At 41.0% G+C, this 72,089-nt stretch overlaps 2 long non-coding RNA genes across 2 annotated transcripts; one reads left to right on the forward strand and one right to left on the reverse strand.

The window, feature by feature from the left end:
- Window positions 1–22,126: 22,126 nt before the first annotated feature.
- Window positions 22,127–35,278, forward strand: LOC143781224 (uncharacterized). The gene is made up of 3 exons (XR_013216628.1): window positions 22,127–22,189; window positions 24,675–24,724; window positions 35,242–35,278. It is a non-coding gene; the product is annotated as an uncharacterized LOC143781224 (long non-coding RNA).
- A 5,173-nt stretch (window positions 35,279–40,451) lies between these two features.
- LOC143781225 (uncharacterized) lies at window positions 40,452–40,947 on the reverse strand. Its single transcript, XR_013216629.1, has 3 exons — window positions 40,734–40,947; window positions 40,585–40,647; window positions 40,452–40,509 (listed from the first exon to the last, which is right to left on the reverse strand). It is a non-coding gene; the product is annotated as an uncharacterized LOC143781225 (long non-coding RNA).
- Window positions 40,948–72,089: the final 31,142 nt, after the last annotated feature.

The following is a 72,089-nucleotide window of genomic DNA, read 5'->3' on the forward strand; positions in this document are numbered from 1 at the left end:
CTAACCCTACCCCTAACCCTAACCCTAACCCTAACCCTAGGGATCCTAGGGATCCATAGGGATTGGCTATTATGTTGACCTGGAGACCAGGACATTCTTCTAATAAAAAGCTTTGTTCAATGTGGACACCCCAAGATATACGGTATTGCTATAGAGTACTAAAAATATTAACTCGGAGAGTATTCACTGTCATATTGTTAGGGTTAGGGGTAGGGTTAGGGTTAGGGATAGGGTTAAGGTTAGGGTTAGGGTTTGGATCCCTAGGGTTAGGGTTAGGGGTAGGGGTAGGGTTAGGGTTAGGATCCCTTTATCACCCTGATGGTGGGGGGTGGCTTATCAGGGTGTATTCTTGTTTTTTTCTATAAAAACGCATGCGTTTAAAATGCAAGCAAACGCATGTACGCAAAAACGCATGCGTTTCATGCGCATCAATGTATTTTTTGATGCAAATCAAACGCAAATGAACGCATGCGTTTTTTTGCGGCAAAAAAAGCCTCTGAAAATTACTACATGTTGCATTTCTGCGACAGAACGCATGCAGCAAAAAAACGCATGCGTCGTTAAACGCGGCCAAACGCGTACAAAAAAAACACATGCGTTTTTAATGTTAAACATAGGGAAAAAAATGCATGCGTTTTTTTTCGGTAAAAACACTGCAGATCAAAACGCAAGTGTGAAACTAGCCTTAGACCCATTTTTGACGATCCGGATAGGGTTGTGGTTGCTTAGTTCCTGATTCGCAGGTAGGTTCAGGTAAATGTAAAGTGGAAGATTTCTGCTCTAAATTCAGACATCCTGGAGTGACCCAGCTCTAGTGTTGAGCATTCCGATACCGCAAGTATCGGGTATCGGCCGATATGTGCAGTATCAGAATTCCGATATCGAGTTACGATACTTTTGCGATATCGGGAATCGGTATCGGGATCCATATTCACGTGTAAAATAAAGAATAAAAATAAAAAATAGGGATATACTCACCCTGTGACGCGCCCTGGTTCTAACCGATGCAACCGGCAGCCTCCATTCCTAAGAATGAGCGCGTGAAGGGCCTTCGATGACGTCGCGGCTTGTGATTGGTCGCGTGAGCGGTCACATGAGCGGTCACGCGACCAATCACAACCTGCGACGTAATCGAAGTTCCTTAACGCGCTCATTCTTAGGAACGGAGGCTGCCGGTTACAACCAGGGCGCGTCAGAGGGTGAGTATATCCCTATTTTTTATTTTTATTCTTTATTTTACACATGAATATGGATCCCAGGGCCTGAAGGAGAGTTTCCTCTCCTTCAGACCCTGGGAAACATCCAGGATCACTTCCGATACTTGTGCCCCATTGACTTGTATTGGTATCGGGTATCGGTATCGGCGATATCCGATATTTTTCGGATATCGGCCGATACTATCCGATACCGATACTTTCAAGTATCGGAAGGTATCGCTCAACACTACCCAGCTCTCCACAGCTATTTTTTTCAGGGACTTTCTAGTCAGATTAGAGACATGATGGTTTACATCCCTTTCCCAGTGTCACTGGAGGAGGCAATGTTTCTGGCTGTCCATTTAGAAGGAAGCCACCTTACAGATCGTCCATCATCCCCTCAGTGCACTGGGCGCCGCCTCCTCTGTGTTTCCTCATGTCACCGGCGCCTGCGCTGTGCTCTTATTTTTCAGGCATGCGTCGCGAGCGCTGCCCTGGAACTCACATCAGCTGATGTACTGATATCGCGCCTGCGTGTAGCGGAGGCCCAAGATCCCGCAGCGTGTTGTGATTTATTCACACTGCGGGGCTTGGAATCTGGCGCTGTGCACAGGTGCGATCTACTTACATCACTTGATGTAAGGTCCAGGGCAGTTCACTGTGGTATTGCCTTCCTCATGGGGAGGGTGATGCCATGCCTGGAGACGAGGAAAAGATCCCTTTAATAGGTAACACATACATGCAACATGTTCTGTCTCCAGGCCAGAAGGGGGGGCTCTGATCCAGTTTGTGGGTGGCTCCTCTATACTGTATATATATTCTGGCTGGAGGAAGAGTTAGTGGGTTCAGTAAGAGAGCTGGGGCCATGCAGACGTGAGGATCTGCAGCTCCTGTGAGGAAAGCTGAGGCCATGCAGATGAGTGGTTCTGCAGCTCCTGGAAAGGAAAGAGAGGAACAGAACAGTTTGTAGAGAGTGTGAAGGAGGAAGGAGCAAAGGAGAAGTGAAGGGCTGGAGGGGAGCTGCGACTGAGCTTCCTCCACGCCGAAACCGGTAGCTGGAAGACCAAGGTTGTGGAGGTAACTCTATGCCCCACAGCTGAAACCGGTGGACAGCGGATTGTAAGTCGCCTGTCCACCATTACACCTGAAGGCACAGCAACACATAGAGCCCGGAGTCATCTTAGAGACATCTGTAAAAATTCTCGAGTTGCCTGCCATGTGAGTAGTGTCCTACTAAAAAGGTCAGAGAGAAAGTGAGGACCTTGTGTGAGGCCTTAGGCAGCAAGGAACTACAACACAGCGCAGAAAGGAAGGCTTACATCCCCACCTGGCTAGGGGATCTCAGAATCGCTTCCAGGCCAACCGGACCGCACCACCACCTGTGATCCATACCTTGGATTGTGGCTGCCTTACACCAGTAAAAAAGGTAAAGAGGCTGCAACTTTGAGTCCTCTAATTCTTTCTACACCATCTACCACCTGTCCCTATTACACCAGAAGCCCTAGGGACTAAGCAACTGTGAGAAGCCATACCATTCCTACTGCAGTATCATCACCCCAGCGGACCCCTTTAAGCAGCGTCGGTCATCTCTGACCAAATACCACAGGTAGCATCACAAGCAAAATTTATAAACTTTATTTCCCATTTACTTCCACACCTTTTATTGGACGCCCAGGGCCATGGACTGGGTCACTGCCACCGAGACACATCCCTTTATGAACCGGCCCGGTACCGAGTACCCCTAGGCCCTAGCAGGGCGCTCCACTCACAGCTATAGACACCGATAGCAGCTACTGCGCAGATGTGGTGAGCGCCAGTTTCAAATTGCTTTTTTTTCTCCAAGCTGAATAACATGAAATGAAATGTATTATTTGCACAATGACAAAGAATAGATCAGTATGCGAGGGAGGCTTTGACAGAAGAACACCTCTACGATTATATTATAGATGTCATTGCATATCGCTTTATGTGTGCTGACCGTTTTTTTGATTTCATATGTCATTGTATATGCACCATATTGAATTGTTTAGCCCGTAATGACAGATAACTCACGGGAGTCTCTCACATCAAGTCCTGGCACTGCCGCCAGCACTCGGACCAGAGATGGCGGCTGCATGTGTTTCTATGCAGCCACACACTCCGTTCCCAAAAGCTGGCAGCAGTGCCAGGACTTGATGTGAGAGACTCCCGCGAGTTTCTCTCATTGAACTCGCAAGTGTAACTCTGGCCATAGGGTAGGACACAGATTTATTTTAAGCTGGAGAACCAGCATATTGTCAGCCTTTGGGCTTTTTTAATTGTTTTTAAACTTTTGGTTTGCTAAAGTACTTATTAAAATGATTTATAGCTGATCCCTATAGTTTTTGTACTAATTGCTTTTGGTATGTAAGAAGCTGATCCCAGATATTAACCCCTTAAACCCCATATCTTTTTTCGATTTCGCATTTTCATTTTTCACTCCCCTCCTTCCCAGAGCCATAACTTTTTTATTTTTCCATCAATATGGCCATTTGAGGGCTTTTTTTTGCGGGACGAGTTGTACTTTTGAATGACACCATTGATTTTACCATGTCACGTAATAGAAAATGGGAAACAAATTCCAAGTGTAGTGAAATTGCAAAAAAAGTGCAATCCTACACTTTTTTTTGTTTGGCTTTTTTTCTAGGTTCACTAAATGCTAAAACCGACCTGCCATTATTATTCTCCAGGTCATTACGGGTTCACAGACACCAAACATGTCTAGGTTCTTTTTTATCTAAGTTGTGAAAAAAAAATCCAAACTTTGCTAAAAAAAAGCACCATTTTCCAATACCCATAGCGTCTTAATTTTTCCTGATCTCGGGTTGGGATAGGGCTTATTTTTTGTGTGCCGAGCTGTTGTTTTTAATGATACCATTTTGGTGCAGATGCAATATTTTGATCGCCCATTATTGCATTTTAATACAATGTCGAGGCGAACAAAAAAACATAATTTTGGCGTTTTGACTTTTTTCTCACTACGCCGCTTAGCGATCAGGTTAATACTTTTTTATTGATAGATCGGGCGATTCTGAACGCGGTGATACCAAGTATGTGTAGTTTTGATTTTAATTTTACTGTTTTATTTTGAATGGGGAGAAAGAGGGTGATTTGAACTGTAATTTTTTTAAAAAAAATAATATTTTTAAAACCTTTTTCTTACTTTCGTCATACTTCAATAGTCTCCATATAGCTGCCGTAGCCCGATCGGCTCTGCTAAATATAGGCGATGTTCAGATTGCTTCTATATAGCATATTTACTGACTTGCTATGAGTGCCGACCACTGGATGGCGCTCACAGCAAGCTGGCACTGATAACCATAGAGGTATCCAGGAGACCTCAGGCTGTCATGCCAACACATCGGTGACCCGCGATCACGTGACGGGGGTCACCGATGTGCGTATTTACGGCCCGATGGCAGGAAGCACGATTTAAATGCCGCTGACGCTATTGCGGGCACATGTCAGCTTTTCAAAACAGATGACATGTCCCTAGAAAGATGTGGGCTCAGCGCCGGAGCCCATAACAAAGGAAGGAACCCTGACATCGACGTACTATTGCGCCCAATGTCGGTAAGGGGGTTAAGTTAGTGCTCGCTTGGTTGTTATCCATATGACTTTTGGAAAGTGGCTATAAAGAGAAAGACGTGCACAGTTCTGTATGCACAAGTTAGGTCATTCATTTAGGACAGAGCTGGACAAAGTGCTGCCCATGGGTTACATCCAGCCCTATTTCTGTTCCAGTCCGACCCGCAAATCTTGACAGCCAAAGGTCTAAAACAATGGCCAACGGACTGCATCATCATCAGGATGCAGGCAGTGGTCAATATATTAGTGGAACAGGGAGCAACCGACTCCTTCTTCTAACAGTGTGTGCTACTGAGCCAGCAGAAATGATGAAGTCGCTTCATAACGTCCTGTGTGGAGGGTCAGTGCACTGGAGACCAGAGCAGAGAACTGAACAAACGACAGTGGGGTGAGTATGTGTTGTTTTTGTTTGTTTGTTTATTTTTTAAAATGTGTATGGGATGTTTGCATATATATAGGAGGCTATATGGAGGCTTATACTGTACTGTATATAAGGGAGATATGTGGGGGGGCTCATATTGTATATGGGGGCTATGTGGGGGGTTCATATTGTATATATAGAAACTATGTGGGTGCTCACACTATATACAGGGGGGCTATGTGGGGGCTCATATTGTATAGGGGACTGTCTATGGTCTCTTATGGGATAGAGGGGGTTGTGTGTGGTATAAATACGAGGATAGCAGCATAGTTAATTCTACTCAATATTAAGTGATACAATTAATATTAATATAAAATAATTATAATTAATACGGTAATATTAATATTGAACAGAATTAATTTCAGCCTATTGGTTCAGCCCTCCACAACAGTCACAGTCTCTCATGTGGCCCCTTGGGAAAATTTATTGCAGACCCCTGATACATGCAGTTTTCATATTACAAAAATGCATGAAGTGGGAAATTGTAATTGTAATTCAACAGTCTCCATTGGAACTGTTTTACTGTATAACAGAAGTCTGTGTGTATTTACAGCCATAAAACAATTCTTTACCCAGCACTAAAATGTAGACATTTTAAAGGACTGTGAACATTCACAAAATCTTCAACAGCCAGACCTGTCCCTAAAAATGAGGGAGACTTGACAACTATGCACTTGAGAGTAACATAAAAAAAAGTTTCCTCCTCATATCCACTTGCAGTCGCCAGTGATAAAAAACAGACTGAGACGCTCAAGTTAATTCAGAGCAGTGTGAGTAACATCAAAAGCATGGAAGGGAATGGCAGAAATTCCATGACCCTATTCTTGTCTCCTAGAGTGATGAGACTATGATTTTGCGGTAAAAGAAAATTCTAAAAAATGCAATTGTTTGGCTTCTAGACTAACCAGCCCTAAAGATTTCGCCTTGGGACAAGCTGGTGCTTGTAGGAAAAAAAAATATAATGGAAACAATAGACATGTCAACTCATGCATATTTCAGTAAATTAGTATTGTTTTAAAATGGAAGAACAAGTACCATAAAAGGAGTTTGGGTAACCTCCAAAAACTAATATTGTCTAATAACTCTAGGCAAAATACACTTTATCTGTATTGACTTTAATTTTCATACAGAGTATTTCTTTCATTCTCTACCATATGCTGTAAGATGAATTGGCACATAATGTAAGAAACACAATGTTAAACTAATGTCAGTCATTTTATTGCTATAGGTGACAAGCTGTCTAGCTACATTAGTATAGTAGTTTTTGCACAAGAATGCTATGGGTTACTGAAGAAGACTCTCATTGAAAGTTTGCTTGAAACCCTTTTCTGACACATACAGCTCTGGCAAAAATTAAGAGACCACTGCAAAATGTTCAGTTTGTCTGATTTTTCTCTTTATAGGTATATTTTTGAGTAAAATGTAAATTGTTCTTTTATTCTATAAACTTCTTACAACATGTCTCTGAATTTCCAAGCAATAATTTTAGGTTTTTTTTTTCTGACAAAGAAAAATGGTCAAATTTTTAAAAAAAACAGTGCTTTCAGACCTCATCTAAGGCAAGAAAACAAGTTCATAATCATTTAGAAACAACAATACTAATGTTTTAACTCAGGAAGAGTTCAGAAATCAATATTTTGTGAAATAACCATGATTTTTAATCACAGCTTTCATGCGTCTTGGCATGTTTTCCACCAGTCTTTCACACTGTTTCTGGCGCAAAAATTTAAGCAGTTATTCTTTGTTTGATGGCTTGTGCCTATCCATCATTGGATTACCATTGGATTACATTCCAGAGGTTTTCAATGGGGTTCAGGTCTGGAGATTGGGCTGCCCATGACAGGGTTTTGATGTGGTGGTCTCTTAATTTTTGCCAGAGCTGTATATGTATAGAACATCATATGACGGGAGCAGGTGTGTGAAGAAGGCTCAGGATCGGACTTGCTCCATTTTCTACTGGCTACACCTATGATATACATCTGCCGCCAGCCTCTAACAGCTTCGGCCAGAGTTAGCTTTGATTGCTGCTGTCAATCCTCTTTGATGCAATTTTCAATGTGGGATCTCCATATAGATTAAAGTGGACCACTGTGGATCTGTGGATTCATTTTTTATTTTTTTTTAATAAATGGGAGAAAGAGGGAAATTGTCAGGAAGTGTATCAAAGGTTTACCATAACAGAGAGGAGCCAGAAGACTGCAGCATCTGATTTCCTGCACTTATTAGAAACGCCTCACCACCATGTTAAAGGATGCTGGTTTCTGCTAGCAAAGCAGGGTTTAAACAGTTCAGGTGAGAACTCCTTGAAGCTTTACAGAGTTGATAATCTCAGCTGTTCAGTGTTGGCCACTCCTCTCTCCTATATACAGTGGGGCAAAAAAGTATTTAGTCAGTCAGCAATAGTGCAATTTCCACCACTTAAAAAGATGAGAGGCGTCTGTAATTTACATCATAGGTAGACCTCAACTATGGGAGACAAACTGAGAAAAAAAAATCCAGAAAATCACATTGTCTGTTTTTTTAACATTTAATTTGCATATTATGGTGGAAAATAAGTATTTGGTCAGAAACAAAATTTCATCTCAATACTTTGTAAAATATCCTTTGTTGGCAATGACAGAGGTCAAACGTTTTCTGTAAGTCTTCACAAGGTTGCCACACACTGTTGTTGGTATGTTGGCCCATTCCTCCATGCAGATCTCCTCTAGAGCAGTGATGTTTTTGGCTTTTCGCTTGGCAACACGGACTTTCAACTCCCTCCAAAGGTTTTCTATAGGGTTGAGATCTGGAGACTGGCTAGGCGACTCCAGGACCTTGAAATGCTTCTTACGAAGCCACTCCTTCGTTGCCCTGGCGGTGTGCTTTGGATCATTGTCATGTTGAAAGACCCAGACACGTTTCATCTTCAATGCCCTTGCTGATGGAAGGAGGTTTGCACTCAAAATCTCACGATACATGGCCCCATTCATTCTTTCATGTACCCGGATCAGTCGTCCTGGCCCCTTTGCAGAGAAACAGCCCCAAAGCATGATGTTTCCACCACCATGCTTTACAGTAGGTATGGTGTTTGATGGATGCAACTCAGTATTCTTTTTCCTCCAAACACGACAAGTTGTGTTTCTACCAAACAGTTCCAGTTTGGTTTCATCAGACCATAGGACATTCTCCCAAAACTCCTCTGGATCATACAAATGCTCTCTAGCAAACTTCAGACGGGCCCGGACATGTACTGGCTTAAGCAGTGGGACACGTCTAGCACTGCAGGATCTGAGTCCATGGTGGCATAGTGTGTTACTTATGGTAGGCCTTGTTACATTGGTCCCAGCTCTCTGCAGTTCATTCACTAGGTCCCCCCGCATGGTTCTGGGATTTTTTCTCACCGTTCTTGTGATCATTCTGACCCCACGGGGTGGGATTTTGCGTGGAGCCCCAGATCGAGGGAGATTATCAGTGGTCTTGTATGTCTTCCATTTTCTAACTATTGCTCCCACTGTTGATTTCTTCACTCCAAGCTGGTTGGCTATTGCAGATTCAGTCTTCCCAGCCTGGTGCAGGGCTACAATTTTGTTTCTGGTGTCCTTTGACAGCTCTTTGGTCTTCACCATAGTGGAGTTTGGAGTCAGACTGTTTGAGGGTGTGCACAGGTGTCTTTTTATGCTGATAACAAGTTTAAACAGGTGCCATTACTACAGGTAATGAGTGGAGGAAAGAGGAGACTCTTAAAGAAGAAGTTACAGGTCTGTGAGAGCCAGAAATCTTGATTGTTTGTTTCTGACCAAATACTTATTTTCCACCATAATATGCAAATTAAATGTTAAAAAAACAGACAATGTGATTTTCTGGATTTTTTTTACTCAGTTTGTCTCCCATAGTTGAGGTCTACCTATGATGTAAATTACAGACGCCTCTCATCTTTTTAAGTGGTGGAACTTGCACTATTGCTGACTGACTAAATACTTTTTTGCCCCACTGTATACTTGTCTCTGGCTATCAGTGACGCCAGAGTTAGTTTCATGCTGCTTGGCTCAGGAGCTGGAGGAATTGGTTGTTTGAGGAGGTGTTTGGAGCGTGTATCTGGAGACACTTGCTTGGTTATTTGGTTGTGTGCAATTCCTCATCTCCCCCTATGTTTTCCACTCTGATGTTTGTGCGTGCATGCCTGTGTAATTTTTTTCCCTTTATCCCTGTACCTATTTCCTTGTTAGTCTGATTTGTGTATTTTCATACAGTACTGTTCCCCACTTCCCTGGGTGGAGGAGGGATCAGATTAAGGGCGGATGCAGGAGGTTAGCAAGGTTTCTTCATGATAAGAAGTAATCCAGGATAGCATCCCTAGCACTAGGGAGAGGGAAGGAGCCACTGGTCCCTGGATATCCGATATCAGAGTCATAACATTGTGCTTTTTACAAATACATAAAGGACTTTGTGTGTGCTTTTTTTTCTTTTGACTATGGGGTTAGTATTCGGGGTGTCTTATAAACACCTCTCTATTACAAATCCCTGGGCTTGATGTCAGCGGATATTACAAAGCTAATATCCACCCCAAAACCATTACCCCAACTGCTAATGCACCAGTGTAATCGGAAAGATGCTTTGTTTTTAATACTTCATGGCTTTTTGCTTTGACAAAACTTTATTGACGTACTTAAGTGCAGATTACCAGCGTTTTGGATTCGTTTCCACTAAAAATGCAAGTACATTTTTTACCTGCGGATTTCCCCCATATAATGCAAGTTTATGGGGCAAATCTGCACATAACACTCTGCGGGTCAGTTTACGTAGTGTAAATAAAAAGTACAGCGGGCATGAGATTTCTAGAAATTCCATCCACTTAGCTGGAACTATAAGATGTTGCGCTTTTGAGGCAGGGGAATCTCGTAGCATCAAAAACGCGATAAAAGCTCATTGTGGAAACTCTCAGATTCAGCAAAAAACCTTACATGTGTTTTTAGTGCTTTTCTGCTGCCAAAAGGCATTACAAACTCATGTAATCAGCATCTAAGAATACTAATAACGTTTTATCAAAGTAAAAAAAACAGAAGTTTTAAAAACAAAGCAGCTTTATTTAAAGCATGACACGACACAAGAAAACAGACAAAAAACACAGCTTCAAAAACGCAATTGAAACACATGTTAAAGAAACAAACTCAAAAAAGCAATAAAAACACATAAGTAACCTGATAGATATATTAGGTGCAGAAATCGTACAGACATTCTGCAACATCAAAAACGCACCAAAAGCTCATCGTGGGAATGTAGCCAGTGGCAGCAAAAATGACCCTTTCAGTAAGTGAATGGCTCCACCTGAGACAAAGTACTCACCTTGCCATTAATATATTAGATGTTAGATTGTACAGCGGTTTCAGATAACTTTCCCATTAAATTATTTTATATATCGTAAATTATTCCTATCTATTTTCTATTTACAAAGTCTAAATGCATAACTATGTGGAATATGGATTAAACTGAAGGTTTGGATATGAATCACAAAAAAGCTATTTCATCATTTGGGTGCCAGTGATGATTGATGTAAAAGACAGGAAATTTGCTGTAAATATGCTTCTTTTAGGTCGTTGTCACATAATTAAGGTATGGCCTTCTGGAAAGATACTTTGCTCCTACAGAATAAATCATCTCAGGACATTGCTCTTCTCAGGGTATTACATTACAGGCTTTCATGTGAAAACACCTAGAAATTGTAAAAGCTTTCTACCCTCTTCATTTTGCAGGACTGCCTACCTGACTCTAAGACATCCCTGTCTCCAATGCTGTGATTACAAGATTCAGCCTTGGGAAGCACGATGGGACTTGCCTGTTTACATAGCTCAGAGGGGTCATGATGACAACAGCGCTGACTGTACAGGTGGAAGCAATGTTCTGTACTGTTACCTAGGACGTACATATGTATCACAGATTACATATTTGGATTCTGGAAAATATGTGCCAACTTATAGGGAAGCTACGATGGTGGCCATATTGGTTGTCAAATTAATCCTCTCTCAGAAATAGATGGAATACAGAAATATTTGAAGATGAAACCATGTTCTTTAAACCTGTACTGAGATACTACTTATGTGCAGGAAATGTGGGGACAAGGAGACATTTTGCCTTTTAAGTTTTGCTATTGTATTTACATTTCTGTGGCAGAACAATAATAAGGGGTTGAGACGCAGTCTAAGCGGTGGCCAGGAATGAAGGCAAGCACACACACGAAAGTCCAAGGGAAGGTAGGAATTATGTGCAGAATATAAAAGTATCTAGGCAAGAGGAAGACATTCCAGTGACTCCAGCAGAGGAGGGAAAGCTGCAAGAGTATTAAACAAGTGCATAATTGGTCAATGATGCTATAATTGTGTATCATATATGTTTACTTATTTTTCAGTTATTTTCTACATTTTTTTCACAAGTGGAAATGATACTGTAAAGTATCAGTCTGTATTAATGTAATAATTATCTGACAGCCACTGACCAGAGGTGAATTCTAGAGATCAGCGGATCAATCCACAAGGATAACATTCGAGTTGAATTTAAAGAAATTCATGAATTCACACAAATTCAAACTTTTTGAGAATTGATAGGTGGTTTGCAAGAAGAAAAAAATTCCTGACACCATTCCTCCAGACAAGACTGGTGTAACTGATTCAGGTTTGTAGGTCGCCTTGCTTGCACTTGCCTTTTCAGCTTTCCCTATAAATTTTCAATAGGATTGAAATCAGGGCTTTGTGATGGCCACAGCAAAACATTTACTTTATTATCCTTAAGCCACTTTGTTACCATTTTGGCAGTATGCTTCAGGTCATTGTCCATTTGAAAATGCATGTAGAAAAGCTGCGGAGACACCATCACATGTTTCTCAATGCAAGCAATGAATAGCCTGGTCTTTCACCGAGAAGGAACAACCACAGGAAGGGCAGCATCCAAGAAAGGAAAACCACCTATGCCAAAACATGGTATCCATCCACAGACAGCTGTTTCGGGGTACTTGCCCCTCATCAGTGTGGAGTAGGAAACTGGCTATTAGGAGCAGTGCCTAGTGAAAAGACTATAAACATGAGGATGAATGACCTAGGGGAGATCAAAACATCCAACACCGCGGAGACACCATCACGTGTTTCTCAACGCAGTGATCCAGAACACTGCCCCCATCCCTTATGGGAAATATGCAAATGCATGTAGAAAAGCTGCGGAGACACCATCACGTGTTTCTCAACGCAAGCAATGAATAGCCAGGTCTTTCACCGGGAAGGAACAACCACGGGAAGGGCAGCATCCAAGAAAGGAAAACCACCTATGCCAAAACATGGTATCCATCCACAGACAGCTGTTTCAGGGTACTTGCCCCTCATCAGTGTGGAGTAGGAAACTGGTTATTAGGAGCAGTGCCTAGTGAAAAGACTATAAACATGAGGATGAATGACCTCGGGGAGATCAAAACATCCAACACCGCGGAGACACCATCACGTGTTTCTCAACGCAGTGATCCAGAACACTGCCCCCATCCCTTATGGGAAATATGCAAATGCATGTAGAAAAGCCGAATTATAGAAAAATTATAGCTCTCAAAATATGGTGATGCAAAATCTGGTTTTCACAATAAAAAGCATCTTTTAGTGTGTGACAGCAGCAAAACATAAAAACCCAATATAAATTTGATATCACCGTAGTGGCACAGAACAGAAGAATAAAGTCATCTAATCACTTATACCACAGAATAAATGGCGTAATAAATGAATAAACCTAATTCTTCACATGCTGTTGATTTTTTCATTCTGCCTTTCAAAGATCGCAGTAAGGCTCAGTGCACAATTATCCTGTGCTCTGCGCTGAGTGCTTACACTGGGATTTTCGTGTAAATCTCTGAAATACATGATTCATATGGAACCCCCGGCAGAAGATTCCCTATGATGAGGCAGATAGAAGCATTATGGATGCCATAGGACCTGTGATCCAGCGGTGTCCTTCTTTTTAGGATTGCATAAAATTGCCGTTGGCCACAGTTTTGTACACTTCTGAAAAGAGTGACACGACTGAACAGAGGCCAGACGGAGTCCAGAGTAACTCTGCTGCCTCATTTGTTATGATCCTGGTGGTAGGATCTCAAACTGACCTGACACATATACCCTGAATATATAGGACAAGTTCTGGGGATGTGGAAGCTATACTGACCGCAATCCTGATCCTATCCAAACACACTAAAGGCAGCTGTGGAGCGTTACCTGAAAACCTAGACGCCTCGTCACAGCCTGAGAAACTGACTACCCCTAAAAAGAAAGCAAAGACCTCACTTGCATCAGAGAAATATCCCCAAAGTTTAAGATAGCCCCCCACAAATAATAACGGTGAGTTAAGGGTTAAACACAAACGCAGAGATGAAACAGGTTTAGCAAATGAGGCCCGCTAATACTAGATAGGCAGATAAAGATAGGTGTCTGTGCGGTCAGTACAAAAACTATCAAAAGTAAACCACGCAGAGAATACAAGAACCCCCACACCGACTCACGATGTGAGGGGCGCACTCTGCACCCCAGAACTAACCAGCAAGCAAAAAATCACATAAAAGCAAGCTGGGCTGAACTCATAATATAATGAGAAACGTTTTCAAGGAAATAATGAGAAACTGAACAAGCAAACTTAGCTTCTCATAGCAGGAGACTGGTCACAAGGAATATTCAGGAGAGCACAGGATCAGGACTGAATACACCGACAGCAGGCGACAAGTAAAGGTCCAGGTGAGTTAAATAGGCCCAGCCTAGCAGGAGATGAAACAGCTGAGCCCAGCCATATCGCTAAAGGCCACCAGAGGGAGCCCAAGAACAAACTCACACAGTACCACTCATGACCACAGGAGGGAGCCCGAGAACGGAATTCACAACACTCATTATAGTGAATGGATCCCTCGGGGGTTTTATCTAAATCACGTCACTCAGAGATTTAGATGGAAACCCCAAAATAAGTGCTCAGCGAAGAGCGCCGGATAACTGTGATCCCAAACGTTATGTAAAATGTTCCCAATAAAAGCTACAACTCAATCCCCAAAAAGCAAGCACTCACTCACGTCCATCATCTGTTAATGGAAATAGAGAGGCTTGTATGTTACTGGTAGCACAAAGGTTCTGGAAAAGCTAAATGTCTCTTCGCCCCCCAAAAGAAAGAAATTCAGCAAATTCTCCGCTCCCACATCCAAATCTCCCCCTCCCTTCTGAGCCTCTGGTGCAGGATGTTGCCCGTGAGCCACTGTTTTTAACCCCTACTGCTGTCTTGATTCGTGGGCAGACTGGAACAGCCATAGGGCCAGATGTTTCCCGTGGGCTGCACTTTGCCCGTGTCTGCTCTAAAGAAACATATGTCAAATAGGGAGGACGAAGGATCCATTGGATAACATTACTGCAGTATTGCAGCTCTGTACAGATTTTAACCTGGGTGAGGCTCAGTATTGGTAAGTTGGAGCACTTCTAACACTGCAGTGACCTCTCGCCAGAGATAAATAGCGATATTCAATATATGAAAGTATAAAATAATATTACTCTATAAAAGACTTGAACCATGGATTCCACATTTATCTTTCACATTAGTGTCCTCTATTACAGTGAATCACAGTAATAAAATCATATACATTCTTGTTGAAAATATTTGAAATGGGGAAACACCTCATCATCATCTTATTTTAATGTTTCCTCTGAAACAGGAACTTGATTTTCCGAACGTGAGGAAGGATAATGTACCTGTGAATTTCCAGACCGAGCTCAGCTAAAGTCCCTAACATGTAGTACGCAGGTAGAACGCCAAGTAATTAAGGGAATCGGAGGCTTTTTAGCCTGGAAACATGTTCAAACAATTTTGCAGGTTGGGCATATTTATATCTGCTTCATTCAGGCTGGTCTTGCACCTGCCACGGGCTGTCTCTGTCAGTGAAATACCTTTATGCTAGCGCAGGCCTGAGCCTGTTTCACATCCTGTCTTACCCGAAGGATTTTATCTACTTTATTTACAGACTTTTCAATAGACCTCAAAAGAAAAGGCTATCAGCTACAGTACAATGTCCAATAGGCCAAAGTGATGGTATATATGGAAGGTTTACACAAGCAAACAGAGCAGGGAAAAAAATCTTGGGTTAAGCAAGAGGGCAACTAAAGATGCAAATGCTCAAATCGAATTATTCCCGATATATAATATCATCCATTTCTAAATGCTATTTGCACATAGATTTACTCTACATAAAACATGTACATGTAATTATACAATGTCATATGAGTAAAAGCAGGGACAACTGTGATCATGTTCTTTATTGCATAGAAGAAATAGTTTTTTCTTTAGGGTGATTGACATGAAAACTGCTTAAGTTGACACACAATTAATTCTACATTAACATTTATTAAGAATTTTATGTAATAACATGTTGGGTAAAATCAAAACATATGACATTGCTCTTAGAAACATATGCATTCTATTTGGTCTTGCAATGTTGAGGCTTCTTGTCCATATAATAACTCAAGTACTTTTCCATTATGTCCTAAAAGAAAAATGTACACCTGTGCTCACCTGTGCATGTTGGTTTGTAATACCAAATGTTACCACATGATGTCGTCTTGAGTTATTTTATCAATACCGAATGCAATAAATAAACTCCCCTGCAAATATATAGAAAGATAAGAGATGTTTCATGCGGAGAATGTTGTATGAACATTACTTTTCCATTAGAGACATTATTTAGAATGATCAGTCTATTTGATGCACATGGGCAAACAGTTGTATTAATTTAGTCAAAAGAATAATACCTTGCATTTTCTATTGATTAGTACTGTTTTAGGGTTCAAAGTGAACCTTAATTAAATTGATTAATAGAGTATTAAAAAATGAATCGAGTTTTGTTAAATAAAGTAGCTAAATCACCACAGTTTCCACTATATAATTTACAACATTGCCTAAAACCTAAACCCTGATTATTTCACTCTGTAAATATAAATATCAAAAGTCTGACCGTCACTTCCAAACAGAAATCAGGAGTGAACAGGTGCTTACTAAGAGTTGCTAATTGTTGATTATTTTACTCTGTAAATTCCTACATTTTTCTTGTGCAAATTGCCTCTTCAGAGAAAGAGGACTTGAACTCTATAGCGCCTCCTGTTGGAAGCAGCAACCCTACAAGTCATTATTGACACTTTAACAAGTCGTGCAATATGACTTAGGAAAAAAGCCAAGTCAGAATCTCGGTTTGCAGATACGGTGTTTTGGGGTATTGCCCCTCATCAGTGCAAAGTATGAGAACTGATTTGGCTAGGTGAGAGGCTCTGGACTGAGGTCTAAGGGGTAAGGTTTCTCCTTGGGGAGAGTGACATACCAGCTCTGGTTTGTCAAGGTAAGAAGGCTTATTCGCTGTGCAATGCTCCTCTGGGAAATTTAGTATGCAAATTGCCACTTCAGTGAAAGAGAATATTTTAACTCTATAGTGCCACCTATTGGAAGCAGCAACCCTACAAGTCATGATCAACCCCTTTAACAAGTCTTGCAATATAACTTAGGATAAAAGCCAAATCAGAATCTCAATTTGCAGGTTCGCTGTTTCGGGGTATCGCCCCTCATCAGGTCAAAGTGTACATGTTTTTAAAAAGGAAGGATTCAGCGTTTAAAGTAAAAAGTATTGTCCATGAATTAGATTACAATGTGGCAATAGGAAAGTGATAGTCTTAGCTCGCACTGTGAGTTCTTCGTTTTTGAAACTGGCATTGCTGCTGCGCAAAAAATGCAGCGCCTTACAGTGCCAGCAAAATGGATGGGATTCATAGAAATCTTATGACCAATGTGATTTTTTTTTAAAAAAATTCTGCTGCGTAAACTGACCTGTGGTACGTGGTTGAAATGTGCAACATGTCAATTCATCTTGTAAATATACATTTTAGTTGTACACAGCTTTGGATGGCTAGTGCTACTGACAGATTCCCTTTAATTAGATAAAAGTCCTTGGTTCCAATTGTTTCTTTTGAGACTGAATCGACCAGATGTTCTAATCTGCTATGATTGGTTTCGCTTTTTATATGTACAATACACTGATGATGCCATTTGTATCCCATCAGTGTGCTGGTCGCACGAAACATGGATGTGTGAATAAAGCTTTATAGTCAAATGTTTTGAAATGAGTTGAACATATTTTTGGCAATTACATCTTATTCTTAAAGTCCATTTTCTGTCAATGCTCAAAACTATCCAACCTGGACATTAGAAAAATATAAAGTTCAATATAATTAGTTTTTTAATGATTTCAATTTTTTTGGTGTGACAACCAATTGTCACCTTCTCCACATGTGTTCCCAGTACAAGATTGCTTCCAGACATCACCATGGTTCACCAAGGCAGGAACCATCATCATTTCTTGTTCACAAGTCTTGAGGGTGGAACGATCTTCAGCAGCAAGAAGAAAGATCATCCACAGGGGAGAGAATGTGGCCTGAGGGATCTCAGTGACGACTGCAGATTAGACAAAATGATGTATTTGTTTTGTATTCACACAAAAAAAAGTACCATTGCACATTATATTCAAGTACATACACTCCTTATTTTCTCTACATGATGTCTTATTTTCTTAGTGTAATATTAGATACCGATTAGAGATCAAATCTTTTGAAATTCAAATTAATCTTTAAAAAAGATTGATAATAAATTTGGATAAATTTACAGTGAATCGCAGGGAATCCAGTTGCTCTGAAAAGATATGCATAATATTCTGACACCTCCATTGTGCAATTCCTTTCAAAGTATTTAATACAAGGACAACTTTAGTCATGTCAAAGTGACCTCCGCATATATGGCTATGAGTAAATTGCTGGTAACCTAATTTCACTCCTGTTTTGTCACACACACCAGCTGTACATTATATTAATTATATTAATCCATGTATTTTGGCTTTTTCTCCATCTTTCTATTGCTAAGCTGTGAGCTGGGACATCCTTTCACTAGCCAAATTCACTCTAAAATAAATGCTGCACTGCATTTCCTGCATCAGCTTTTATACAGGCTCTGATAGTCCCTCACTGGCTGTGCTATTCTATGTGTTGTGATACCTGAAAGGCATTATCGGGTAGCTCGCCCGATTGCTCCCAAGGTCATGTGAGCCTTCTCTGGCTGCTGCAATCATCTATAATGTATAAAATAGTGGTGGACACTTGACGGTTCACATAAGTTTAATCACAAATTGTTCAAATTTACCAGGTCCAGCGAATTTCCTAAAATTCTTCACAAATTCGATTTGCATCAAATTGATTTGTTCATCTCTAATATTAATATGTGATGTTAATATATTACTATTTAATTTTATGAAAACATCAACAAATTATTTATTGACAACAGGACTGTAACATTTCTAGTAATCTAGAGTAATTTAGCAGTTAATACTATACCTAATATCTATCTTTGGTGATCTTATCAATGTTAAAGGTAAAAGAAGTTTCTCTTGGTCAGAATGAGTGTCTCTCATTCTAGTAGAGTTGTCCTTGGATTACAAGAATGCTCACTCAACTGATTGGCTGCCATATAATTTCTACAGCTGATTGCCTTGGTATCAGCATTTTGAAAGTAACATAGTTATTAAGGTTGAAGGAAGACTTTAAGTCCATCTAGTTCAACCCATAGCCTAACCTAACGTGCCCTAACAAGTGTATCTAAAGAGTCAACCTCATTAATATCTAGTATCCCTGCAGTAGTGGATTAGTGGTTAATATATAATATTACATAATATGCCTGTTGGATAAGGCCACCTTCACACGTTCAGTATTTGGTGAGGTTTTTTTACCTCAGCATTTGTAGGCCAAAACCAGGAGTGGGTGATAAATCCAGAAGTGCTGACGTGTTTCTATTATACTTTTCCTCTGGTTTTCCTCTCCTGGTTTTGGCTTACAAATACTGAGGTAAAACACTGACCAAAGACTCAATGTGTGTACATGGCCTTAAGGGGTGAAGGGGTTGAGTTGCCACTTAATTCGATAATGAATCAGCACGCAATGTTCTGCATTCTTTGTCCATATCATGAAGGAATTATGGGCTGAGATTTGTTTCCAGAGATCATGTTGATTAAAACATCTAGGGAAAATCTTTTCCCAACTTTAAAATGTTTGATATTAGGAATCGAGGAGCTTTGTGACTCCTGGAACCAGGCAGATAAGCTATGAGTGGATATACAGTCACCATTCAGTGAAATTACACTAACTTTACTTCAGACCTGATGATAATATCAAGAATGTTTATCCAGATTACTCTGAATGCACAAATATATCATAATTCAACTGTACTGTCCACAACTGATGCTATTCGGGTCCAAAAGTCATCACACTCTCAGCAACATCCATTGCTTGCCTACTTTTAGCAGATATTACATCAATTGCACGGTAACTTCTCAGTTCCAATCTGTAGCGTGTTGTAGCCGACTAATGGTGCTTGATGTGAATATTCTTGCCAAGTTCTACTTTTTTTCAGGATACTAACAGTTTGCAGTGAAGTATGAATGCTTCTCTTTCACTTCTTTCCTTAAAATGTGTGCACTTGTTTGTTGTTTTTTAACAGAAATTAAAAATGATGTCGTACCTGTAAGCAAGATTAGGTTACATACATTTCTGTATGCAAGTTGATAAACTGTACAGTATACCAATGTTTTTAGTAAATAATTTCATTTTACAGGATTTATGAATTTACTGGTAAATAGGTGCAAGACAACACTATATGTAATATTAATATATCATATATAGTCAAATATTATGTATAATCCAAGAGAAATAAAGCTGTTGCTTAGATACTGTACAGACATAAGTATTACATTTATTCTTCTTATTCTTATCATATACCCCATGTCAGTATCAGCTTTAGGTTGGAGCTTGGTAGGCCCTCACAATCCTGGGCATATTGTTTAAAGCAGAACATTGTGAGTGGACGGCTAAGTGTTAGATGAAAAAAAATTCTCATAATGGCTTCAGCAAAGTTGATGGTTAATGCAAAGATATTACATTTTGTAATTTATCTCAATTAGACTAGGATTACACGACCATATTTTCTCTCATCTAAGAGAAACGGGCTGATCAGAGTTTGCTCATGGTGTGATCTGATTCTCTTGGATGAGGGGAAGATGGAAAAAAAAATCTCCATCTTCTCCATTCTGCCAGTCCTTGAAAATCGGACTACACTCAGATGTCATCTCAGTGCAGTCCTATTTTTTTCAATGAAAGAAACTGGATAGGAAGTGTTTCTGAGCTCCCTGGAGTTATGACACGAGTTATAGTAGATAAATAGATAAAATTGCAGGTTTAATGTCGACACGTTTCAGAGTCCACTGGCTCCTTCCTCAGGACAACCATTCAAAAATCTTTTTCAGTGGACTCATTGACTTTAGTGGCAGAGAGCGATCAGATAATCAGAACCAACTGAAAACATCAAAACATGTGCAATGCCTCCTTAGAATAACAATGGTCCGAGTGTGATTTGATCTTTGGTTGGATCGCACTTGGGCTGAAAATACAGTCATGTGCCCTAAAGAAAATACTTCTTTCTGCTCCAGGCTTCTCACTGATCATGTCACCAAATGACACAAGTCAATCAAATGCAAAAATTTCCAGAACTTGTTGGTTATCTTCGGTTAGAAACATTGTAGCAGAGGTTAGCCGGTCATAGATACACCAAGGGTAAAAATAATACTCGCACCATGTACAGTAAGGTTGTTTTGCTAAAATGTGCCAAAAGGTTGTGATCCTAGGCTTCTCACAAACGGGCAAAAGGCAAATGGTTTATGGTGTTCACCAAACCTTGGCATTTCCAGGATGGTTGGACTTTGTTTTTAACAGTTATGATATTTTCATAGCAAATTAAAGAAATAAAATAACCCTTTCGGCACATTCTACCATCTGCTTTTATTAAAAGCTAAAGAAACAGTGTGTAATAAGAAGACCTTCTTTTTGCCACAAATAGCTCCAGTCCACAGGCAATGTCTATCACGTCAGCTCAGCCCATTTACTTAGGCTGTCAATCTTTATATTTTGGCATCTTTTGCACAGATTATATAATTGTTATTAATAGTAATGCCACAATGTATTCTATTATAACCCCAAATGAGCTGAAAGTAATATGTCTCAAAATCTAATTCTCAGTGAATGCCATCATTATATTTATAGAATAGCAGCGGAAAAATATGTGACAGTCACATCACAGCAATAAAAAGCACCAGGAGGCAAGTTCATATTTAGTCACTGAAAAAAATAAACCCACTGACAATGACAATCCCTTGAAAGCTATGTAAGCCATAGTCAGACAACACAATAGGGGCAATGTATGAGCTGAACCACCATGAGGGAGGTAAAAATAAACACAACTATGTGTGTCTTCAGGGAAGGGATATTTTGTGGAAGAGCCAAGTAGGACGTGCATACAGGGTAAACAGAAAACCGCAAATTGCAGAGGACAGAGCTGTTAAGAGATCAAAGGAGCGTCCTGCCTCACAGGTATGTAATAAGTGGTGACACACCGATGGTGAAGAGTTATAGGAAGGGGAACTCATAGAACAGCTAGTAAACCTATAATGATGGCAGATTTTCCATTTCCCTTTACACAACTGAATTATTGACTATTTAAAAAGAGGTAATTGTGCTAGTAACACCAAGAATACCCAGAAAGTGGCATGCCTGCTGTGCCCACCGCACTCATCCTCTGTACATGCCACATTCCTTACCGTCAGGGGTGGGATTCTTATTTTTAATGACAGGTTCCTTACTGAATGTGTGGTGTGCCACAGCAAAATGACTCCTAACTCTAATCGAATAAACCAATTGCCTGGTCAGGTTAACCCCTAGTACAAAAGTTTGCAACACATAAAACTACCACTCCCGATATGAGCTGTGCTGTTTTCCTACACTTTTTTCAAGATAAATTAAGTTGGAAGTATACAGCAGGATTGGGACCAAGCATTCAAAAGAATCACTTGGCAAATATAGATGTGGTAAGCTCACAGTTAACTTATCTTTTATCTTCATGACCTGATTGATGTTATGATGGTAGATACTGTTACATAAAAACAAAAAGCAATAACCACCATCACTGGGAGAAAAACACTTATATCCAGTTCCTCGTATATGACAATTTCTCTGACTCTAGTCATTGGGGGGATTTTTTTTCATACACCAGTCCTAAAGTGGACCTGTCAACAGTTCAAAAGCAACAGATTTTGATCTTATTTTCTTCCTGATGCTCTCTTGAATAATCTGCTTTTTTAAAAAAACAAAAAATCAGCTTTACGTTTCCAGAGGCCTTTCATTTAGTGCTGATTTTAGGGTCTTTACAAGTGGGCGGTGGTCACAGGACTCTCTGGTGGGGTGTCTTTAGGCAGCTCTGTGTTACTACCTTGTGAGCCAAGCCCTCTTTGAAGAGCATCAAAATTATCACTTTAAGGGGTTTAAAAAAAGAAAAAATCTAATTATTCAAGGGAGCAGTCGCTTTTGACCTAGTGAGGGATACTTTTTTATACGAAATTAGAGAGAACAAAAAGTAACTTTTCAACAGTAAAATCTATGCTAGCCCACGGACTGGTGAAGATTGTCAATATAATTTACACCAATTATAGGTGCAAACTATAATAAAGGAATTAGATTGTGGGAGTCTATGCCCATCTTGTTAAGTCCAGCTCATTTACAAAAAAAATAGTTGATAGTAAAGTAGAACAAAAAAGAAATCACTAATTTATTGCATGATTTTACATGCACTGTAATCTGCAACTTTTTCATGCCAGCTTTCTCATTGTCTTTAGAGTTGTTGCTCATTTGTCCCAGACAGCTATGACATTTTCTCTCAACTGCTTAAAACCTCTGCAAAATTTGTTACCTAGACATTTTTGGCTTTTTATTTTGCAACAAAACCTCACAGTTTCAATAAATCTTTTAAAACGTCAAGCATTGCTTTGCCAAAGTCTCTTTATCAATAGTCCTAAAGCAGAGCTATGAAATAGTGACATTTTGTTCTATTTCACTTAAACTTATTATTTACTGGGCAGAGGAAAACCAAGGATGTACTCCAGACTACATTATAAATGTAACATAACAATTCATGAACTCATAACCTGTGCCCCTCTGCATAATGGTGCCCTATACAACTGCCTCCATCAACATCTTGTCCTGTTCCTGAGGCCATCACTCCAGGGCAACAACCATCTAAATGTGTTATGTGCTGGCTATCATCTAGTCATATACTTGTACGGTAATGATATTTGGACTCTTTACAAAACTATTTTTTTTAGATATTTGACAGGGATAATAAATTACTATACAATCACACATTTTGTAAATTTATCCAGCCTTGTGCATTCAACTAAAATATGTTTTTTTCCTCAGTTAGGTAGTCCAAGAAATGTGGTGCTCTCTGTATTAAAGGAAAAAAGGTGCTGGCTGAAAAAATCACAATGTTTATGGGAAAACAGCCGCACACATAAAGCTTGAAGGTTTTATGCAAAAATAACACTTTTTATTGATTGTACAGTCATCACCAAGTGCTCAATGACGTAAGAAAAAATTGACGGACACTTTAAGTTAAGGTTAACGTTTCGACCAAGGCTGGTCTTTGTCAAAACCACACTGAAAAATAAATACACAACATAAGTATTTTTTAATACTAATAATTATTTTTAATTTTCATTTTCATTTTTTACTCACCCACTCACCTTTTTTTATTTTTTATTTTTTATTTCTCTATTTTAACATATATTCTTTTTCACATTAGTTTTTTCATTTTTTTTCCTTTGGTTCATATCTAATTTCTTTAAATTTTTGTTTATTACCATTTTTTTGTAACTTCACTATAGTACTCAGAGGCTACCCTTCTGTGTCATTAATAACACCTGGGGGACTTTGTCCCCTCTCTTTCTCCTTTTCCTATGAGCCCTTAGGCTCCAGCAATAGATTGTGATGTTCCCCCCTACTACTACTTCTGTACATCCTCAGGCTTTATTGTTCCTTCTTACTACTACCATCTTAATTGTACACTAAGAAACCATACAGCAGGGTTCGTTACTGTCACGCCCGCTTTTCACACACACTTTGCAGGCACACACTATGGCCGTGCAGCTTCCCTCTTTAGACGCGCAGCCTCATTGGAGTGACTCACACTCCAGCACGTTAGCCTCTGTTTACCGGCCACAGAAAACTAGCGCTCATTTGCGCATGCGCAGACCATGATGGACACGCTCCAGCGTGCCCGCCCCCATCTCTCAACTGCGGGCCACTAGCGCTTCACTGCGCATGCCCGGAAATTACATCAGACGCCACTAAGATAAAAACACCGGCCATATTCACCGCTGCACACTGCATCACCAATGTGATGGACATAGCGCTCCTGGACCCCTACAAAATTCTGGTAATTAGTTGGGCTTTTTATGGATTCCGAACCCTCCCTACCACTTTGTCTATACACTTATGAGTACTCTTTATTTTTCACAGCCCACTCCGGACTGCCAGTCTACTTGGCGCACTTCTCCTCTCATTAAAAGGTCAGTGCCTCAGGTCATAGAGTGTGTTGTTTATGCCCTAAAATGCAAAATACATCAATCCTGTGTGGGTCAGGGGATGTCTATTACTCCCCAAAGTTACTATTGTCCTTTTTGTAATCAGTACTGTACATAGGTGGTTTCTGTATCGATTCTGGTGTTTATAGTATAGGCTGCTTGGGTCTCCTCCTTCCATATATCACAACAATAGCCATTAGATAAACATATTGATAGGAATCCGGTTATTGGGTGTAAACTCATATGAATATTGTAACTGGGATATATCTGGCAGCTCCTTCCCATGTTCCTCTTGCTCCTCCTAATTCTTGAGGTTCTATATATCCAGGGACTACCTACAGGGTCCCTCCACTAAGGTGTTCTAGTTAACACTGAATTTTTTTATAAATATTAGGTTGAAAATTACTACATGTATTAATTTCCTACGATAGGTTTGATGTTATTGTGTAAATACTATATTAATTGTGTTACATATGTATATACGTGTACAGCACATCCGTACTATATATTTATGTTGTATACTTATGTTGTGTATTTATTTTTCAGTGTGGTTTTGACAAAGACCAGCCTTGGTCGAAACATTAACCTTAACTTAAAGTGTCCGTCAATTTTTTCTTACGCCATTGAGCACTTGGTGATGACTGTACAATCAATAAAAAGTGTTATTTTTGCATAAAACCTTCAAGTTTTATGTGTGCGGCTGTTTTCCCATAAACATTTTTCTTCAGTTAGTTCTATGTAGAGAAAAGCCAACCTTTCAAGGTTCGGTTCGGTGAACGTCCCGATGTTTGCCGAACAGTTGGTCGAGCATACCCAAACCCCATTGAATTCAATAGGAGGCAAAACCAAATGCATAGACAACACCTTCAGGGTGACATAAAGCTGAAAAAACAGCTCAAATTAGGGTCAGACACCAGGAAAAGTGGCATCAATTGATCCATCAATTGTGCTATGAATAAATAATTTTAAAAAAATTACGTGGCATCCCATATATTTTTGATAACCATTCAGGCAAAACTGACAGCTGTGGGCTGCAACCCTTAGATGACAGCATTAGCAAGGCTGGTTGTCAAGAGTAGAGGGGTCCCCAAGCTGTTTTTTTATTATTTAAACAAATAATTGAAAAAATGGTGTGGGGTCCCCACCATTTTTGACAACCAGCCAAGCTAAACCAGTCAGCTGGGAGTTTTATTTTCAGGCTGGAAAGGGACCATGGATAATGGCCACCCCAGCCTAAAAATATCAGCCTGCAGCCACCCCAGAAAAGGTGTCTATAAGACACCTAACCATTACTAATCCTACATTTACTCCGTGGAAAAAGTTGAAACTGCGCTCGCGCTGATGTCAGTGTGTTGAACTGATTTCATTAGCTGTGAACTCCCAGGACCTTTCTGATGGCACCACAATCGTGATGACTTTTGTGAGGACCGCAATTCTTGCTCTTTGCCTGGTTCTTCCCACTTGCTCTGTGGCAATGGCAAGTAGGGTTCATATTTGTGGGGTTGATGTCACATTTGTATTGTCTGGTGATATGAAGCCCATGGCTTAGTCATTTAAAGGCTACTGAAGCCTTCGTCTCCTGTAATAAATCGAAAATAAAAAAATATATTCACCTGTCCATCATTCTGTCCCACACCATTATCCTTGTCTTGAGATAAACAGTTTTCAACCTGGATGGTGCCAAGATGTGACTGTCCAGGTTGAGACCCACAGAGTAATGAGCTGCTGGGTCTTGATGTTAATATTCTGGGAAAGAGACAATGTTCATAAATGTTTCAAGACTATTGATATCAGCTCACATCTATATACTTAGCCTTTACTGGTTATTAAAATGGAGGACCCCCAAAAAATGACATAGAGTCCCTCTATATTTAATAACCATAATAACCAGCAAAGGCTAGGCACACAGCTGCGAGCTGATATTAAAACCCTAGGAAGGGGCCATGGATATTGGCTCCCTCCCTCTCTAAAAATGCCAGCTCTCTGCTACCCCATGTCCAGAGGTTAGTAATGGAGAGACGTCTATAAGATGCCCCCATTACTAAACTCATAGTCATATTGTATAAAAAAACACGCCCAGCATAAAGTCCTTTAATTGAAAGAATGACAGACTCCTTTAAAGAATCTAAATTAAACCATACTCACATCATCACCCAGTCCACAGATGCCAATGTCTCCTGTAACAGAATTAAAATAATAAACAACAATATTCCTCACCTGTCCACAGAGAAGAAAATAATCCATTTGTGCCCTGGTGTGTCTAGCTCTGCTACATCTAGATGGTAGGCTGCATTGTTGCATGATGCGACTATACAGTCAGCCTTCCAGCAGAGACACTGAGCAGCGTGTGCCAACTCCTATGACCTAACGGATGTCACCACTAGCGTGGGAAAGTTCTCACGCTTGCGGTGCCGTCAGAAAGGTAGTTGGCATACACAGCACAACTTTTTCAACGGCACTCGCACTGACATCAGGGAATTGAACTGATTTAATTGGCTGTGAGATGTTCGTGCCAAATTTGAGATTGAGAACATTGTCTGAACAAGTTCGCTCATCTCTAGTTACATGCTCTACCCATACTTTGTAGTTTTAAAAAAATTGTAAATTAAAATGGGCTTCCAATATTCATAAAATAAAGAGGAATTAAACACCTGTTCCATAAAATTGGGTCTAGATAAAGGAGTGGTTTTCTTAAAGAGGTGGCTTTGAGAAAGATAATGGTGTAGTATATATTTAAAATATTGTATGATTATATTAATAAAATGCAAACATTGAATCAACTACCAAGAATCAAATGTACAAACATCATTTGTAGGATGCTAGAGGGAAAAATGTGATGTAGTGGGACTTGCCAAATAGATACAGTCACAAACACTACTGAGCCAATGCTTTGTTTCACTAGTTGTACCTTTAGGCACATGGACGATGGCCTTTGTCTAAAAAAAATGATTGGACAAAGCCCACATTGTAGGGCCCTATTGACCCAACTTTTCCACCCCATGGGGCGCCAATGGCAAAATGGAGATTGAAAAGTAGAGCATGACATACAGGACTCAATATATTTCAGAACATCGATTAGCCTAAAAGACTTTTGTAAAGCCAATTAACACACCAGTAATATATTGCTCTCATGCTGTGCATTAATGTCTTGTGTGAAGAAGGCAGTGTTCTCCTTTCATGAGGTTAACAATGCTTTTGACAGATACTCTATTTATAACAAAAAAGCTCACTGTATGTAAAGAATGATGAGAACATGTGATATAATCCACTAATACGTACAAGGGGATACTTTTGTGCACAGCATTTCATGATGTTTTACTAGTTTCCATGAAAACCAGTTAATTTTCTGCATCGATTATTGCAACTAATTCTCTGCAAACAGGAGTTTTCTTTATATGTTTCTTTGTATGAAATAGCATATCTGAAGCCTCCCAGTCTTCCTAGGCATAATAGCTATGATTTTAGGATCCTTGACTTGAGTAGCGTCTATAATACACTTCAATAAAAACAATGTTAACAGCTATAATTCAAATATTATATTTGATGTGTTGTACCTAGGAGTATGATGGTTATGTGAAGCCCTGTTGATGAGATATTAAGGTAAAAAAAAACCTTTCTCTAAATCAAGTTAGAAATAACAGAATGTGTATGCAGAACTAATAGCATTTATATATATATACATCATGTCATAACAGGATTTTCTACAGTATCAGCTGTTAATATATTACCGTATGTTTCAGATTATAAGGTGCACTTTTCCCCCCAAATTTTGGGGGAAATAGGGGTGCGACTTTTAATGCGGATATACCTTACCAGCAGTGGTGGAGAAGGGTCCCAGGATCGCTGCTGGAGGAGGCAAGAGTGGAGTGTTGCTGCAAGCTGCAGGCTGGAATGAGGGGGTGTTCGGATGTGCGCCAATGCCGGTGTTGGTGTGTTCGGGTGTTTGGTGGTGCGGGGGCTCTGCCGACATTTTGTGAAAGCCCAGAGTCCCCGCACTTACATGGTTTACTATACGGTGGACTGCGGGAAAATAGCTGTCGGGGACGGCACATACGCAGATGGAGATCTCGGGACCAAGCTCTCAGGAGATGAGATCTCAGCGCTGAGATCATTTTCAGCTTCAGGACAAATCAAGGAGAGAGATGCATGCTTTTCATAACTGTAACCCCTGCCTATAAGCCACATATCAATAGTGGACAGATCGCTGACAACAGCCATGTTTGGTCTCCAAGTAACGATAAAATTCCAATAAAAAATATGGCAGCAATCATGTACTTCTGTGATCATCAGGAGTGAGGCTATCACAAAATTTGGGAATTTCATAAAATCCTGAAGGACTGAGGACATCCAACAACCCGGCCCATATGAGGTCATCACGGGGGTGTTTAGGTGTAACTCAGGTGCTGATAAAAGGTCAAGACATATTATTATCTGGGTTCATGTAAAGAGAAACATAGTGTATGCATGATTCCCAATAGCTGGACGTTATTCAACCGAAGCACTCTCCCTCGCTAGGCTGAATCATATCTGTGATTAGCGTAGTAAGTTTTTTTTGTTTAATCCATTTTATTTTATATAACTGTCTATGCTGTATTGATTTGTCCCCTTTGTAAAATCTCTTGCATATTTTTTATAAACACTGCCGATCATTTTGGATTTAACATTAAAATTAATAGTTTTGTTCCTTTTGTTCTGTAACCCGCACTCCGAAGCCATATGCTACCAGAACTAGGCCTCCAGTCAGACTATATAAAAAATAGACTGGAGGCAGTGAGTAGTCTGGGGTTATCGAGAAGTTTGCAGTGACTGTGTCAGGGGTATCTACATATATTCCATGCATTGGAATCGGAAGTGTATATACCACACACTCACTGTTAGTTTCCCGTTAACTGGCATATTAGTGGAAACAGCCGGCGGCCTCCTCCGTTGATCGTCAGTCAATTGAGTAATTGTCAGGACGATAGGGGGCAGCAGAGTGTTGTTCCCTCCAAAGATAACAGCCGGGTGGTACCGGAGGGATTCTGAGTGACCCCTCCTTGACAATTGGTGACAGTGGGAGTCTCTCCTAATCCCCTCTTTGACAATCTGCACAAGCATTAATGGTCGATTCTGATAAGCAAAACAGATGAAAATAGGGCATGCTCTGAGTTTCATGGACTGGAGACATGAATCCAATTTTAAAACAGATATGTGTATGGATCAATAAAAGTCTATGGGACTGAGAGAAAAATGTATAGAACAAGGACGTGTCACACGGATGTGTGATCATAGCATTAGTGACGCATCTGCTTGTCTTCACACCTTTTCTATACCAGCCAGCAGTGCTGTGGGGGTCAAACCATTACCTATTAGTGTGTTTTCAAACACTCGTTCATTGGTCCCGTCAGTGCTTACATACAAACCACCAGAAAAATGGGATTAGGGTGTAAGCACCAACAGGTCAACAGACTATAATGGTGCTGGCAATGTAAATGTGCATTCTGTCGAGCATCAATTTTGGGCATGTAAGCGTACTGGAGTTGGACACTCAGAGGCAGTAGACTGCATTTGGGTGTCCATCTCCAGTAAGGGTACACACCCAAAAATGATGCATAACAGAGCGTACGTTCTCTGTCGGCAACATTACTTTATAGACTGTCTATGGCCTCGTTGGCACACACACTCAATTCCCGTTTTGCAGTAGGTTCAGACATAAGACCTGACTGAACCAATGAACTGGTGGCAGAATGCAGTGTGAAAGCCCTTTAAGAACACTTTATGGATCATTTTCTGGTTTGTAGTTTCATATGTAAATGACTTTAGTATCAGCCAGATGTATGGGACCACAGGTTTTGCTCTTCTCTGCACAATTAAAAAATGAAGCTTCATTTTGGGTCCAGATCTTATTAGATTGCTGCTTTATGTGCAGTTTTGCAGATGGCACCTGCTCTATCTCTTTATGGGGAAGTACAAGGAGAATGGTTTCCCTGGAGTTTTATGCCATTACTTTATTGCCACTACTGAATAATGACTACTGGACGAATTCTAATAATGTTTTATCTTTAGGTGTTAAACTGACCTATTAATATATCAGGATTTCCTATCTTATATATACAGTATATATAATGGTGGATGCGTCCTTCTTTCCAAAGCCGAGATGGATTGCACCTGTGCAGTATGGCACTGGAGTCACCACGTGGTCATACCGCACTATAGCATAATTTTATTGAAGACACTGTGTATTCAAATTTGCAGACAGTGTCTTCAACAAAATGGCGCCAGATATTTCAGTATACGTTGACTGAGGCACCTTTTCATTGAAGAATTCAACTAGAGCATCAATATAGCAGTGCTCAAGCTGGCTATATTCATTATCCCTATGGCTGAAGCAAGCACACTGCTATGTTGACGTTGCAGTACATTACTTCAATAATATGGTGTCAGAGTCAGTGTGTGCGCATAGCGCGATCTCCTTGTCATGTTATTGAAGACACTGTATATGCAAATTCGCAAATAAAGTGTCTTAAAAAAAATAGCGCCTGATAGCGCGGTATTCTGACTTTAGTGCCATTTTTTTTGCTACAATGTAAGCATAGCAGTACGCACATGCCGGCCGTAATCATTATCCATGGAGTCGGCGCATGCGCACTGTTATGTTGATATTGTAGTACATTACTTAAATAAAATGGCACTGAGTGAGCGCATGCCATACTGCAATTTCCAGTGCCATTTTATTGAAGACACTGAATAACTGTACCAATAAAAAAGCTCATTACCCGGGCGTAGAACGGGTTCAATAGCTAGTTATAATATAATGGAGCATCTGTACTCTGAGCATAAAGAAAGTGCTATGTCTTTTCTGTCGTAAGAATGGAAGCATCTGTTGTAACCTGTAGGATGATGGTGTAAGTGTCTTCGCCTGGCCTCAGTAGTGGCCTTACCTCAGCTATACTCCTAGGTTTTTTTAAAATCTTGGCATCCATGTTATTTTAATCTCCTTTCAGCATTCAGGATGTCAATTTCACCTTGCTGCCCTGACTTGTACAGTTAATGGAATAGGATATGCTTGTTAGCGTGTGCAGGCAAAGAAGTGATTAGTGGCACATACTAAAAAAGTTTATATAATAGATATTTCCTAATATCATGGTTTTCATGGGGTTAGTTTCTACTCCAGTGCAGGATACTATTAATATTACTATTATATGGTCATTTACAGTGAAGAATTCCACAATGGCCATTGTACAGTGTACTAGATGGTTATATATATATATATATATATATATATATATATATATATATATATATATATATATATATATATATATATATATATATACAGGTCCTTCTCAAAAAATTAGCATATAGTGTTAAATTTCATTATTTACCATAATGTAATGATTACAATTAAACTTTCATATATTATAGATTCATTATCCACCAACTGAAATTTGTCAGGTCTTTTATTGTTTTAATACTGATGATTTTGGCATACAACTCCTGATAACCCAAAAAACCTGTCTCAATAAATTAGCATATTTCACCCGTCCAATCAAATAAAAGTGTTTTTTAATAACAAACAAAAAAACCATCAAATAATAATGTTCAGTTATGCACTCAATACTTGGTCGGGAATCCTTTGGCAGAAATGACTGCTTCAATGCGGCGTGGCATGGAGGCAATCAGCCTGTGACACTGCTGAGATGTTATGGAGGCCCAGGATGCTTCAATAGCGGCCTTAAGCTCATCCAGAGTGTTGGGTCTTGCGTCTCTCAACTTTCTCTTCACAATATCCCACAGATTCTCTATGGGGTTCAGGTCAGGAGAGTTGGCAGGCCAATTGAGCACAGTAATACCATGGTCAGTAAACCATTTACCAGTGGTTTTGGCACTGTGAGCAGGTGCCAGGAAGCATGAAGTGCTCCAAAATCTCCTGATAGCTAGCTGCATTGACCCTGCCCTTGATGAAACACAGTGGACCAACACCAGCAGCTGACATGGCACCCCACACCATCACTGACTGTGGGTACTTGACACTGGACTTCAGGCATTTTGGCATTTCCTTCTCCCCAGTCTTCCTCCAGACTCTGGCACCTTGATTTCCGAATGACATGCAAAATTTGCTTTCATCAGAAAAAAGTACTTGGGACCACTTAGCAACAGTCCAGTGCTGCTTCTCTGTAGCCCAGGTCAGGCGCTTCTGCCGCTGTTTATGGTTCAAAAGTGGCTTTACCTGGGGAATGCGGCACCTGTAGCCCATTTCCTGCACACGCCTGTGCACGGTGGCTCTGGATGTTTCCACACCAGACTCAGTCCACTGCTTCCTCAGGTTCCCCAAGGTCTGGAATCGGTCCTTCTCCACAATCTTCCTCAGGGTCCGGTCACCTCTTCTCGTTGTACAGCGTTTTCTGCCACATTGTTTCCTTCCAACAGACTTACCATTGAGGTGCCTTGATACAGCACTCTGGGAACAGCCTATTTGTTGAGAAATTTCTTTCTGGGTCTTACCCTCTTGCTTGAGGGTGTCAATGATGGCCTTCTTGACATCTGTCAGGTCGCTAGTCTTACCCATGATGGGGGTTTTGAGTAATGAACCAGGCAGGGAGTTTTTAAAAGCCTCAGGTATCTTTTGCATGTGTTTAGAGTTAATTAGTTGATTCAGAAGATTAGGGTAATAGGTCGTTTAGAGAACCTTTTCTTGATATGCTAATTTATTGAGACAGGTTTTTTGGGTTATCAGGAGTTGTAGGCCAAAATCATCAGTATTAAAACAATAAAAGACCTGACAAATTTCAGTTGGTGGATAATGAATCTATAATATATGAAAGTTTAATTGTAATCATTACATTATGGTAAATAATGAAATTTAACACTATATGCTAATTTTTTGAGAAGGACCTGTATGTATATATATATATATATATATATATATATATATATATATATATATATATATGTATATATATATATATATATATATATATATATCGTAATCTTATTAGGTAATTAATGATGGAATATACAGCAGCCAAGTTTACAGTCTTTTGCATTAAAATTGTGTCATGATGTCATCTGTGTTAGAATGGGATGCCAAGACCCACCAGTAACATTGATACTGGAGGCCCACTTTTCAGCTACATGCAATGTTACCCAACCCTCATTCATATACTTGCCTCTGCTTCTTTATAATAAACTGGTTTGTTAAATGAATGCTGAGATGTTGCTTTCATCTGTACTGTAAATAATACATTAGCTGTACTGTGCCAAGCACTACTCATTAGAAAGGCCCGCATCTGCAAAGGAGCCCACCGGGGAAATTATCTGCTCCTCAATAGGCCAGTACAAGCCTAAATAATATCATCACATGTCCATATACCCAGTGGCATGGCGATACCATGACAGAGTAGGGTCAGACGATCACAATGGCCGGTGATTTATACACCTGTGACAGTTAGAACGACTTCACTGTTAGCAGTTCTGGCTTCAATTGCTCTGTTGCTGCAAGGGTTAAACTTCTTAGTTGGACTCCTTTTATTGTATCAGCTGTTCTGAGTTTGTTATGCTCTACAGGGTTAAGAACCCACCTCCTGGCTTCCATCCTTGCCAGTGATAGTTTTACCACTTCCTGGTTTGGAAACGAAGGAGAAGTTCGGTATTAGTAGCAAGTGTTTGGTATGATTTTCAGGAGATTTCTGCGTGGAGTTGGTTGGTGCGTTATCGTCCCTATCCTCTCTCATTTGGCTTGTCCTTCATACACCTCATCTGTTTCCCATTTAGTTTTTTTGTGAGTGTATTTGTATGATTGTAGTTTTCTTTTATCACTGTTTAACCCTGACTGTATGGTTTGCGTCATCCTATACACTTCTGTTACATACCTCCCTGGGTGGGGGAGGGAACAGATCAGTGATAATATAGGAGCATAGCAAATTGCAAGGCCCCGGCATCTCCACCATCAGGAGTAATCCGGGGGACAGGGATACCTTAGGGTTCTCCTAGCTCGAGGTATAGGGTAGGAGCACATTGTACCTGGCAATGATGTGACACCGAGGATGCTGGAGGTAATAAAGTCTGTCTGGCTGTGGCTTTCCCTGGCTATATCAGCTAAGTGCTGGGAATGACAGAAGCCAGAACTGTGGTGATTGACTGTTGTATGAGGGGGGACATTCTATTTGAGGAAAATATGATTATAATTTACATCCATACAAACAAGATTATCTCCTAATATATCTTAAAGTAATGTTTTTCTTTACTATTTTCAGATGTCTTTATTGTGGTTCAGTATTACTTTGTACAATAACAGAGCTAAACTTCAATTTCTTTTTCCAAACATTCAAGATTTCTAAATTGAATTACAGTTCTGACATAACAAATAAAAAAAAAGCCATGCCATTCTATGGCATTCACTTGCTCAGAGTTGGACACATGGAGCCTAACTTGTAACAGATAATGAAGTATATAAAAAAGAGAGTTAATTCAGCTTTATAGAATATACCTATCATCATTCAATGTCTGTCCTATTTATTTAGGAGCGGCAGCCTCAGACTACTTTACTTTCCCATGATAAGTGGTGAGCTTTTCTACACCATTTCTGCACCTATTAGGTAAATAAGGTTACATGCCTTTTTCATTGTGTTTTACAGTGCAATTTTATGTGTTTTTATTTTGTTTTTGACTCTGAGTTTATTGCTTCTCGTTGTTGTTGCATGCACGTCGTTACCTGCAGATTTTCCACATCTCCTGTAGGACTATGGGCAAAATGTGTACATAAAACTCAGCATACCTGCAAGAGAAATACCATGTTGTGGATTTGACGCACGGATTGCACGTCAGTTTACCCTGAGTAAAAAGAAGCACAGTGGGCATGAGATTTCAATAAATCCAAGCCACTTTGCTGGAACTGTGAGGCCTTGTGTTTTAGATGCAGCAAAAATACATTGGGTCAAAAACTAAAAAATAAAGATAAAAAAAATCATTATGAGCACACAAGCTAAAAGGGTTTTTCCAGTTTAAGCAAAACAACCTGTTTTATACTCACCTATCGGAGTTCATTGCCGAGTTTCTGCTGCTCCTTTCATGTTTGTTATTGTCTGCAGTGCTGATTCCACATCGATAGCGCTGGAACCAATAACTGAGCCCAGCGGTTCTGCCCAAGTTGATATCTAGAAAGACCAACCACCAGAACTCTAGATAAACCATGAAAATCCGGACAAGATAATATAGTACAAGAGACATATCTTTATTTAATGGCAACAGTAATATTTAAAATGAAATATGTGCACATATCAGGACATTTAATACAAACATTATATATAAAAAATAATATAAAATCAATTGTAATGAATAGTGGACCTACAGGATAGAAATGAATGGCCTCCTAGTTAGGATATTAAGGATCTCCAAAATTCCTTTAAGTGAAACAAACCCAAGTAAAACTTAATAAAAAACTTTGAATCAATTGTTGAATCCCATTGTACTGAGATAAAATTAAATAAATAATATAATAACCTTGGCAAATGCCAACGTGCAGCAGTGTCACATAATAAACGCCCAAACCTCCATGTGATCCTTAAAGTGCATTGTGCATAGCGCAAAAAATAAATAATGGAGATCAATACCTTGTGGTGCCACCTGGTCCTAGAGACGCACACATCCCGACGCGCTTTTCGGAACGAGGTTCCTTCGTCAGGGGGGACACACTGCAGCATTGGGAAAGTCATTTTCAGAAACTAGAAAAACCCTTTAAGGACAACTTCACACAATTTACAGTCCTGCGTTACATTTAGTAGGGATGATAGGCTTTACCTTTACTGCTTATAAGTGTAACCTCTCGTTATTACTACTAAGTCTTCATTGGTACTTTACTGTTACAGGCCAGATGAAACATATCTTTGTCAAAAAAAGTCATGGCTCCAAAACATTGGAATTTGGTAAGTACAAACAATATTTGAAACATACTGTATGTGCAATCATGTAGGGAGTTGGTATAGTACATACATGAAGACATATACAGTTCACATATACTAACAGACACTGTCATATTTTAGGCTGACCCTCTTTCTGTAATAGTTTGTTATCCAGTAAGATCACATTTATTGCAATATTATAAAATAAATGCTACTGTTTTCTGGACGCTTTTTCAGCACTTTGGCTACTGGCAGTGATTTTGAGCATTTTTCCAGCGTTTGGTATTTATTTATTATGTTCACTGTCTTTTTTTCCCTCCATTCCATTGCACAATGCTGAGCGGGCATTTCTGGCGATTTCCAGTTTGGTGAGGGCAGTGACAGTAAGCACAGACCAGCGAGGACAAGGTAATCGACAATATGGGACTTGTGTGGAATAGTCAGGGTGAGTATAATTTCACTTTTTCATTTGAACCCTTTACAGATAAACTTCCGGTAAGGGTATGAGGATGCCTCGCCCTTTCAGGAAGGTTCTTCTCATAAATTGCCTGAAAGATCGCTACCTAAATGCTCAAAAGAATGAACATATACATTTCAAAGTAAAATCGACTTGATGTTCATATATTCAGTCTTTCTAGAGTCTTTTAATTGTTTCAGGTTTCCTAAAATGCCAAGTGGTTAAAAGAAGTGACTTGACCATTTTTCAAGAGTTTTCCGCTTTGCAGACACTTTGAATTGCAAAACAGAATTCAATTGGAAGGCTCAAAAGGCACCCGGGCGTCTTGTTGAGCATTTGATCAGTGCTTTTGCTTGAAAAACAGCTAATAGTTTCTTCATTATTGGATGGAGTTTATAAATGTCCAGAAATCGTCATTAAATAAAATCACACAAAAAGCTGGAAAAACTCGGAAACACTAACAGTGGCCAAAAATGTTGAAAAAGTGATCAGGAAACAACCAAATAAAAGCTAAATAAGACTCTTCAGGAGAAAAAACAGCAACGTTTCCTGAAACATCTTCCTTTTGAAAACCACTTTTGTGTTCACCTCCCGAAAAAAAGACGGTGTGTGCCTATACTGTATATATATATATATATATATATATATATATATATATATATATATATATACCCTTAAGGCCCCGTCACACATAGCGACGCTAAAGCGATTCCGACAACGATACGACCTGTCCGGGATCGTTGCTGCGTCGCTATGAAGTCGCTGGTGGGATGTCAAACAGTGCGATCTTCCCAACGACGCAGCAGCGATGTGGCGACCTGTAGCGACCTGTACAACGATGTCGTTGGTCGTTGTGACCCTGTCACATGGCTACTATTACGACGATACAGACCTCGATGAGGGACGTCCTGTGTGACGTTGTAGTCACACAGGCGTGCATTTGCGTTGCCTTTTCCGCGCCCATGCAGTTCCGATTGGTGGTCGCTACTGCGTTCTGATTGGTTGGCGGCCTTGCCATATGAGGCGACACGATAGCTCTTCCGTCCTTTGTTCCTGAGCGCGTGGTGGATTGCAGATCGTTGTAGAGTTCTCCGGCCTGCGACTTCTCTTCGATTCTATTGTTAGCGCGTGGTGGATTGCAGATCGTTGTAGAGTTCTCCGGCCTGCGACTTCTCTTCGATTCTATTTTTCAATGGTTCTTCTGATATCTATACTTTGTGCACGGTAGGTATCGTTTGGGGTCTCAAATGCGTTTCCATTTCCTTAATTAATTATAGGGCACCTACTAATTATCTGCTATCTTTGCTCTGGAAGGAGGGAGGGAGGGCTTGGCTGCTATCTGTGTACATATACTTTTGCACATGGAGCCATTTTAGGTAGTCTCGTGGGCACAGAGGGACCGCAGACAGGCTTACTAGGCCTAAAATAATAAATTAGGCTCTATGCAGGTTCCATTAGCTGGCAGGGGTACACAGGCAGCATTGGTGTGGTCAGCGGAGGACTATTGGAAGGAGGGACCGCAGACTGGCAGTGATTATTAGCAGTCCTGGCACCTTGTTCTCTATTCTACATTCTTACAAGTTAGGAACGTGGGCACACAGTAGTGTGGCTCAAACTTAACTCTTTTTAAAATGTTGTTTAAAATGTTCCATATATGCTCACTGTATGCTATTCTTTCTTTCAGATGTCTTTCAATACTGAGGAATTTGTACGGGAATTAATTGAGATGTATCGATCCCTGCCCTGCCTTTGGCAGATTAAATCTGCTGACTACAGTAACAGAAATAAGAAAAGGGAGGCATATGGCAAACTTGTTGCTCTTTTTAAGCAGCATAACCCCTGCGAGAAGGTGGATGAGAGCGTTGTCCGGAAAAAGATCCAGGGTCTACGCACAGTTTATAAAAAGGAGCTGAACAAGGTGGTGAAGTCAATGAAGTCTGGTGCCGCCACAGATGAGGTTTATGTGCCATCGTTATGGTACTATGACTTGCTTGGCTTCACCCGTGACCAGGAGCTGCCGCGCACAATGGCATCTTCAATGCGGCAGACCCTGGATCAAGACCCTGTGATCCCGACTGACACCCCTGTTGGAGATGTAAGTACCTTCTTTTGCTTGCTTCCCTGTAAAAAGCATTAAAACTTGGTCTCTCATGCCATAGTAGACTAGAAAATAGTAACTAAGTTTTTCCCTCTTCTTTTATTATGCTGCATTTTCTAAAAGTTATCCCTTCCACTTCAGATAAGTACAATCCTTTATTTTTTTGCCCCACTCAGTGCTCATACCGTTGCATGACAAATCTTATCCTGTACTACTAGTTCCTCCCCTTAATTCTTAATTTTCTAATTTTCTGTTCCTGCAGCAAGATCGGCATGATGATCTGTCCACCCCGACCAGTGACGACATGCTGGGTGATGAACCGAGCCTGGCGGAGGCTACTGAGGGGTCGAGTGAAGACCCTGCACCCTCAACCCCCAACTCAGCTTCTGTACCACGGCGGATAAACAATCGTCGTAGAAGAAAGGACACCGTGTCGCCATCAACAGAGTTAGTCAGTTTGGCAAAGCAGATGTTAAGCCAGCAGAGCAACACTACCGTGGACAGCTTTGCCAACTTTGCCGCTGATCGGCTAGGGAAGCTGGAAGACACACAAAGGATCCACGCCGAGAGGGTCATTTTTGAAACTTTAAGCAAAGCGGCAGCCGGTCAACTGGATGAAAGGTCAAGTGTGCACAGTTGGATGGAACGTGATCCTTGTTCATGGCAGCCAATGAACGAAACGCCTGAGGCAATGCGTGGCCATCCAAACCTGCCGCTTGCCCCTCCACCACAATATCCCAGGTTTTCCCATTCTTTCCTTGGACAATTATCTTCTCCGCCCAGCCAAGGATTTTTGAATGCTGAAAACCATTATGAAGAACTTTAGTTCCATTTAACATTTAGGGTTTAAGTATAATTGTTATATAGTTAAGTTATTGTTTATGAAAGAGTTAATTTAAAATGTTTATTTATGTTAATATTTGTCATAAATAAAAATGTTTTGTTGATTCAAACTTGCAGCCTGCTTTACTGAATTCAGCATATAGTTATTTGCAGGTCTAGTAGGCGGGGTAATGGGCTGGGTGCATGTATACAGATGCATACATATAATGAGTGTGAGTGATGAAACATGTTAGTTGTTTTTAACAAAGCGTACACATCAGGGGATATAAACTGTAATTTTGTTTTATAACGAAAATAAAGATAACAACAACAAAAAACTTAAATATAACAAAAACAACAACAACAAAATAAAATTAATGGCTGCCGCTCTGCTGTTGTGCAGCCACAAAACTTGCCAGCATCACTCCGTGCTGTTTGACTTGCTCGGTCAGTGTCCGCTGTGCCGCCATCATCCTCCTGTGTGAAGCCAGGAGGTCCTCTAATGTAGGGATTTCTATGGAGGGAATGGTAAAACTTATTTTGTACATGCATCTAACTATCAGGTACGTGTTTGTTATTTAACACTTACGGTTTCCGGGTAAATCGGGTGATGACGAGCTAAGGGACCACCCGGATCCTCTGGCATCACCGGCTAGGGAAATATACAACACTTCATAGTACATGACAGGCCTATCCTTTACAAGTTGTATGGACCTTTTTTTTTAGTGCAAAAATTACCGGGAGACAAGGCTTCACCCATATCACGGAGTGATGCTGGCGAGCCTGTTGGTGACGAGCCTGTAGGTGACTCCGGCTGGGGCTCCGGGTCTGCTGGTGCTGGAGAAAAAATAAATTATTACATTATTACATACCTGAGGTGCTGCACTGTAATTACTGTTGTAACTAATGTGCCGCCATATACAGGGCCGTATTTTGGGTCATATGATCAGGGGCCTCATTGTATGCAGGACTGTGCAGTGCTGGTTGTCATGGTGATGGATGAGGGTTCGTTTATGTGTGGGGTAAGGAGGGGTTTACAGTGTGGATGGAGCAGAGCCGCATGTGTACGAGGTGTGCGGAGCGGAGCTGGGTGTGTACGAGCTGTACGGAGATGACTGGCATGTGTGCGAGGTGTAAGGAGTGGAGCCGCGTGGGTGCGAAGCGGAGTCGTGTGTGTGTGTCTGTGTGTGTGTGCGCGGTGTACGTAGCGGAGCCGGGTGTGCACGAGGAGCACTCGGCGGTGCCAGGTGTGTACGAGGAGCACAGAGCGGAGCCGGGTGTGTACGAGGAGCACTGAGCGGAGCCGGGTGTGTACGAGTCGTGCGGAGCCGAGCCGGGTGTGTGCGGAGCGGACCGGCATGTGTGCAGAGCCACATGCGTGTTTGTGTACGGAGCAGAGCATTATGTGCTGCCATTATACAAGATGGAGCACTGTGTGGTGTATACGTATATGTGTGTATACTGTCCCCCCTGAGCTGTGTATCGGTGATACATATACATGTCCCTGCCTTTGTAATAACGTCCCCTGTCCTCTATTAACGTTTCCAGTCCAGTAATCGCATCCCCCGTCCTGTAATGACATATCTTGCCTGTAGTAATGGTCTGTCTTGTAAGTACATGAGGCCGAGTCCCTTCCTCTGGAAGTCTGCAGTGGCAGAAGTGGGACAATGCAGCGGGCCCTGAATGGGAGTAGGGGGGGTCCGAGAGGTGCAATGCTGTCGGCTTGATGTTGGCGGTGAGCTACTTGAAGTGCATTGCTTTCCTGGCGGCCATATTTCTGAAGCTGTGTGCGGAGATTGTGATCTTGGTCCAGATGCGATCTCAGTCTGCGCATGCGCCGACTATGGCGGCCGTATTCCTGAAGCTGGGAAAATAATGCACTTACGCCGTAGCCAGGAGCACGCAGGCAGCATTGGTGTGGTCAGCGGAGGACAATTAGAAGGAGGGACCGCAGACAGACTTCCTAGGCCTAAAATAATAAATTAGGCTCTATGCAGGTTCCATTATGTGGCAGGGGTACACAGGCAGCATTGGTGTGGTCAGTGGAGGACAATTGGAAGGAGTGTCGGACACAGTAAGTACACCGAGTCCCAAAACCTAAAGTGATGTTAATGTATCCAAAACTAAAATAAAACAAACCTCCCCCCACAAAAAAAACAAAAGGGTGGCATACTTTGGTACAGGGGTGTGCTCCTATGCTGACTTTCAGACATTGTAATTTGGTGCAAAGTATTTCCTGGTGTAAATGTAGGACAGGGCCCCTGAATTTTTAAAGAAGAATCATACATGTCAACAAGTTGTTATTGTCTGTGCCAGGCATGGAAGGATTTCAGCGCCTATACAAAACAGTGGTGGAGCAGCGACAGATAATTTAGCAAGTGGTGGAGCACTGTTTGACATTGGGGGGGACACTCTCTCCTGGACGGCGGTACAAGCACAGGGCCCCTCATGTTACAACGGTGTGTCTGACGTTGGGTGCACGCCACCACCGCCCTCATTATCATTGGAATATGTCATGTAATTGTTTTTTTTTTGTGTATAGAAAACAGTTTAGAAAGCTTTATAGTTTAGTTTATGGTCAGGGAGGGATGGCACTTGCGGTTTTGCACTTGCGTTGAGACAAAAAAACACTGCTAGCATTTTTTTTTTTCTGCTGTTGCAAGAACCGCAAGTGCTGCACATGTCCACAAGTCCCATAGGGAATGAATGAGGCCAAATGCAGTGTTGTCGTAACTGATCTTTTACACGACAGATGAGGAAAAACTGTTGGATCTGCCATGAATGTCAAAAAACAGTGGTGTGAAAGTAGCCCAAGTCACTGCTGACAGTCTCTGCATACTCATCAATTGGGGAGGCAGCACAAAAAGTGCCGAGGGCAGCAGAAACACTAAAAACGGCCATGGCCATATACTATGCTAACCTATCTTAACACCACTCACCACGATGGGGCAGGCTCTGTGACCGGATGCTGGCGATGCACTCACTGGACCTGTACTGCAGATCCGCCAGCTTCTTCCGGATCTGGGTACTGGAGCGCTGCACCCCAAATCTCTGGGCTAGGCCCCGACTGATCCTCCGCAGCACAGCCTGCTTATGGAGGACTGGATGTTCTGAGTGCTCATGACACCCATAATCCCTGGCATCTACCTCTGTAACTAAGTAGCGCACTTCTGCGTCGCCCCATGGTGTTGCTCGTCTCCTGGCCGCCATTTTGCCGCCTCTAGTTACAAGCTAGGCCGCAGCAATGTCCTTTAACCTGCCCACAACGCATCAACGCCGTAAACCACGCCCACGACGCATCAACGTCACCGCGGTTATTACAGGACGCTACTGCGTGCGCGAAGGAAGCGGCCTGAATTCTAATCTCCAGGTCAGACCGAAGACGCTACTGCGTTCTAAAAGTGATGCATTATCAATACAGCGTCTCCGGTTGCACAGGAAGACTGGAGTGTTGGTGGTTTAATGTATGGATATGTATTTATGTTTAGATAGGTATTTATATTTGTATGTCTGTGAGTATGTATGTGTATGTGTAGGTATCTGTGTAGATTTCTATGTTGGTGTATATGGATGTATCTGTATACATAGGAATACACGTATGTATATGTATATACGGGCCCTTACTACTGAAAGAATGAGAAACAAAGCTTTTGCAAAGTAAAACACACAGTTTATTAGACAAATCAGTACAATAATTAAAACAGTGTATAAATGTCAGTAGTAGCCCACTATAAGTTCTGTTGCTGCCAAGTAACAGCACCAGGACCGTTAAAATATTGGCAGTAGTTGTCTCGGCAGGTCTTCACATCGTGGGTGTTTCTGCCAGGTCCCAATGGTTGAAGGCCTGCAATTGCGGGATCATTTGCGCGCCATTCACCGAGCTGCACTTCCCCATTTACTAGGCCCACAGAGTCCATGAAGCCAGGTGGACTGTACGCCAAAGCATCGCGACGGCAAAGGAAGTTGTGAAGCACACAACAAGCCAAAACAACGGAGTCTATCGATTCAAGCTTCATGTTATTAGGCGTGTGGAAAACTCTGAAGCGATTAGCCATGATACCGAATGCATTTTCTACAACCCGACGTGCCCTTGACAAGCGGTAATTGAAAATTCTTCTTTCCTCTGTTAGACTTTTTTGGGGGAACGGTTTGATAAGATTGGGATGAAGCGGGAAGGCCTCATCACCGACAAAAACAAAATTAAGGTTGCCTCTAGTCTCAGAGTTGGGAGGCAAGTGAAGGTCACAGTTGTTCAAACGCTCTCCAAAGAGTGTGTGCTCTAAAACACCGCCATCGGAAACCCTTCCGTTCATGCCAACATCTACATTTATAAATTCGTAATTCGCGTTAACAAGGGCCATCAGGATGATGCTGAAATAGCCCTTATAATTAAAGAAATAGGATCCGCTGTTCGGTGGTTGAGTGATCCGGACATGTTTCCCGTCCAAAGCCCCACCACAGTTAGGGAACTGCCAAAGCTGCTCAAAATCGGAGGCAATCTTTTTCCATTCCTCCTCCGTGTTGGGAAACTGCATGTAGCTACGTAGACTGTGGAAAATCACATTACATGTCTCTGGAATTAGAACACTGAGCAGGGTCCTTGAAATGGCTGAAGAAAAATGCAAGTCTTGTAGCGAGCGCCCGGTGGCCAGGAATCGCAGCGTGACTGCCAATCTTTCATCTGCCGGGATGGCAGTACGCATCGCTGTATCCTTCCGTTGAATCAGTGGAGTAATTCTTTCCAGTAAATGTTTGAAGGATTCCTCAGACATCCGCAGATAGTTGCGGAAATCATGAGGATTCTTATCCTGAAGCTCTCTTACAAGTTGCATGTGGGACAAATCAGACCTCTTCTGCAGCCACTCTCTGGTCCACATGTGCCGCTTTCGTTTGGAACGGCTCTCTAGCATCCGTGCCTCATCTTGACGCCGAGCTTCCTCAACCAGCAATGCAGCAAACACAACAGCACACTGCGCATTGTTCATGATGCTGCAAACTGAAACACATAAAATAAAAAGATGAGAAAGTTATATAAAAAAAAAAAATAATAATACATAAAATAATAAAAACATAAATGCACTCCATTCCATTACCATGCATGACAGAAAACATGCTGTATGGGTGTGCACGCACATGACCCCCTAAAATAGCAGCCCGTGTAAAAGTATATGTACACAGATAGCAGCCAAGCCCTCACTCCCTCCCTCCAGAGCAATGATAGCAGGTAATTATTAGTAGGTGCCCTATAAAAATTTAGGGGAAAATTAAAACGCATTTGAGACCCCAAACGATACCTACCGTGCACAAAGTATAGTTGTCAGAAGAATCGTTGAAGAACAGATTATTATCGAAATGGAAGAGGAGTCGCAGGCCGGAGAACTCTACAACGATCTGCAAACCACCATGCGGTCAGGAACAAAGGACGGAAGGGCTAATGTGTCGCCTCATAGGCATGGCCGCAAACCAATCAGAACGCAGTAGCGACCACCAATCGGAACTGAATGGGCGCGGAAAAGGCAACGCAAATGCACGCCTATATGTCGGTGTCTGAGTCGTCAACGAGGTCGTTGGTAAGGTGTCAAACACAGCGATGTGTGTTACCCAGTGGGACCTCAACGATCAAAAAAAGGTCCAGGCCATTCCGACACGACCAGCGATCTCACAGCAGGGGCCTGGTCGCTGCTACATGTCACACATAGCGAGATCGCTACTGAGGTCGCTGTTGCATCACAAAACTTGTGACTCAGCAGCGATCTCGCTAGCGATCTCGCTATGTGAGATGGGGGCTTTAGAGTACCTGTAACAAATTAATTATTTGTTCATTATTATAAGTATTAGAAATATATTTCCTTGACCCATTTAAGAGCATTGCCATTGTCTAAGCTCTAAACATGCCCATCTGTAAGACCGAGCAACCTGCTCATTGTCATTGTCTCCGGTCAATAGATTTACTCTTTGTTCCAATGACAGTTACTTGTTCTTTACAAAGACAGCAGCTTCATCTGTTCTAACACTGCCTGAATCCATGAATTATATGAATATCATAATAAGGCAATTCATCATTTTCCAAGGTCCAATAAAACTTCTGTAACGGTTCCATCTGGTGATTTCCATGTCATCATTTCTATTTTTATGGGTTCCTACCTAGACTGATATTCAGCCTGTGATTAAAAAGAAGACAGTGGAACACTAAGGAAGGAATGTACCTTCACTTGACGCCTACACCCAGAAGCTTACAAAACAGAAGGCTCTTACACCTGTGGGGATAGAACAAGTGTATCAGTGTCCCAGGATTTGCCTCAGCCCGTCTCTTTGTTGCTTGGAATGTGCCGATGAGACAATCAGGTGCATTAGGCGCGTGGCAGCCTGCTTGAAGATGAGTACCTGAGACAGGGAGGGGGCTGTGAGTCACTCCACATAATAATCTGATAATAGTCTTTACACTGACTAAATATAACGAATTGTACTGAGCAATTCATGTAAGGTGCTTCCACTGGCGCTGACACTCATTTTCTGAGGATCACATTTTCCATAAAGAAGTTTGCCTGTGCGGTAGTCTTATCTATCTCATCTATGGAATGGCTATAAATTAGGAATATAGGGGGTTATAACAAAAAAGGGCGTTGAAAACCAGCAATTGAAAGAATTCTTGGATCCTGTAAGTTTTCCAAAGTTGAGAAATGGCTGAATTGTAGAATGAATAATTGTTATCAGCTTATTTTAAATGGCCGTTGGGGCTCATCCATCATTTTTAATCATGACAAAAATAACCCGCATTAGAAAATATGATGCTCAGGATGTTTTCCTTATTTGTCAACCTATTCAAATATTACAGTCAAATATTTTTATTATTATACAAATTCTAGGTACGACAGAGCTGAGTTTCTTTTCGTCTTTCATTGTTACAGTGTGTTATCTGCCAATGCTTTGCCATGCCCATGTTATGAGGCATGGCAAAAGAGGGCTGATGTTAAACTGCCCTTACCTTAAGTAATGTATCCACCATTTTGGTAAAAGGGATGTCAGGATAACTCTTCCCTGTTTAAACAGAACTGGTCGGCTCCCCAAAGCAATTTAAATGCCCACAGGAGCTTTTAATTTTATATTAAAAAGAAATTAAAAAGAAATTGTCATCACAATTTTGGATGTTAAAATAAAGGCTTGGCCCTAACCGTGCTGTTATATACATTCAAGAGCTACGTTCTGTGAAGACATCCACATTCTTTTTATTATTACTCAGCATTTGAAGTTTGTGAGAAATAAACTTTCAGTGCAAAGGGGTGAGAGTGTGGGTAGGGTCTCACACAACCTGCCTCTGGTGTTTTAAAGTTTGCACCAGAGCTGTCCTCGCCGCAGGTAATGCTTGCATAGATTGATCTCCCGGCAGTCTATAGTAAAATGGCGTATGCGCTGATTGATATATTAGCATGTCAGGCAGAGGGACCAGTTAGGACCTAAAGACCCTACACACCGTCCCGCACCTATGCACTTCAAATGCTGATTTAACAACAACCAGGATGTGGATTTGTTCTCTTAGGCCGGGGTCTCTTGCATCAATAACCGACACAGCCGCCGGCTCTCGGGAACAGAGTGTTCAGATGTATAGAAATACATGCAGCCGCACGCTCCGGTCCCGAGTATTGATGCGAGAGACTCGTACGAGTTTCTCGCATTGCACTCGCAAGTGTGACCTCAGCCTAAGGATATCTGTTCAATCTGTATAACAGCGCCTTTATGACCATATTTTTACTTTAAAATGCAAAAATGGTATGTCCGGTTCCGTTTAATATATTTTATTGAAAATTTTAATGCAAATATTTGTGGAAAATTAATTTAGCTGGCATAGCTTACAATATGCAAATGAACCAGGACTAGCTGTTTATTCGCCAACATTAGTCCAAGTTCAGTAGCTGCAGTCACTCCCCCTTGGCAGGAAAGAAAGTGTTTGCACTGCTGCGTCTTGTCAGACCGCCTCATATCCTCAATATTAGCGCAGGCAGCTTGTGCTCTTCCCAGCACCCCTGTTCTCCTGTCCTGGCACAAATGAGAAAAGATGCACCAGATTTCTTATACAGGGAATGCAATTATTTATGGAAACTGATGTGTCAGGAGAGATGATGTGTTCAGCTTTAGTAGTACTTATGTAAATGTCAGACTTTTTTTATTTAATTTACTATGGGCTTTCTTAGTACAAAGAGGGAAATTTATCAAACTAAATGCATCAGAATTCTGGCACAACCTGAGTTCAAAAATTGTCCTTTGTGACTTGCATTACATTTTTTATGTATGTACAGTATGTATTAGACATATTTATACCTTGTCCAATAAGGTGGCATTGCCTATTTTAAATGAGCATAGTTTATCCAAGGGGCATAGTCACATATGACACTGAGTGCCAAAAAGTCAAGCAAAATTTTGACACACATCTGTAGTACAATGTAAGTCAACTAATAAGTAAACAGAAAAAAATGAACTGGCGTACAAGTTGGTATGCATGTAAAATAGGAACATGATCACACTGGCCATCATACAGACAAAACACAAGACGCAAACAAAATTAACAAATAACCTGCTGTATGTAAATAAGTAAAAGCAATAGTGCATATGAATAACATTGGACACTTAGTTAACACCGTTTTTGATAATAAAAAAAAGATTAAAAGCCATCCCACCAACGTAAGGTGCACCCATGTTGGGGATGGTCCTACCCTCTAATATTAAAACTTTGCCATGCGTCATAGTGATGTCCTCTGTAAATAAGGGCTGAGCAGGACTGGGTCTCAAACATAAGCACACAGCTAGTGGGGAGCTTTATAAATGTAAGGGAGTCCACACCCTTACCAGCACTAAATGCAGAAACCTAAAACTAAACCGAAAAAAATGAACTGGAGTACAAGTTGGTATGCATGCAAAATAGGAGCATGTTCACACTGGCCTTCAAATATTAGGTTAGGACCATCCCAAACTTTGGTACAGTTTGACATTGGTGGCATGGCTTTTATGCCTTTTTTTGCTCAAAAACGGTGTTTACTAAGTACCCAGTGTTATTTATAAGCACTTTTGCTTTTACTCATTTACTTACAACATGGTATTTGATTATTTTATTTCTGTCTTGGGTTTTGTCAACTAATAAGTAGTAAAATCTTACACTACATCATCTAAAGATGTTTATTAGAACAAAAGGTCAAAAAATAGAGTAACCATAAATCAACAATAAAATTAAAGCAATCATTTATTGAACTATTCACATTAAAAATTATTACCATTGGGTTCAAAAGGAGTTCAAAAGGAAGGAAAAGGACGGGGAGCTGCACAAAAATCTTGTACATAAAGCAGCACATAGTGTGCAAAACACCTATCCACCCAGTCTCAAGGAATCATAAGTAGTGAAAAAGGCCAGGAGGCAATAAGCACAGACTGAGGTAACAAGAGATGGATTAGATAAGGTGTTGCTTAGGGTACCGTCTCACAGTGGCACTTTTGTCGCTACGACGGTACGATCCGTGATGTTCCAGCGATATCCATACAATATCGCTGTGTCTGACATGCAGCAGCGATCAGGGACCCCGCTGAGAATCGTACGTCGTAGCAGATCGTTTGGAACTTTATTTCGTCGCTGGATCTCCCGCTGTCATCGCTGGATCGGTGTGTGTGACACCGATCCAGCGATGCGTTCGCTTGTAACCAGGGTAAATATCGGGTTACTAAGTGCAGGGCCGTGCTTAGTAACCCGATGTTTACCCTGGTTACCATCGTAAACGTAAAAAAAAAAAAAACGTACATACTCACATTCCGGTGTCCGTCAGGTCCCTAGCCGTCTGCTTCCCGCACTGACTGACTGCTGGCCGTAAAGTAAAAGCAGAGCACAGCGGTGACATCACCGCTGTGCTCTGCTTTCACTTTACGGCCGGCACTCAGTCAGTGCGGGAAGCAGACGGCTAGGGACCTGACGGACACCGGAATGTGAGTATGTACTGTTTTTTTTTTTTTACATTTACGATGGTAACCAGGGTAAACATCGGGTTACTAAGTGCGGCCCTGCGCTTAGTAACCCGATGTTTACCCTGGTTACCCGGGGACTTCGGCATCGTTGGTCGCTGGAGAGCTGTCTGTGTGACAGCTCTCCAGCGACCACACAACGACTTACCAACGATCACGGCCAGGTCGTATCACTGGTCGTGATCGTTGGTAAATCGTTTTGTGTAACGGTACCCAAATAGTGAGGGAGGATTAGTTGAGCCCACCCCGACACGTTTCACATGTTGCTTTTTCAAGGGGAGACACCTCCCCTTGAGTAAGCAACACTCGAAACGCACTTTGTGTGCTACTTTATGTACAGGATTTTTGTGCAGATTCTCATCCTTTTCCTCCTTATTGGACTCATTTGGTATCCAATGGTAATTTTTTATGTGAATTGTGTCAATAAATGATTTTTAACTTTATGAGTGGTTCATGGCTACTCTATTTCTAATGATCATGTTTTGGAGTACTCCACCGTTTGATCTCTTATTAATGATATACTGGAGGGGGACGCTAAACTCTAGTCCCACACCTTAATTATGTAATTTTGTATACCAGCCTTGAACCTATAACCTGTCGGAGTAAGGTGCACCTAATTTATTTAGAACCATGTGCCTCTTTATAAATCTCCCTCAATTTTCGGCAGCTCTCGTGCCAAAAAGTAAAATTATGCCAGCCCTTAGCTGACGAAGATTTCTTCTATGTTGTTCAGCAGTTTATCATTACTTTTTGATACTCTATTTCTGGTATAAAGGGGATGTAAAATTTCCCCTAAATTTGCACAATCTTATATTGATAAACGCTCCCCAGTAAGTACATAGAAATGTTCATGAATGTGTAACACTATAATACTTTTTGCTCTTGCATTGCTAATGGTAGTGGCTTGTTTAGTATTTAGTCCTGTGTAGCAATCTTCAGAATGTAATCTATAATCATTGCATAAAGAGACGTATATTAATAAAAAGCCATGCAAACAGTATAAGACAATAATCATAATCCCAGGTCTCCTATTTGTTCACACTGAGTAATTATTTCACGATATATAATACGTCTCAGTAAAACTGAAAAACAAAAGCCTCAAGACACCTTTTACATTTTATTTTATCACCTTGGTTTTAATTCTGGGAACAAGAATCTTTTTCAAGCCAAAGAGCTAGTACTAGTTCCAGCTGAGAAATCCTGTGTTTTCTGGAACTCACTTCACGATGGTCTTTGGAGAACAACATGGCTGCCAGATCGAATGAGGCAAAATAAAACAGAAAACCTATTGGGATGTAGTATTGCAGCTTCCTCTGGCTTAACTGCTGATACATTGCCATGTAATCTAGAAGTCACAGAACACATCCGAGCTTCACATTGCCAGAATTGAAGAGCAAAACAAAATAGCTAAAATTTCAGCTGTTTGCAAAAGTTAAGGATTTGTAGTGTGAGGAGAGGGAGGCAGAGGTAACAAGCCTTTGCAAGTGATTACGTCCAGCGTTCTAGCATTATGATCACCAGTAGATGAATGCACCCCCACCTCACTATTCTGTGCCTGTATTTATGACCATTGGGAGCTCTGCATGCCTGTACTGGCGGGGCGCACTGTTATGATAAGTGTCAACAGCGCTCTGTAAACATTTGATGTAGGTAGTTTCTTTTTGAAGTTTATAAAGGAGGATTAAACATGATGTAATTAACTTCTCTGTAGGCAAGCTTGGGTTTAATCTGCCATATCTTAATGGAAAATATGATATTGTGATGATATTAGGGAAACGTATTGCCTATTGAGTGGCAGAAGTCTTTACTGAAATGATGACTTCCTTTTTCCTCACCTAAAAAGCTACTTAAAGATACAACAGTGACAGAAAGTAAAAACGTTTCCACCCAAAATTAAAGATATCTGTAACCATAAAACATCTCCGATCAGATCGGTAATACTTTTAGTTTTCTAATTCCTAGCTACACTTTTTGTAGAACAAAAAGGGTGAAAATGATACCAAACTCAACTTTTCCAACTTTCTAGGAAAGCAAGAACATACAATTTTGACCCCATTTTTACTAAGCACAGTTAACCCACCTATAACTACATGAAGGAAAATCTAAATACAACTTACTTTTGTAATGAGAGTAAGTTTGTGATAACCCCCTTTTTGGTTATGACTAGTGTAAATTTTTGCCATATTTATCGTGCACTATCGGAGGATATGCTGTGGAGACTTGTTCACGAACAGTCTATGGTATCTTTTGGCATGTTCCCTAGGACTATTCACTAGTGATGATAGTCGCATCACAAAAAGTGCTTCCATTCTATTACTTTAATGCTTTTGTTTGAATCTGCCTTGCAATCACTGATCCTGAAGAAGTTCTATAATATCACACTGAAATGACTCTTGTGTAGTGTTGAGCATTCCGATACTGCAAATATCGGGCATTGGCCGATATTCGCTGTATCGGAATTCCAATACCGAGTTCCGATATTTTTGTGATATCGAAAATTGGAATCGGAAGTTCCTATAAGTTCCTAGTCATCTTCGGCGTGTGCGGTGCGTATGGTTCCCAGGGTCTGGAGGAGAGGAGACTCTCCTTCAGGCCCTGGGATCCATATTCATGTAAAAATAAAGAATACAAATAAAAAATATGGCTATACTCACCCCTCCAACGGCTCCTGGCTCTCAGCGGTGCAACCGGCAGCCTCCGTTCCTAAGAATGCAGTGAGTGTAGGACCTGCGATGACGTCGCGGTCTTGTGACTGGTCGCGTGACCGCGACGTCATCGCAGGTCCTTCACTCACTGCATTCTTAGGAACGGAGGCAGACGCTTGCACCGCTGAGGTCCAGGGTCCGTCGGAGGGGTGAGTATATCCATATTTTTTTTTTATTCTTTATTTTTTACATGAATATGGATCCCAGGGCCTGAAGAAGAGTTTCCTCTCCTTCAGATCCTGGGAACCATCCAGGATCGCTTCCGATATTTGTGTCCCATTGACTTGTATTGGTATCGGGTATCGGTATTTTTTGGATATCGGCTGATCAAATCCGATACCAATACTTTTGAACATCGGAAGGTATCACTCAACACTACTCTTGTGTTTTCTTTGGATTGCCAAAAAAGGTAATAGAATTACATCAACCTTTTAAATTGCAGCGTCCAGTTCTTTATGAATGAGCGTCTAACGGTGTGAAATCCTACTCGAGCACCCAACCACTTGGAGTTCCGTGTATCCAGTTGACTGACTACCTCTTGGCATATTTCAAGCAAGTATACATCAGAACTCTGCTGCCCCAACTGCATTAAAAAGCATAATGAACATTAAAGCAAACCTGTCAGCATTATTTTGCTAAGTAAACTACAGACACTGTCATGTTGCCACTGCCTACCGATCCTCCACTTTTGCCCAGGTACCTCATTGGACTCCTTGCTTCCTCTTCCAGCATGGAAGGTGCATGACTGCTGCAGCCAGATGAACATGAACATGAGTGGGAACATGTTGTGAATCATGTTGCCGAGACTGTGATGCTGAAGTAGCAGGTTTGGATATCTTGAAACCTAAAAAGTACCACAGTCGCACCCATTTGTGGGATGCAATGAGACTACATACACTTTTGTTATGTTGTGGTGTAGCACTGCCATACTGCGATCTTCAGAAATGCAATTCAATCCGGACTGCATATCTCTGAGCAGCTTTCTCTGGTAATATTACCATTTACTATGCGGCCACATGTGCACCATCTATTTGTATATATCGGCACTTACCATTCTTGTATCTTTCACCATTACAGTACTAGTGCCGCTGACCTTGCACCACATTCATTAGACGCTTTTTATCTCCTCTATGGAACTGGTAGGTTCCCAATATAATGGTTTCTCATACTCTTATCCGGTTTATCTCGCGACTATAGCTCTCTCCATTTGGTCTCACTATAGGCTCTAGCTTAATTTTTTGCATCTTTACACTAGATTTTCTGAGCAAAAATACGTTTTTCCCTGTTCTCCATGTATCTTATATCTACTATTTGGCCACATATATCACTCTCTAATTTGTATATACCTTATTTATTTATATTTTGTTGTACACTGTTTACACGTCGGTTGTCCAACGGTTTGTTTGTTTATAATTTTTGTAAATACACTTTTTTTTCATATGTAGTTACTGAAGAAGGCCAGGCATTGAGGCCGAAACGTTTAATTTTGATGACTACAATAAAATTACAAAAAACTTCACTTAAGTTGAGTGACTAAGTTTATCTTTCTCTCCCATAGTAAGGGACCTGTCCATCACATGGAGCAGTGCTGGACTAGTCTTGCCTCAGGCTTTGATCTCCAGCCTAATTTTGTAAATATATTTTCTTTGAAACTTTGGAGTGTTTCAGTGAAAAATATACCTGGCTGCAATCTGCTTTGGTTTGGGCAGCATGAGTCAGCTGACAGATTCCCTTTAAGACATATTTTCACTTTTAAATGGTAATATTTTGTTAGATGCACTTTATATGATCAGGCCATATGATCTGTTCTCGTATACAGAATGAGTCTGGTTATTTAGACAAAGTCTACATGATAACATTTCAATATCATCTGCTGATGCTGCTTGAATCAGCCTAGTATGAACCATCTGGGCATCATATTTCTACATATGCACCACATCTATCTTCTGAAATACAAGATTCTTTCTACACATGCGTAAGATCTCATTAAAACACTTGCCTAGAAGATGAATGAGCATATCACCTTTTCCTGGCGAAAAGGAATGTTTGTTCTCCACATGCACGCATGGGTATGTTTTCTTCTGATATTTACCTACTGTAATTCGATCATCCAAGATCTATAGCTACATGCGTCCCCCTTTGCTCATAGAAGGGATTTTTTTTCTTTCTTGGCAGTAGATATAAATTTGATTCTTCTTTCATTCAGCTGGGGAGATGTACAGTGAGAAATTGGAAGCAATAAGCTACCTAGTTGATGATCTTTTTCCATTTCCAACACTGTGGGAAATATATAAAGATTCCGTCTATGGCCAAGTATCACCATCTTGCCTGTTTATGAGCAAGACTTTCCTTGGTATAAATTCCACTTCTAGACTTACAGGAGACAAACACCCCTTTTATCATGAAACAGGGGGTTTGGATGTCACTGATGATATATTCAAGCACATTCTATGAGGCACTAAGATGGAATCGTTATAAAAATAATATAGATATATTGTGATTGTGAAATGGAACAAAGTCCGCTGAGACCAAATGTACAGATTTATTTCATTCGACTAACACATGGAGAATTGGGAAATCCAACCTCAAAATGAAGTGCATCTCATCTGTTCTTTATTAGGCAAAAGGCTAAAAATAACCAGATAATAAAAAAATGTATACAATCGATAAGAACTGTACAACTTTATGTATAATGAGGCAAAGAAAACCTCCATATACCACACTCTTTAGGCCTCATTCACACATCTGTATTAAACACGTACATGAAAAAGTGATACCGATGTCATCATTGTTTTGGGTCACCCACGTGTCTTCATTTTTGCCATCAGGGATTTTTCCTTAGATTGAAAAATAAATAAATGACAAAGCTTCTCCTACCCTTTGCACTGTTAAATATGTACAGCACATAGAAAGCACACAGCACAGATGCCACTCGTGTGCTTACGTGGTTATCACGGACCCATAGACTTATATTAGACCATTTCATCCTTGATATGAGTAAAAACAGACACCTCTCTGTGAGTTTTGCACAGACACATGATCTGTGAAAAAACTAGGATCATGTGAATGGAACCATAAATTATAATGGGTAGGGCTGTATCCGTGAAAAAAATGGATGCTACATCTCCTGGTACTTACCTGCACGCAACCTCTGATCTTCACAAGATCTACTTCACTACTCCCCTCTTATTTCCTCTTCGTGCAATCACATACAACATTTCTCCCGCGCATCATCCCTACTCTGGAACTAACTACCCCAACATATCAGACTCTCGCCTACCGTGGAAACCTTCAAAAGGAACCTTAAGACCTACGTATTCCGACAAGCCTACAACCTGCAGTAACCACCAAACCACTGCATGACCAGCTCTACCCTCACCTACTGTATCCTCACCCATGCCTTTTAGATTGTGAGCCTTTGCGGGCAGGGTCCTTTCTCCTCCTATACCAGTCGTGACTTGTATTGTTTAAGATTATTGTACTTGTTTTCTATTATGTATACCCCTCCTCACATGTAAAGCGCTATGGAATAAATGGTGCTAAAATAATAAATAATAATATACATGCCACACGGACATCTAAACGAGGCCTTAGAGTATATGAATTTGACGTCTTTTTCAGGCAGATTCCACGTGGTACCCAGCCGGAAAAGTGCCGCAAAAAATTAACATAATGCATAGCAATGTTGAAATGAAATAGCAGGGTACATGTGCAATGCTTGTCATTTCTTCTAACTGATTCAATGTTCAGAAATGTAGCATGGTCATTCCTTGGCAGTTATAATTTAGATAGTAGAAGATAGATGTCGGGGCCAGAGCCACTACAAAAAACACGCAAAATCGTCCATGAAGCCACTTCAGGAAAAAAATTGATGGATTTTTCTGAAGCTGCTTTACATAGGAAAACTTCAACAGGTCTGCCAGCGTCTTAAAGACACCATGTATATATACTCGTAGGTCGTGGTCACATTAGTGTATTGCATCGGATGAGATGTGCTAATGACACTCAGCTCAAACTCTGCTGCGAGCGTGATCCGAGTGTCAGTGCTCTGTGCCCCAATCCTCCCACATGAGAGAATCGAAGCTCAGGTGTGCAGGAGACAGAGAAAGTAATTTCTCCGTCTCCTCCATTGCTGTAGTCAGTGGTACTGATGACATTCGAGTGCAGTCTGATGTTTTGTACGCAGCCATAGACTTGTATGGAGGCGTGCAATTCGATATACGCTACCAATTGCAGCATGTAGCAATTTTTTTTCTCATGCCAACATGGCACTGATCCATAGTATAAAATTGGAGCGAATGCTATTCGATGAAACATGGCATAGCACTCGTCCGAGTTATACGCTGACTATGTGCCAGTCTGAGTGAGCCCTTACAATATCCTCTGGGATATTCATTATGACTGGGCTTATTAGTTGTAGAAGAAAAATGGAATAATTACAACTGTTTAGAGGTGTCTAAACCTGTATAAAAGAAACATTGTCTTTCTTGTCCATAGCAACCAATCACAGTGCAGCTTTCATTTCTTAAAGTGCTATTGGAATATGAAAGCTTTGCTGTGACTGGTTGCTATAGTCAGCCTAGTTTTACTTTTTGGCAGTTTAATACATTTCATAAATGTGACAGTTTAAAAAAATGGAGTGTATAGAAACATCTCACGACAACTGCTTTATTATTTACAATAAACAATGTTATTTTGTGTCTGAAACAAATTTAACTCGGTTAGACTCCATTCACTGGAGTGGGAGTAATGGAAAAAGACAAGAATGGCTGAGCTCTTCTGCTTCTCTAATTCCCATAAAGGTAAACGGGAAGCAATGTAGCATCAAAGGCAAGCTACATAACTGCCAGAGGACAGAAACGGTATAGCTCACTTGGTCAAGCTATTTCCATAACTCCTATTTGGTTAAGTAGAGTTATCCTGGTCTCTGTCATGACAGACTAAAATGGGAATAGCTGTTTTAAAGGGAACCCTGCATGTCAAAAGCACTGTAACCTTTCAAGTGACATCAAGCCCATGACTTAGTAATGGAGAGGCTTCTATAAGACACTTATCCATTACTAATCCTATAGCTGTATTGTTTGTAAATAAAGACACAGCCAGAATAAAACCCTTTATTTTAAAAAATTGCAAAGACTCCTTTATTATTCTAGATTAAACCATACTTACTGCAACACCTAATTCCCCGATGCCCTCAATCTCCTGTAATAAAAGTAAAATAATAAACCATCAATATACCATACCTGTCTGTCGTTGTGTCCCACACTGTAATCCATGTCTGGTGGCTATATAGTTTTCAACCTGGACGTTGCCCAGATGCAACCATCCCAGCTGAAAACCACTGGTGAATGAGCTGGCGAGAGCGCAGCATCATTCACCAGCGATGACATATGTTTAATATAAAAACTTGATTTTGAACTATAGAATATTTTTCAATGACACATTCCCTAATAGTTGGTATAATACATTATAGACTGGTATAGTACTACAGGAATGATGATGTATTAAGTTGAACTTGATCATTTATGTCAGAGGTTTCTGTCGTTTACATCAGCGGATTGACTGAGCCAGTGACTGCCTGCAGCTGTAGTTTTGATTAGAGTTGAGCGAATTTGTTTGGGTTCCCTCTTATATGGCAAGCTATAGCGCTTACTGAATAAGCTGCAGAGGGAACCCGGATACATGGAGTGCACCGACTGATCAGCTGATCAGCAAATAGGCTTTCCATGCATGTGTTATGACTGTCACAGAGCCACGACATATGCAGCTGCAGTGCTGATCAGCCGGCGTGATCCAGGAAGCCGGGTTCTCTCTGCAGCTTATTTGGTAACAAATTCACTCAACTCTAGTTGTGATGTCACCAGTACATCCTATAACAAGGACTGGAGAAGTGTTGGAAAGGCATCACAGAAGCAACACATGGTAACCCTTTTTATTATTTTAAAGGGGTTGTCTGATCCAAATTGATAAGTCTGCAGTCACTCTGTGTGCTCTGCTGGGATTTGCCAGTTTCTGAGCTGGAACTGGAGGGTATGTATATGTTAGGCCCACTTCACACGTTCTGGTGTTTCCGGTACTGGAAAAAACAGTACTAGTGAGATCCATGGTCCGTGTCTGTGTATCAGCCATGAATACATGTGTCATATCCGTGTGATTTCCGTGTGTTGTCCGTATGCATGTGTCAGCATGCAGCCAGTGTGATACATATGCAATGAAATGCAGCATAGAAATTAAAGAGTGTTATGTATTAAAGATGTTCGAAGATAGATAGATAGCGATGAGTAACATAGATAGATAGAAATATGTCAGGGTGAAATATAATCAGTGCTTTGCTTCTGTAGTTTTCTGTACTTTCTTTTATTGAATGAATGAATGAATGAATAAATAAAATGACTGCCAGTTGCTGACCACAACTATGATCACCCTGTGATCAGTGTGACCAGGCAGTGCTGATGACAGTTGCTCTGACTAGTGATGTAGAGGTCCAATGGGCGTGGCTGACTAGAAAGCTCGGCCTCACTCCATACAGGTCTATGAAAGTGAGGCAACACCCACTGGACGGGCTCTGGCTCTGAGTATGTATAACTTATACATTCCCGCCAGTCCCTGCTGAGAAACTGGCAAATCCCCCCAGTGCACAGTTCACCCACATTACTAACCTCATAGTCAAATGTAATAAAAATATAGGCATGGACAAAAATTCTTTATTTGAAAGAAACACTCCCCACCCTCTCACTCATTTATTACTGTAAAAAAAAATTTAAAAAACACCATATTCCTGTCTGTATGAGAACTTTCTCATGAGCGCTGACGTTAGTGAGGTCACCGGAGTTCATCGGCTATGAACCCTATTGATGGCAGTGCTGGGTACTGCAGCTGAGATCTTAGACTCAGCTCAGTGTCTCCCGGATTCATGGCTGAATGGTTGCATCACAACCAGCCATGTAATCCAGGAGTAGCTGAGTTGTAGTGCATCAAGGGACATATGGATTATTGTTGGACAGGTGAGGAATATGGTGTTTTTGTGAAGGTCTGGGGTACTGGGTTTCTTTTTATGCATGCACACTAATTAACCAATCATTTACTGAGCATAGGTGAGGATGTCAACTAGGATTGGGTGCATTATATGACCAGGCGACAAAACTTTTGTCTTGCCAAAATCTGACCATTCTGTGTCCAATAACTGATCAATATTTCTGCATTGATGCCAATTTATTTTGTTAACCTAAACCACATTTTGGAGGGTTTCAGCTTTCAAAAGAATAATTTATACAACCAATGGATGAATTTAACATCAGGTTATAAGCCTTTATTTGCATAACATGGATAAGCGACATAACTTTTGTCAGGGAGTGTAGCACAGCCATGTAGTATATAGCACAGCCACGTAGTATATAATACAGCCACGTAGTATATAGCACAGCCACATAGTATATTGCACAGCCACGTAGTATATTGCACAGCCACGTAGTACATAGCACAGCCCACGCAGGCCCACATAGTATATAGCACAGCCCATGTTGTATATAACACAGCCATGTAGTGTATAGCACAGCCACGTAGTATATTGCACAGCCGCATAGTATATAGCACAGCCCACGTAATATATAGCACAGCGATGTTGTATATAACACAGCCCACATAGTATATAACACAGCCCACATAGTATATAACACAGCCACATAGTGTATAGCACAGCCACGTAGTATATTGCACAGCCACATAGTATATAGCACAGCCCACGTAGTATATAGCACAGTGATGTTGTATATAACACAGCCCACGCAGTATATAACACAGCCCACGCAGTATATAACACAGCCCGCGTAGCATATAACACAGCCCACATAGTATATAGCAATGTGGGCATCATATCCCTGTTTAAAAAAGAATTAAAATAAAAAATAGTTATATACTCACCTTCCGGCAGCCCTCGGATCCAGCCCAGGCCTTTAGCGATGCTCCTCACGACGCTCCGTTCCCAGTAATGCCTTGCGGCAATACCCCGTCATCTGGGGTCATTGCCGCAATGCATTCTTGGGACTGGAGCGTCGCAAGGAGCTGGTAAGGCTGCCACAGATGCCGGAAGGTGAGAATATAATGATTTTTTGTATTATTATTATTTTTAACATTATATGTTTTTACTATTGATGCTGCATAGGCAGCATCAATAGTAAAAAGTTGGTCACACTTACAGGGTTAATGGCAGCGTTAACAGACTGCGTTACACTGCGTTATGCCACAGTGTAACGCAGTCCATTTAACAGACTGCTAAAACGCTATGTGGGTGCTGACTGGAGGGGAGTAGGGAGGGGCCAATTCGCGGCCGGACTGTGCCTGTCACTGATTGGTCACGCCCAGCCGGCCGCGACCAATCAGCGAAGCGCGATTTCCGTGACAGACAAACAGACGGAAGTGTACCTTAGACAATTATATATATAGATGACTATGTGGTTAGTAATGGGGGTGTCTTAAATGACAATTAAATAAATGACACAAAAGTTTTCTAAAGAATCTCTCTGTTCGCCGGAGTTCGAAAGACGGCGTATGGTATGCCAAGCCTATGTGTGTAGAGTTTCTCCTAAGTATTACCATCCAGATGTTTAGTACTTAGGTCTTTAGACCTTTGTCTTTTTCATTTTGAGCGACAGACTAAGAGAATTAATGTCCAAAGTGTCTAGTTTCTGTTTTGTGTCAGTATTTTACAACATATCTATTTTTCCTGTGCTGAAAACTGACGTAACAGAAACCAGACAGACTCCACAATAATAAATATGTTCTCTCTACTTTTGTTTTCATCTTTTATGCAACAGATCCATTTTGGACATTAATTCCTCAAAAAGGAAGAGGCAAACAGAATATCTGAACAAGTGTGAACATAGCCTTATCTAAGAAAAGCTGTTTTGATTCAGTTGCTGTTGAACTACAACTCTCAGCAACTTTTAATAAGCACACAGAGCGACAATTACACTGGGCAAGGTATCGACACAAAATACAAATCCATAACGGAAGCAGCAGAGGATAAAATACAGTTAGTACAGATTTGATAGCCGGCTGTAACACGTCTGAGCAGAGCTGTTATGGGGCATAAATGGATCTTCATTTCCTGACAGATAAATATTCTGTCACATGGCTCTCTTCCCCTTTGCTCCAATGATCTGTGTAGTTTTGGCAACAGCACACAAATCATATTGCACAAAACCATATCTTGCTGGTTTACAAGGAATGTCTGACATTTTCTCTAATGGGAATGAGCTTAATGTCATAACCGACCCTTCTCCAGCAGAACAGAGCTCCGGAGAATTGGAGTTAAGGTAAAGAATCCTGCCCTGTCTATGTTCTTCACACACAAAAAATAAATGCAAAAGTATTGTCTCAAAAGTGAATGTGACATGGGTTATAAACAGTTCAAGAATTTACACAACACAGAGGAATTTTCTATATTATATTCTGCTGGGTTATTTGTCTCTTGTCTTTAATTGCTTAGTAAAACACAACTTATATTAGAATCAGTAGCCAGTTAGGACTTCAGCCTAAACCCCTGGCTTTATTTATACCTACCATATACAGCTTAAGAAGAGTGGCACAACTTGTTGCTTATGGATCCCAATACAAAATCATCAAGGGCCCCTAACTATCATGGATCTTTTATTAGTATTGTTTTTTTTCATATGGGCCAAAAGAACCTTTTGGGTCCCCCTAGGTTCAAGTACCAGGGTGCGACTGCAATGCCTGCACTCATAACGCCCGCACCCACTATCGTTGCGTTCCTGATTGAGAAGACACGTTGATTGACCCATACAATTACCGAAATGAAACATTACTTTACCGTCAGCCTCTTCACTGAGCATCAACCATACTGTTTCAATGAGCATAAGTGAAGTATTTAACATTTCTGTACCAAAATTGATGTGCCGTTTCCCATTCATTAGAATGTGTGAAAAACAATTTAAAAAAACAAAAGAATTGACATGTTGCAGATTAGAAACTGCTTGAAATCTGAAAAAAAGCAACCTGTGCATAAGATTTCAGAAATGTCACTCGCTTTGCAGGGTTTGTAAAATGCTGTGTTTTTGCAGAAAAAAAGCTGGAAAAATGAGGCACAAACCCAACATTCACTGAGAGCTGTTATGGATAGGTGCACTATGCAAAAAAACACTTCATCAAGCTTGCTTTCAATCAACATATGCTGCAAAATGGCTTTTCCAAGGTTTCTACCTCTATCTAGGTTTTAGCTCCTGTTTTCTTTCAAGTATACCAACTTTCTACACATTCAGTGCACTCTGTACAAATCAGTCCTTCTCTCCTTCCTTCTCCCATGACAGCTCACATGCTGTATTCACATTCCTATATCACTCAAAATTATCCTCGCCCACCATACAACATAGGACATGCTCTCACAAATCACTCAGCCAATTGCTGTCTCTCTCTATTCTCTGGCTCCTATCACCAATTTCAGCACAATCTGGCCACTGATTTGAAAGAGAAATTTTACAATATGCAACAGGAAAATGTCTCCCAAAATGCTAATAGCATGTATCTACTTTCTTCCCCTATTTCATCCAGTTTACGTTGCCTCTTTGTATTAGAGAAGAAAAAGACAAAGTTACTATACTCTTCTTTTCTTCTCACCCTATTACCTGCACTAGTGACCCTATTTTCTCACAACTCCAATAACTATTTAATTAAAATATTACTTTCATCTGTTATTTTCCCTCTGCTTTCAAACACAGTATCATTATAACCCCATTACTAAAAAAACATCACTTGACCAGAACTGCTCAGCTATCTCCAAACCTGTCTCTTACCGCCCTTTCATCACTAAACTAGGATGCTTGATCAACTCTCCTATAATACTCTATCTTTCAGATACAGTGGGGCAAAAAAGTATTTAGTCAGTCAGCAATAGTGCAAGTTCCACCACTTAAAAAGATGAGAGGCGTCTGTAATTTACATCATAGGTAGACCTCAACTATGGGAGACAAACTGAGAAAAAAAAATCCAGAAAATCACATTTTCTGTTTTTTTATCATTTTATTTGCATATTATGGTGGAAAATAAGTATTTGGTCAGAAACAAAATTTCATCTCAATACTTTGTAATATAGCCTTTGTTGGCAATGACAGAGGTCAAACGTTTTCTGTAAGTCTTCACAAGGTTGCCACACACTGTTGTTGGTATGTTGGCCCATTCCTCCATGCAGATCTCCTCTAGAGCAGTGATGTTTTTGGCTTTTCGCTTGGCAACACGGACTTTCAACTCCCTCCAAAGGTTTTCTATAGGGTTGAGATCTGGAGACTGGCTAGGCCACTCCAGGACCTTGAAATGCTTCTTACGAAGCCACTCCTTCGTTGCCCTGGCGGTGTGCTTTGGATCATTGTCATGTTGAAAGACCCAGCCACGTTTCATCTTCAATGCCCTTGCTGATGGAAGGAGGTTTGCACTCAAAATCTCACGATACATGGCCCCATTCATTCTTTCATGTACCCGGATCAGTCGTCCTGGCCCCTTTGCAGAGAAACAGCCCCAAAGCATGATGTTTCCACCACCATGCTTTACAGTAGATATGGTGTTGGATGGATGCAACTCAGTATTCTTTTTCCTCCAAACACGACAAGTTGTGTTTCTACCAAACAGTTCCAGTTTGGTTTCATCAGACCATAGGACATTCTCCCAAAACTCCTCTGGATCATCCAAATGCTCTCTAGCAAACTTCAGACGGGCCCGGACATGTACTGGCTTAAGCAGTGGGACACGTCTGGCACTGCAGGATCTGAGTCCATGGTGGCGTAGTGTGTTACTTATGGTAGGCCTTGTTACATTGGTCCCAGCTCTCTGCAGTTCATTCACTAGGTCCCCCCGCGTGGTTCTGGGATTTTTGCTCACCGTTCTTGTGATCATTCTGACCCCACGGGGTGGGATTTTGCGTGGAGCCCCATATCGAGGGAGATTATCAGTGGTCTTGAATGTCTTCCATTTTCTAATTATTGCTCCCACTGTTGATTTCTTCACTCCAAGCTGGTTGGCTATTGCAGATTTAGTCTTCCCAGCCTGGTGCAGGGCTACAATTTTGTTTCTGGTGTCCTTTGACAGCTCTTTGGTCTTCACCATAGTGGAGTTTGGAGTCAGACTGTTTGAGGGTGTGCACAGGTGTCTTTTTATACTGATAACAAGTTTAAACAGGTGCCATTACTACAGGTAATGAGTGGAGGAAAGAGGAGACTCTTAAAGAAGAAGTTACAGGTCTGTGAGAGCCAGAAATCTTGATTGTTTGTTTCTGACCAAATACTTATTTTCCACCATAATATGCAAATAAAATGATAAAAAAACAGACAATGTGATTTTCTGGATTTTTTTTTCTCAGTTTGTCTCCCATAGTTGAGGTCTACCTATGATGTAAATTACAGACGCCTCTCATCTTTTTAAGTGGTGGAACTTGCACTATTGCTGACTGACTAAATACTTTTTTGCCCCACTGTAACTCTCTTCTCGGCTCAAAACCTTTACAACCCAGTTGTTGCTCTTATATTTTTTAGAAACTACCTTTACTAAAGTCTATAATGATCTACTAGTAACTAAATCTAATGTTAATTGCTCTCTCTTATGCTCTTCTAATTCTCTTTGAACTCTCTGCAGCATTTGACACAGTAGATAACATACTCTTCCTCATTTTGCTCCACTCTATTTTTATTACACACCTGTGCCAGGTATCATAGACTCCTCTTCCATTCCCTGTGTCCGCTGTCCTCTGTTGTCCTTCATGTTGTGTTTTGCAAGTTGCCCATTGTGGATAAGTAACATCCTCTCCCTAGACCTATTTTATTATTATTATTATACATTTTTATAGCGCCATTTATTCCATGGCGCTTTACATGTGAAAAGGGGGCAAATATAGACAAGGGCTCACAGTCTGCAGGGGATGAGTGAGGATACATTAGGAGAGGGTAGAGCTGGTCGTGCGGCAGTTCAGTAGGTTGAGGATCACTGCAGGCTGTAGGCTTGTCGGAAGAGGTGATTCTTCAGGTTCTTTTTGATGGTTTCTATAGTAGGTGAGAGTCTGATGTCTTGGGGTAGAGAGTTCCAGAATATGGGGGAAGCACAGGAGAAGTCTTGGATGTGGTTATCGGAAGAAGAAATAAGAGGGGAGTAGAGAAGGAGATCTTGTGAGGATCGAAGGTTGCGTGTAGGTAAGTACCGGGAGACCTTGTCACAGATGTATGGAGGAGAAGGGTTGTGGATTGCTTTGTATGTCCTCTCCTAGTGTATCATCACCCATCCCCTGCAGACTGTGAGCCCTCGCGGGCAGGGTCCTCCCTCCTTATGTACCCGTGTGCCTTGTTTTTTTGCTCATGTCTAATGTATTTGTCTATATTTGCCCCGTATTTCACATGTAAAGCGCCATGGAATAAATGGCGCTATAAAAATGAATAATAATAATAATAATAGTAAGGGTTTTGAACTGTAGCCGCTGGACGATAGGAAGCCAGTGAAGGGCTTGGCATAGGGGAGAGGCTGGGGTAGACAGGTAGATTAGTTGGGTTGCAGAGTGTAGGATGGATTGGAGAGGTGCCAGAGTGCTAGAGGGGAGGCCAGAGAGTAGGAGGTTGCAGTAGTCAAGGTGGGAGATGATAAGGGCGTGCACTAGTGTTTTTGTGGTTTCATTGTCGAGGAATGCGCAGATACGGGAAATATTTTTGAGTTTGAGGCCCATTTAGACACACACACCTGTGTTTTGGATTGAGTCTCTAGACCTCTTTGTTTGTTGTGCTCCACCTTTTTTGCCGACTGTGCTTTTCTTGCTTCCATCCCTTTTGGGTTCCACTTCCTTCGTCCTGCTGCTCATGAGATTCTTGAGTTTGCTTAGCCTTTGACTTCCACATGCCTTACCAGACGTGAGGTTTAGAGGTTCTAACTCACCTGGTGAGCGTAACAATTGGTTTCAGAATACTGGACTCTCTTAGCTCACCTTAATTCTAAAAAGATAAAATCAAGCATGAATAGTGAACTTTGCCACATAAGATAAAGAGCAGTGAAATTGGGGGTGATTATTGTAAAGGCCCCGTCTCACATAGCGATTTACCAACAATCACGACCAGCGATACGACCTGGCCGTGATCGTTGGTAAGTCGTTGTGTGGTCGCTGGGGAGCTGTCACACAGACAGCTCTCTCCAGCGACCAACGATCAGGGGAACGACTTCGGCATCGTTGAAACTGTCTTCAACGATGCCGAAGTCCCCCTGCAGCACCCGGGTAATCAGGGTAAACATCGGGTTACTAAGCGCAGGGCCGCGCTTAGTAACCCGATGTTTACCCTGGTTACCAAAAAAAACAAACAGTACATACTCACCATCTGATGTCCGTCAGGTCCCTTGCCGTCTGCTTCCTGCTCTGACTGAGTGCCGCCGTACAGTGAGAGCAGAGCGCAGCAGTGACGTCACCGCTGTGCTGTGCTCTCACTGTACGGCAGCACTCAGTCAGAGCAGGAAGCAGACGGCAAGGGACCTGACGGACATCAGATGGTGAGTATGTAGTGTTTGTTTTTTTTTTACATTTACGCTGGTAACCAGGGTAAACATCGGGTTACTAAGCGCGGCCCTGCGCTTAGTAACCCGATGTTTACCCTGGTTACCAGTGAAGACATCGCTGGATCGGTGTCACACACACCGATTCAGCGATGTCAGCGGGACCTCAACGACCAAAAAAATGTCCAGGCCATTCCGACATGACCAGTGATCTCGCAGCAGGGGCCTGGTCGCTGGTACGTGTCACACATAGCGAGATCGCTACTGAGGTCGCTGTTGCATCACAAAACTTGTGACTCAGCAGCGATCTCGCTATGTGAGACGGGGCCTTAAGCCCTCACAGGCAGCAACCTTTCTCCCTATGTAACAGTCTGTCACTCACTTAATCATTTTTATTGTACTTGTTTTCACTGTATATTATGTACTTTTAATATTATACTAAGCATTTATGTTGTGTTTGTTAAATTTATGCTGTGTATTTGTGTTATGTATTATTTTAAGATATGTATTGGAAACATTTTTTTTCTTTTAGCACCTTTTTCATATGCATGCTAACCTCGAATTAAGGACACTTTATGACTTAAAGGTCATCTGGTCATACTTTTGTGATATCTGTAAAGACATCATAGTACATATAGTTACAAAAGTGACTGTCTTCAACAATCAATGTGGTAAACAATTAAATATAACGAGAACTTCAGTCGTAATGTATCTCAAAATATAAATATTTTATTAAAGGTAGATATTTACCACATAGAATAAATACAAATACACTCCCTGACAGAAGTTATGTCGCTTATCCATGTTATGTAAATAAAAGCTTATAACCTGATGTTAAATTCATCCATTGGTTGTATAAATTATTCTTTTGAAAGCTTAAACCCTCTGAAATGTGGTTTAGGTTAAGAAAATAAATTGGCATCAATGTAGAAATATTGATCAGTTAATGGACATAGAATGGTCAGATTTTGGCAAGACAAATGTTTTGTCGCCTGGTCATATAATGCAACCAATCCTAGTTTACATCCTCACCTGTGCTCAGTAAATGATCGGTTAATTAGTTTGTGAGTATAAAAAGAAACCCAGCACCCAAGACCTTCACTTGAACTGCAACTTGAGCTCTGACAACATGCCAAAAATCCACCCTGCAACCAAAGCCTGGATTATCAAGAGGCTGAAGACCAGATCCACTGCAGAGATGGCTGGCACCTTTAATGTGTCTCTGCGTCAAGAGCAAAGAATTAAAAAAAGATTTGAAGAGACTGGAGATGTGTTTGACAAGCCCAGGTCTAGCAGACCCCCCAAGACAACTGCTTAGGAGGAACGTTTGTTGGTTAGAATATCCAAAGCAAACTCCTCTTCCACTGCAGCAGATCTCCAACAGGCCTGGTCACCTCAAGTCCCTGTGTCAACTAGAACAGTTTGTAGGATTCTGTCTCGAAATGGCCTCAATGGTCGAATCAGTGTCCAGAAGCCAGCATTAAACAAAAGGCAAATAAAAAACCATGTCCGACAGCCTGCTAAACAGATGGACGCTGGAAAAGTGGCAGAAGGTGGATTTTCCTGAGGAATCTTCAGTAGAATTACACCACAGCCACCGCAAATTCTGCAGGAGACCTACTGGAGCCGTATGGATCCAAAATACACCCAGGAAAAAGTTAAATTTGGTGGTGGAAAGATCATTGTCTGGGGTTATATTCAGTATAGGGTGCAAAACATTTGCAGGGTGGAAGGCAATATCAATAGCCTAAAATATCAAGAAGTATTAGCTACCTCTTATATTCCAAATCATAAAGGGGTGAAATTCGGCAGCAGGATGGTGCTCCGTCTCATACATCCAGCTCTACAACAAAGTTCCTCCAGGCAAAAAAGATCAAGGTGCTCAAGGACTGGCCAGCCCAGTCACCAGACATGAACATCATTGAGCATGTTTGGGGTAGGATGAAAGAGGAAGCTTGGAAGGCAAAACCAAAGAATCTAGATGAACTCTGGGAGGCATGTAAGACTGCATTCTTTGCTATTCCTGATGACTTCATTAATAAATTGTATGAATCATTGTTGAACCGCATGGATGCAGTCCTTCAAGTTCATGGAAGTCACACAAAATATTAAATATGACTCTTATAGCACCACAACTTCATTCACCAATGTTTTGCAACATATATTTGTATTTTAAGTTAATTATTTGTTTGAATATCACATTACTTTATGTGGGAGACAAAACTTTTGTCTTGCCAAAGTCTGACCATTCTGTGTCCATTAACTGGTCAATATTTCTGCATTGATGCCAATTTATTTTCTTAACCTAAACCACATTTCGGAGGGTTTCAGCTTTCAAAAGAATAATTTATACAACCAATGGATGAATTTATTGTCAGGTTATAAGCTTTTATTTACATAACATGGATAAGCGACATAACTTCTGTCAAGGAGTGTACATATAATTGGATATGATAAGATAGTGTGATCCCAAAAAAAGAGAGAAAAGATAGAGGAAGTCAGGAGAGAGAGAGAGAAAACATGACAGAAGCAAGAGACACAAGAGAGACAGGTGAAAAGGTTATACTGTATATAAGACACTGGCTGCAGTGGTAGTGATTCAGGGGTCTCTCCCCAGTTGAACCGCTTGTTAAACTAGCAGGCGGTTGCCTGAACCATCAAGAGAGGCATCCCAATTCCGTTCAGTGGGTCGCAACTTTCAAATTAATGTGCATCCGAGGACAGCCAATTCATATGCCGGCAGCTGATGTTGGTGTGCACGTCTCCAGCGTATGACGTCACTGTCATGTGTCCTCGCCTCAAATGAATAAGGGAGAGGGCTCTGCTGAATCGCAGCCAGGTAAGGAGACATTTATTTATTTTTTTTACTTTTTTTTGCACTGATAGCCGCAATATGGGGGCAGGATTGGAGAACATATGTAGACAGAATGGAGATACATGGGGCAAGATGGGAAGACATATGGGGAAAGGATGGGAGACACATGGGGCAGGATGGAAGAACATATGGGGACAGAATAGAGACACATGGGGTAGAATGGGAGATTATATGAGGACAGGATGGGAGAACATATGGTAACAGGATGTAGCTACATAGGGCAGGATGGGAGACACATGGGGCAAGATGGGAGACACCTGGGGCAGGATGGGAGACACATGGGGCAGAATGGAGGCACACGGGCAGCATGAGAGATCACATGGGGCAGGGTGGAAGATCATATGGTGTAGAATGGGAATTCACATGGGACAGGATGGAGACACATGGGGACAGAATGGAGACACATGGGAGCAGGATGGGAGAACATACGGAGCCAGGAATGAAATGCAAGTGGGCCAGGATGTGGGATGTATTTTATTTATGAGGATACTGTTTTCTAGTGGGGAGTAGTCCTGTTACTGTGCAGGGCAACACTCTGTGGCTTTTTTCTTTATCTGGTGTATTGTAGAGGTTGGGGAATATGCTCTGGAAGCAGTGCTCTAGATTACTGGTATTTTCTGCAATGATGATTCCTGGGAAGAAAAAGTGATGCAGGTTTGCACTGAATGAAGATGAAGGACTTCATCTAGGGACGTCACTGGTAAGTCAGTGTGTTACCTGTACACTATACGCTATATACTTTATACTGAGCTCATGTGTGTAATGTAACTTGTGAGCACTGTATTGCCTGTACACTGGCACTATATACAGGGCTTCTGGGTATAATGTCACTGGTGATCACTGTATTACCTGTACACTATATACTATATACAGAGCACCTATGCATAATGTCACTGGCGATAACTGTATTACATATACACTGACGCTATATACAGAGCTCTTGCGTATTATGTCACTGGTGATCACTGTATTACCTGTACACTATATATGAAGATCCTGTGCATAATGTCACTGGTGATCACTTTATTACCTGTACACTGACACTATACACTGTATACTATATACAGAGCTCCTATGTATAATGATAATTATGGTAATATTAGTATTGTGCTTTTTTATTACTAGTCAGTATTGTAGTATTCAGGTACTGTAGTGGTAATATGTGATCTGGTCATGGTGTGGGGGTAATTCTTTCTTGTATGTGGTATTATTCTGTCACTATGTAGTGGTAATAAGTCGCCTGATCATGATGTGGTGGCACTTGTTCATTGTATGTGGTATTATTCAATCACGATTAGGTGGTAATATGTGGTCTGGTCATGGTGTGACGGTATTTGTTCCTTACATGTAGCATTATTGGTCATTTTAAAAAATAAATGTGACACATTACATTAAATAAAAATAAATAAAAATATAACCAAAAATTTCTTAAAATACCTAATACTCTTTCTAATAGATTAGAATAGAGCCCTGCCAAATGAGTCTACCTTGCTGTGGCTGCTTTAAAAATCTTATGGTCAAAACAAAAGCTGCCGGCCATGTATGCGATATGGTGTTTAATGGGAACTGTTTACCCTTTAGTGATGGATCCAAATTTTTGAAATCTGACCAGTGTCAGTTTATGTGGTAATAACTCTGGAACGCTTCAACACATCAAAGTGATTTTGAGACTGTTTTTTCGTGACACATTATACTTTATGATAATGGTAAATTTAGGTCGATATGTTTTGTGTTTATTTATAAAAAATATCAGAAATTTGAGAAAAATGTAAAAAGAATTAGCAATTTTCAAACTTTCAATGATTATCCCTTTAATCCAGATAGTCATACCACAGCAAAACATTAATAAATAACATTTCCCACATGTTTTCTTTACATCAGCACCATTTGTAACATATTTTTTAATTTTGTTAGCATTTTAGAAGGTTTAAAAATGCAGCAGTAATTTTTCATTTTTTTCAAGGAAATTTACAAAATGTATTGTTTTAGGGA

The sequence above is a fragment of the Ranitomeya variabilis genome, chromosome 6 (genome assembly GCF_051348905.1).
Source record: "Ranitomeya variabilis isolate aRanVar5 chromosome 6, aRanVar5.hap1, whole genome shotgun sequence".
NCBI classification, from domain to species: domain Eukaryota; kingdom Metazoa; phylum Chordata; class Amphibia; order Anura; family Dendrobatidae; genus Ranitomeya; species Ranitomeya variabilis.